At 36.9% G+C, this 72,089-nt stretch overlaps 1 pseudogene; it reads left to right on the top strand.

Annotated features, from left to right (window-relative positions):
* The first annotated feature begins 33,525 nt into the window (after nt 1-33,525).
* LOC141581999 (large ribosomal subunit protein eL29 pseudogene) lies at nt 33,526-42,964 on the top strand (annotated as a pseudogene).
* Nucleotides 42,965-72,089: the final 29,125 nt, after the last annotated feature.

Below are 72,089 nucleotides of genomic sequence, written 5' to 3'. Positions count from 1 at the left end.
ACTGCATTTCAGCCATAACATAATTCAACGTTTAGATTTCCCATCTTATTGGTTTCTCTCACTTTGTAAAAACAAAACATTTTAATTAATGTTGTATATATGTCATACATATACATATTTACAAATCATTTTGCAAATAAAATGGAGAATCACGAAAAATAATAAAGCATTTATATCAAAAAGTCTCAATCTCACAGTGACCTAAATTCCTAAAAGAATTAATAAACCCAAAACCTGGTTCCAAAATTTTGGCAAATTTCTCCAACCTCTCTATGCCTTAGATTTTCCATATTTAAATAGAAATATGAATATGAATATTCTGTAGGGTTTTTGTGATTATTTCAAAGGATTCATCTATTAATTAAGCTTGAGAAGCCCTGGTCAAAGGTTCTCTGTTTCTATTAAATAGGGCCATTCAGTAATATTTTGTAGATTTTTTAAATCTATAAAATTTTGTTCCATTTTAAGTTTTTTTTTAAATGACTAAGAATGGTGTATCACCTTTTATTATCTTTCAAATAAGAGATTCTAGAGAATAATTTTAAAATATATGTTCACCTTGGGGAGCAGTTGCTATTGATGTCCCCTAGCTCCCATCATCCTTGCCTCCCCAGGCCCACCCATGTCCCTGTACACCAAATGGCCAGAAACGGCATATCAATGCCTAAGAGCTTTGCCCTGATCTGGAGCCCCTTTATTGGCCACTGAAGACCAGGAGTGTGGCGCTCAAACAATGCTTTCATTTGTGAACACCATAGCCCTCTCACCCCTCATGTAAGATAACCAAAAAACTTGCTTTCTGCATTGAATCCCAGAGTTTCTCTGATGGAGTTAGTCTCTAGTGCCACTAGTAGTAGCGATCTTTTCTTAGCTGCCTTCTTTTATTATCTCACTTCCCACTTCCCTACCTGACCTCTTTAACTTTCAAAATAAATGATTAGTACTGTATACTAATTCTTGTCTCAGGGGAGCTCAAACCAAAATACCCCATTCTCAGGAGACTTTAACTTCAACATTTCCCCAAATAGTATACAAAATGTATGTAATTTTGATGTTCCTTTGATCTGTTTAATCTGCTATGGAGAGGTATCGAAAATGTTCTTGGTCACACAATGATAGATATATTTGTATTCATCTGCATATCACTCAATTCTTGTGGGTGAGCACTGCCAATTGGAAAATATGAAAACCATAGGAAGGAAATGATCTTGCTAAATGAGATACCCAAGGGAAAACATTTTAAAAATTTGAGCTAATAATCACATTGCAAATATATGAGGACTTGGAGTGGCAGAAAGCTGGCTCTATAAATCAATGATTAAAAAAGCAGATTGTCTGACAGGGCCGGTGCCCTTGCAAAAGAAGAAGAGACACTAGGATATGAGTATGCTCTCTCTGTCTCTGTCTCTGTCTCTCTGTCTCTCTCTCTCTCTCTCTCTCTGTCTGTCTGTCTTTCTGTCTACTGTGTGAGAAGACAGTGAGAAGATGACCATCTGCAAGATAAGAAGAGGACCCTCACCAGGAATTTAATTGTATGGGAACTGGATCTTTAACTTCCCAGCCTCCAGAACGATGAGAAATAAATTTTTGTTGCTTTGGTCATCTCAAAAAAAAAAAAAAAAAAAAAGCAGATTGTTTAACAAATGGTATTGAAGAAACTACTTCATCTATGGAAGAAAATAAAACATATGAATTAAAGAACTAAATATGAAAAGCAAAAAACTATACAATTGTTAGATTATCTTTTTGACATAAAGTTAAAAACAAGTTGCCAGAATAGAAAAAAAAAATTGAGATAGCTAAAACTGAGAAGAGGGTAACAAAACCTAAATAAAACTTATAAAAATAAATGATTGGGTAGGAAATGGATAGTATCTAGAAATCAGGAAGTTAAAGAGGGAACTTTAAAATCTTACAATCATATAATAAAATACATCAAATATTTAATGCCAGAGAAATGCAAATTAAAATTACATATATATTTGTATACCTAAGACAGGAAATAAATTACAAATCCAGCTAATGTCAAATGCTGGTGTGATCATAAAGACTGTCGGTCTGTTTGCATGGGCAAGAATTAGCTATGAAGACAATATGAAAACCTTGGTGGCTAAAAACACTGAAGGTTTGTTTATTGTTCACACTACATGTAAATTAGAGTGTTATGGTCCGCCACTCATGCGCTCAGAAACCCAGACTCATGTATCATAACCGATTTAGCATTGTTGATCACAATACAAGCGGGGGAAAAAAGAGCTCTCCGGGCTGAAAATGGGGGAGTTAGTTGTGGAGAGCTGGAACTTTGTATAAGCAAATAAATGGTGCACGTAACTTCTGCCCATAATTCACTGGTCACAAGTATCCATAAGTTTCCAGCTACATGAAATGAAAGGAATCCTCATGCATTTCTGGTGGAAGTAAAGACTGCTTTGACCCATTTTTTTTTTTTCAGGGCCATCTAGCCCTAGTCAAATTGAGTATATTCATATACTGTGTTCCATTCTCTTCTTAGTGACTTTTTAACATTTCACTCTGTTAGTCAGAGGACAAACCTTTCATAATTGTTCTCAGTTTAAGGTGTTGCAAGACTCCCAGTTTTGTGTTTTAGAGTACCCTTCATTGTATTAGACTCTTAAAATTTGGAAAGATATCATTATATTGGAACTTCAATAGCACTGAAGCAAGATACTTGAGCCCTCCCCGATCTTTCTTACAGATCGAAACTTGTTTCTGTCACAGTTGACTTTTTTAAAGATGCCAGATTCTTAACCTGTAAACAAAAATTCAAAACTAAGCCTATTTTTCACATGGATGTTTCCCAATAATACATGATGAGGAATGATGTCAAGGTACCTCAATTATTTTTAGTTTAATAATTGGATTTTCTTGCTCACCTGGAAGGACAGTCTCCACAGGGACAGAGAATTCACTGTCACCCAGCATGTCTGTGTCCTTGTTGCTATTTTTGGTACTTAATGGATTTCTCTCCTTTCTCTTCATCTGCATTATTTTCATCCACTCTGGTCCATTTGAATCTCATCCTAGTGTGCCTCTTAAATGGTTTGCTTAAATTGTTATGACAAATAACAAAGCATAAGGAGGAAAAATATTTCTAGAATGAATCTTCTTCATTCATATTTCTTAACAATATTTGCACAAAGTCTTAAGGATATAATCAAAGTCAAAAAATGCACCTGAGGCCTCTGGCCCACAGATGCTCAGCAAGCCCTTGAAATGCACTTTTGTGGAGTCTTTTTCCTCTTGCTAGGAACTAATCCTTTTGGAATGTCAGATTGTCCCCAAGTCTGAAATTTAAACATGAAAAATTAGGCTTTGGGAAGTCATGGAAATTAGAGCAAACAAGCCTTGACTTCTTTCTTAGTGTTCTGTACCGAGATGAATAGTTTATTTCCTTTAATATCTAAAATGTCCTGGTTATAAACTTTTCTTTTCTGACTGTTTGCAATTTGCCCGTCTGTTCACCAGAATGGAAGACACTTGAAGTTTGTTTTACGTTGTGTCACTAGCACCCAGAAGAGTCCCTAATATATAATATATGCTCCATAAAAATATGCTTATTGAATAAATAAATAAATGACAGATCTGGTTTCATGGGAAAAAAAATGAAAATGCGTTGGAGTTGTGTATTCAAAACATAAATAAGTAACATAAGTGGAGAAACTTGCAATTTAAGAGACTAGAACCAATATCAAATGATGAATCAAGTATTTGTCACCTGCAAGAAAGTATTGGCCAATTTTACGGGTTAAATTTTGTCCCTCAATAAAATTTATATGTTGAAATCTTAACCCTCAGTGTCTCTGAAAGTGACTGTATGTGGAAATGGGGACATTGCAGGTGTAATTAGTTAAGGTGGGGTTATGCCAGACTAGGGTGATCCTCCAATCCAATTTGACAGATGTCCTTACAAAAAGGGGAAATTTGGATACAGCCAGGCACACAGTGAGAATGCCATGTGAAAATTGGAGGTATGCTGCCAAAGGTCAAGGGAGTTCAGAGATTGCCAGCAAACCACAGGACCATAAAGGAAGGTGTTAACCATTTTCCCACGGTGAGCAGATGAAACCAACTCTGCCAACATCCCGATTTTGGGCTTCTAGCCTCTAAAATGTGGGGCAACATATTTCTCTTGTTTAATGTATCCAGTTTGTGGTTCTTGTTATGGCAGCCCTGGCAAACCAATTCAGTTGATAACAGTAATCTTGTTTTAAAAAGTTAATAGACAGCTGGGTGCAGTGGCTCAGGCATATAATCCTAGCACTTTGGGAGACTGAGGCATGCAGATTGCTTGAGCTTAGGAGTTCAAGACCATCCTGATCAACATGGTGGTGAAACCCTGTCTCTACAAAAAAATATAAAAATTAGCCAGAAGACACATGCATGTGTCTTCAGCTGACTCAGTCCAGCAGAAACACCATCATACCATCTCCTTCACACTCAGATTCCACTAATTCAGGGACTAGTCTCTCTTTTTGACACGTGCAATTAGAAAAATTAGAGCAGTGGCTGGACTCTTCATTGCTGAAATGCAAGGGTGTATACATGTGCAGGAGAAGGTTATGGAGGAGAATGTGCTCCAATAATAAATGAGAAAGCTGGACAAATTCATGAAATATTTCAATTTGAGAAAGTACCCATTTGCCAGAGCCTAACAGGTCCTACTCAAAGGTTTTACATGATGAAATCATGGGTTTCAGGGTAAGTTTTCTAGTGTTTTCATCTACTTCCTAATTTAAAATTAAGAATCTCATTACATTCAATGGGGATCCAGGAATATTCAGAAGTAATTTAAGAAATGAAAACCATCGAGCTGCTGAATCTTGAGTAAGAAGGCAAGGTCTATGGCCAGCTGATAGGAACACCTTTTCTCTTATCTTCATGCCTTTCTAAGGGAGGCAATCATAAAACAGGATGAGGAAAGCACTCCGATTTGGTTTGGCTGCGTCCCTACCCAAATCTCATCTTGAATTATAACGCCTATAATTCCCATGTGTTGTAGGATTGACCTGTTGGGAGGTAATTGAATCATGGGGGCAGGTCTTTCCTGTGCTGTTCTCTTGATGGTGAATAAGTCTCAGGAGATCTGATGGTCTTATAAAGGGGAGTTCCCCTGCATAAGCTTTCTTGCCTGCCTCCACATGAGACATCCCTTTGACTCTTCCTTTGTTTTCCGCCATGATTGTGAGGCATCTGGAACTCTTGAGCTAGGATTACATGTGGAACTGTGAGTCCATTAAACTTCTTTCCCTTATAAATTACCCAGTCTCAGGTATGTCTTTCTTAGCAACATGAGAACAGACTAATACATCCTCCTGAAAACTCTTCAGCTGACTCAGTCCAGCAGAAACACCATCATAACACCTAAGTGCAGGGTAAAGGGTGAAGCCTGTGGCAATAACTTTCATACTGAATTTCTGGAACAGGATTTATTTTCTATGACATAGATGCATCTCTGATGCCATATCTATAAAATATCAATAAAAATGGTTAAGAAAATGCCAAATCTGAAGTGGTCAAGGGGTAAATTTTCCCACAATACTTTGAAAGAACCCTGTTGATAAGTTTCCTTCTCTTCACCTAAGATAGGGGAAAAATCCAGTGAATCAAAGTTGGGCACTTCAAATTAAATGGAGTAGAGCTGTTTATATAATTTTTTGTTTTTTTGTTTTTTAGTACTGTTGCCTTCCCACATCCTATTCTGACTCTTTTTAAACTTCATGTTGGCCATTCGGAGCAAGGGGACATTTTTAGAGACATGTTAACTTTCTATGGAGACAGCGACCCTAGCATTTGGGGCTTCTGTGGGAAGGAAGGCCTTAGCCACAGGCAATTCCTGTTGACATTCACACTGAGGCAGCATCTGAGAGGATCCTTCTACTCTTCAACGTGTAATAAAAGACATATTTTTAAAAGTGAGTACTCACTTAGTGAATGCTTCCAAGTAACGCTCCACCTAACAACATAGGGCGAGAGTTTGTACTTCAGAATATAATGGGAAGATATAGATATTTGCTGTCAGGTATTTTCACATTTTTTAAAATGGAAATAGGTATTCGGGTCACTACTCTAATTTCGTAGCTGCATACTGGTGAACAATTCTTAAGTTATTAGCAAGATCTATGAAATTAAGAGATAGAACAGGTATGGTACATGTGAAATTAAGAGTTAACAACAATGTCAAAGGGGAAGCCATAGGAAGATGCAGATTTACTCACTTCAGCCCTGTACTGGAAACTCTTTTTTTTTTTCTCCTTTACAAAATTCTATGAACTTTATTTTGCTTTGTTAATTTACACAACTTAGATTTCTTCATTATTTTTCACTCAAGTAAGTGCAGAGATATAAAATCAATAATTTTGAAGAGTAACTAAAAGTGAATTAATAACCATACATTTATGCAGATAGAACTTTATTTTTATCATGAGTTTGTCTAAATAAATGAAAAAAAAAAAAAAAAAAAAAAAAAAACAGAAGTAACCAAGCCAACTTTTCCTTTGCTGTTTGTTATTAGTCATTCAAATATTTGCTTTCTCACTGAGTTAGCGTTTTAGTCTAAATATCTTTCAATATGCTAAAATAAGTATACTATTAAGTGCTGGCACAGTTTTTAAATTAAAAATAATTTATTATGCAGTGATATGTATTACATGGATATTTTAATACATGTATATGTAAATAAATGTTTTTAATAGCATATTTAATAAAATAATTAAATAAATGTTGCCCAAATTAAAAAAATTTCTTATTCAGTTTTAGTTTAATAGCTCTGAAAATTATTTAAAATACAATACGACATAAAGCACACTAGATTCTTTTAATTACTGAAGAGTATATGCATAAATAACATATATATGTTTTATATATATAACATGCACATATATAATAACATATAATACTATTCTGTGTTATTTTTCCAAGGGCTATCCTTATTAAATCAGAGATACGCTCTTTCAGAAAGTATTTGACTTGAAACATAATAGAAATTTTTAAGATTTGATTTTATGTAAAAACATTATCTGATATAATATAAATTCTCAACCTATTACTATAATGAATTTTATCCCAATATATTAACTAGTAAAACTTATGAAAAAATATCTAAGGTTGAAGTTTCTTCTTTAAAATATAGGTGCTAACTTTAAATAATACAGTGCCATTTACCTCCATTAAAATTTTTAAAAAGTTTGAATTATAATATAGAAATCAAGGAGGGTTTGAATGAAATTGATACTCTCATGTGAAGAGAAACAATTTGTTCAGAGAGAACACTGATTATTTTTTCTTGCAATCTATCCCAAGAGACTTAGGATAAAGGAAAGTAAGAACAATAGAGAACAGTATTTCCAAAATGGTTCTTTTTTTGTATATAATAATTTAATATTTGCTAAATGGGAAAGTTGTTAATTAAATCAAAGCCTGTTTACTTAATGGAAAATATGTGCCATTAAAGTAAAATTTACAAATATTTTGTAAGATACAGTGTTGTTAAAAATAAAAATTGTTCTTTTAATAATGTTAACAACACATTAGAAGTACATGGATATATTTGATAGCAGTCATTGTAGTATTTAGCATAGTGAGATTATAGGTAAAATTTCTCTATTTTTTAAATTTTGCGATATCACAATATCACCTGTATAATGCAAAATAAACTTAAAGGTATTACAATACATTTGGAATTCTAAACTCCAGTGAAAGCTGTTTATTATTTTCTTTGTACCAGACAAATAAACCCAAGAATACTTAGAAAGTAAAGACAAAAAAGCAAGTGAGACTCTTCTTTAAGCTGGAAGCCATTTTCCTCAGCAGAATAATACAAGAACAGAAAACCAAACACCACACGTTCTGACTTAAGTAAGAGCTGAACACTGAGAACACATGGACACAGGGAAGGATAACAACATACACTGGGGCCTGTCAGGGTGGAGGTGGGAGGAAGAGCATCAAGATGAATAGCTTATGCATACAGGGCTTAATACCTAGGCGATGGAGCTTGATAGCTGCAGCGAAACGTTATGGCACACGTTTACCTGTGTAACAAACCTGCACATCCCACAGATGTATCCTGGAACTTTAAAAATTGTATTTTCTATATCCACTCTTATTATTCTGTATTGTGCATTATTCACAATAGTCCAGGCTAAGCTGTGATAACAAACATGCCCAGCCTGTTAGAGCCATGACAACACAGTTTATTTCTCAATTGCATGCTACCTGGTGACCCTCTGCTGTAAATTTACTATGATCAGGGGAAGAGAAAGAAGAGGCACACAAGCTTTTAACTGGCTTGTTCCAGAAGGTGCACACAACACTTGCACACACAGAACACCTACTGAAAGTCCATCGATCAGAAGGAGATGCTGTCCTGACGTTTAACTTCAGAGGTCCAGGGAATGTTGCAGAAGGCCGTGGCCTATTAGATAATCTCTGCCACATTCAGAAAACAATAAAGTTCTTTGCTCAAAAAACTAAGACCTCCACAAACAATGATTCGAATTCACTTTCTATCACTCAAAGCAAATAAGCAGACATGTGGCAATGATCCTTACAGAATTCAAAGCTGGAAGTTATGCAGAAAGCTCTTCTCCTTAGAAGGGAAGCTTAAGATTTCATTTTCCTGAATTTGATGTGTGTGACTCATCAGGTGAAGCTTCAAGTCTTATGTCTCAGCTTGTCTAACCCTTGTTCAGGATAGTGGTATACTCTCTTTCATGTATATTCTGTTCTGTTTAGTTTCTCTCTACCTTAGCATGTGGTTTTCATTTAGATTTACGATTACTATTTTTCTCAGCAGGAATGTTCTTCTCTGACATAATGTGTCCTTCTTTTACTATTCTCCAGCATTGTTTAGGTGCTAGGAATTCTGATGTGATTAAGACAGGAAAGACTGTGACCCTCTCGGAGATTACTTCCTGTTGGTGGAGGGTCCATACATGAGAGAAAAAGAGGGCCTTCAGGCCTTCTGAAGAGGACTGCCCAGCCGCTATCCTCCACAGCTCTGTCCAGCACTATTTGCCTTGAGAGTAAAAGGACAATCTCGTCATATCGTTTATTACTAGAATGTCAGTCATCTCATAGGTTTATTTCTCATCTCCCTGATAGAGTATGGGATTACTTTTCTGATTGCATCTCCCACTCCCTGCTCACATGCCTCCCACTCAGCATCATTTTAATCCCTTCTCTGGTTTTGATGACGCAGTCAAAACGCTTCTGTCCTTATCTTTCTGATGAAGGTTTCATTCTCCTTGCTCTGGCTTGCTGCTGATTATACAGCTTGTCTTGGTATGTCATGTAGTAGCTCTCTCTCACCAACAGGCTTGGTATCATGGGCTGGAAATGGAGTAAGTGTGCTTGTTTGCTTCTTTTTGAAGCTCTGAAACAATTCTTCCTTCCTCCTTCCTAAAACCCCACCCTTTCGTCTTTAAATCTCAAGTCTTCAGATAAACCATTTTCTCTCCTTTCTTGTGCAAGTGACAAACCCCAGAACAAACCCCTTTATTTCCTAATGATATTGGCCCCCAGGTGAATGTTACACTCTCCAAAGTATTATTCTAATAATTTTTGTGAATATCTGTGTAAAGCTTTCCTTCGATGGGCCTCTTTATGTTTTACTTCCTTTGGAGTTATTTTTCACCTACCTCAATCACTTACTCATATAGTCATAGTTAGGTTAATAGCAACTGCAAATGTTCTATACTCTCAATTTTAAGTGTGTCTCCTTCTGCCCCTTACCTCCTACTATGCTAACTCATTTTTTTCTAGTAGCCTGATTTCAACAATCATTTGATCCCCACATAGACTCACATATCATTCATCCCATTGCCTTTTCATTGCTTTATGCCTCTTAGAGTGATCGTATGTTCTGGTTTTCCCAGGAGAGTTTTGGGTTAAACCTGTTAGCTCAGCATAATAATTAATAGTGCTCTAATTTAGATAATAAATATGTGGTTACTCTACCAGATACTCTCACTTCCCTTCTTATTCAGCCAAAATTCTGTAGACAACTGTTATAAACATAACCTTGTATAGACAGTTGACCTTAAACAATGTGGGAGATAGGAGTGCAGACTTCTCGTGCAGTCAAAAATTCATGCATAACTTTGGACTTCTCCAAAACTGAACTACTAAAAGGCTACTGTTGACTGGAAGCTTTACCAATAGCACAGATGGTAAATGTATATTTTGTGTGTTATTTGGATTGTATAATGTATGCTCACAATTAAGCTAGAGAAGAGAAAATGTCATTAAGAAAATCATGAAAAAGGGAAAATACACTTTTTATTCTTTAAATAGAAGTGGATCATCATAAAGGTCTTTATCCTTATTGTCTTTAGGTGAAGTAAGCTGAGGAGGAGGATATGGAGGAGTTGATCTTGGTATCTGACAGGTGGCGAAGCCGAAGAAAATCTGTATACAAGTGGACCCATTTCAAATTCATTTACAGGGTCAACTGAACTTTACAACTGTCTTGTCCCTCTTCCCCATAATCAATGCTATGCAAAAAACCCGAAGTCTGGTTAAATTCAACTCTGCAAATGTTTTACACTTGCATCTGCACCTCAGTGTGGCTGGAATTAAATAGAAAACCATGCTGTCAGAGCTCATCTTAAACTTGTGATCTCTAACTTTTTGCTGTTGAATAGTTATATTGTATTACCCCAGTTCATTTATTCATCCACTCTCCTAGATGATCAGTTTATATGATTAGGATTTTTTCTTCCATGAACGTTTAAAACTTCTTAACCTACCTTCATACTGATCTGATGATCTCATCTTGTATTTCTCTGAGAAAAGGGAAGCAATCAGAAAAGAACTTCCTCAAAATTTCACTCCATGGAGCACCCTCTTAGCACCAAACTCTCCACCTGTGCACCAGCTCCCTCCCAACCATGCTTATTTGACTCTTCTCTTTGTTTCATATCCCAGGAACAATCTACTTACAAATATTGTCAGTTCGATCTTCAAAATAACCAAAATAACCTTCTCTCTGTATTCACTGCTTCTACTACAATCTGAGCCACTGACATCTCTCAACTAGACAATTGCATTAGCTGAGTAACTACTTCTGACCCAGAACTCCTTGCCTATTTGCAGCACAGTTGTTAAGTGATATTGTTAAGATATAAATTACATCATGTAGTTCCTTTTTTTTTTTCAAATCCTCCCTGTAGCATCCCATCTCATTAGAATAAAGACAAAATTCGACAATGACTTACGAAGGTCTACAAATGTTTGGCCTTCTTCCCCACTCTGACCTTTTTCTGCATTGGCTGTTTCTTGCCCTACAAATATCATCTTACCTTCTCTTAATGCCCTCCCCACACTATCACTAGGACTTAACTCACGAGAACACTTTCTCCATGAGGGCTCTCTAGTCCACTCTGTGCCAAATGGAAGGACTTCACCCCAAGCAAGGCTCTCTTATCCCAGTCTTTCCTTGTTTTTCTTGTTAGGATCTGTTTTCTATTTTTTTATAATCACTTCTTTTACTTAAAGAATTAATATCTACTTACATATTTTACATATATATTCTATTTTTCTGGAATTTTATTCATGACTTTCTAAAAATTCATTGAGGAAATAAGAAATGTTATTTTTATGAACACAAAAATCTGATGGTGTGGTGGTGAGAAACATGGCTGGAATACTCCCTTTCTTACTTAGTATCTGTAATATTTTAGAGAAATTGTATGGATGCTTTGATGTTCCGTTTCCTTATTTTAATGAAGAAAAGACTAAAGTTGCATTTTATCTTTCCTTTATTATTTGAGAATTAAATACAAGTGTTCATATAATACTTATCATAAGACATGACAAAAATTAAATTGATAATAATTTTGTTTAATTAGCTGTTTATTCTCAAAATTATGTTGGCTATTAATAGATTGAACAATAAGTTTAGCCTACATTTCAACATTTCTCATGTCTTCACATCCTTTCTGTGAAGTTATTTGATTATGAGTATAATGGATAAGTCTAAAATTGTTAGGAAATTGAAGCTCAGCAAAATTTTAATTTTACTTTCGTTATGGCCCATGTTGAAATGCAAAATTTCAGTAGGTTTGATGTTTGCTAATGACACTGGAGAAAAAAACCACACACACACACACACACATTTCTTATATGACTAATTCCAACAGCTTTATTTCAACTGTAATTCAGCAACAATAAGAATTTTACTGGACCAGTTAGAGTTCTCATAATGCTTGGTTGTTCACTTTATCTGAATTTTCAGTTCAGAGGAGGCCAAGGTTAAAGTGATAAAATATTTAACTCCGAAAGAGCAGTTGCTTGAGAATCTCTGGATTTTTATTATATTGGACTCCAAAAGAATAACAAAAAACCTGGCTTTATTTGATAGTTTCTACATAAGAAAACAACAGTATTACAATATTAAGCCTAAAAGAAACCTGTATTATTTCATATACTTTTTAATTGGGTGAAATCTAAACTTCTTTAGAATAAAACTTTTATAATGATGCAGGGATGTTCGTAGGTCATTAAGTTCCTCTTGAAGCGAAAAATGAATAATAAAGATTGTTAAAATATTCACTATTATATAAATACAGAGGGAAAATGGCTTTCCATTAGATTGTAGAATAAAATCTTTCTGTCCATTAGTGTCTAGAATTAGAAACATAACTATGCACTTTTACAAACTGAAATAAATATTTATTTTAAATGTAACCTTCAAAATGTCTTTAGGGTTTGGGAAATCACATACACACACACACACACACACACACACACACACTCTCTCTCACATACACGAGATTAGTGATGAACCACATTTAAAATAAAACATTCTTGCTGATGAAAAGTGTTTTAAAGAGTAAGTCATTGGCCTTATCTCTGAAAAGATCTTTCCACTGCAGATAATTACTCCTCAATATAGCTTGGAATTGGAAACAGCCTTCTACTCCCACCATCTAAATACCAGTATAATGTACACCCACGCTTCTGCCAGAATTGATTGTTGCAAGGAATAATTTGAACCAGAAATACTTAAGTAAGAAGAATGCACACCAATCTGGCCTTCTTTGTGAATTGCTTAAAACAATAGATTCTTGGCAGAATAATTTACAAAAGTTGCTTTTTACAGCAAGGATTAGTATTAGCCAATATTTCTTCTTAATTTCCTCAGGATACCCAAAGGGTGGAAATACTGTAAGTATAGGTCAACACTTCTACAGTCTTCAAATTGTCAGTTAATATTTTGTGAAATGCCTGCTTTTAATGATCAATGTCCATATTGCCCAGTTAGCAGGTAAAATTACTTAACTTCTCAAGGAATGCATGCAGTCTTAAATCAGGAATTTCTGTTAATAATTTCACCTTTGGAAAAACCTATACCATATCAAGTGAAGCCTCTTAGCTGTCCCCATTTTGCAAACACTTAATGGCTATCATCCCTTGTAAGCAATTGAAAAGCTGTGACCATCAAACCAGGCACAACATCATAACTCTGCTCGTATGAATTGGAGGCAAACCAGACTACTACATGAAGACAGCCTGCTCAGAATTCTCTTCTCCAGATGACATGGACTTTTTCACTTTTTGAGGCATGAGCAGCACCAGGCTGAAAGGGATTGGGAAACATAATTGCACACAAAGCCTGTGCAGGATAATGAAGCAGACGACCATGATACACAAGCATTGTGACAGTGCTGGAGCAAATCTCACAGGGAAACAAAAAGATCTTAAAAAGGAAAACTGAGCCAGTCCTGCGACCTGGCTTTCCTCTTACCCTGGTTTGAAAACTAGCATTAAGGGAGATAGTCTCCAAGGCAATAGGTGATGACAACTCAAAATAGCTGGCTGAGTGTAGTGACAGCAAGAGCCAATATATAAATTCCCCACCCCTCTCACCACTACCATGCTTGAAGTTCCAGATTCTCTGCTAATTACAAATTCATTTGAGTTAGGAATAACCCCTCTTTTTAAACAAAGTCAATCTCGGGAAAGTTTAATGAGATTATCAGCCGTATATATATTTACAAGTAATGCAAAACACCATTTTTACATTAAAAGAGACATATTTTAGATAGGTTTCAAAATTTACACTGTTCTAAACATGTCCAAGAAATTTCCTGCTTTTGTGAATCACTACTGTTTGCATCTCTAGACCCTCAATGTATAATTTTTTCTATGTTTTAAATGTATGCTTGTGGGAAAGTTTTTAAAGCTCTTTGAATAGCATTGTTTTGGAACTTGTTATGACACTTAATACTTATGTGAACATAGCACATTTCTTCTCTATTCTAAATCTATTTCTTCATCTGGAAATTAAAGACATTAGAACAACACCCTCTCAGTTCCTTTGCAGAGGCAGAATTGTAATATTGTATGACTACTTTACATCATCAGTTTTGGTTGAAAGTGCTGGAGCTCTCAGAGCCACATTTCATGACCCGTTTGACAGGAACTTTGCTAACAGATGCAGGGAGGGACAGCGTTGGAATTCCTTGAGGTAATGTTATGTTATACCAAAAATATCTATTAGAGTTTTACAGAAATGCCAAACATTTTCGTAGAGTCTTTGGAATTCCTGTAGAAGGGTTTTACATCGAGCTGTCATTTTTAATGTGCAAATTTTCTTGTGATTTCATCATGAAACATTTTAGTCTTCCAAATATATTTTTGAGAAACAACCTTGAGAGATAATTTTTTCATAAGATAGAGAGCCCTCATTACAAAGTATGAAAATTTTCTTTCAATAGAACAATAACATTCTGAAGTCTCAACATAGATATGTGAGAACATAGAAAATACTTTCCATTTTGGGACAGATAATTTATAAAAGGTAATTTATTTGAGTATTTCACCATTTTTAATGCTTAAAAAGATAAGTTTAGCATGAGGCACCGCTATTATGTTGCTTTTTTTTTTTTTTATAAGACATTACTAATTAGATCTTGGAAACACATTTTTAGAGTTAGTTTTGTAGAGAGACACAGATACTCCTTAAGGTGACATGAATACTTGGTAGCAGAATAGAGATAGTAGAAATCAACATAATGTTTAGTCTGGACACTGCATGACCCTTAAACCAGTAAAGCAGAGTGTTAATGATATTATGGTCAAAGATTCTCATCTACTCTAAATGAGCCAGTTAGTTCAGTAAAGCTCTACTCCAGGGCCAGATATGATCTTATAAATCGTGTGTGAAAGAAGAACTGACAACTTGGTGTTCCCTCAGAATGAGTTATCGGAAAGTGTGTTCATCACATGCTAGTCAGGAAAAACAACTTTTTACTCTGAGATAAAAACAAAGTAAAACAAGACAAAGCAAACAAATATTACATTACTTTTAATGGCAAAAATTGCAGTTACTTTTGCACAAACCTAATATAAAGGGTTGTGCTTTCCAGCTCTAGTTCCTCTCAAATGAATGAAATATTGGTGGGATTGTTAATTTAAGGTATCAATTTGATTGAGGTTCCTAGGAATTTAGTCAAATTTTATTTCTGAGTGAGTCTGTGCCGGCATTTCTGGATGAGATTAACAGTTGAATTGGTAGATTTATTTGACTAAATTAGTGACCAACACATTTATTGCCTGAAGAAGGGAAAAGGCTGAGTAAGAAAGATTCTGCCCATCAATGATAGATGGGATAAAGAAAGTGTGGCACATATACACCATGGAATACTATGCAGCCATAGAAAAGGATGAATTAATGTCCTTTGCAGGGACATGTATGAAACTGGAAACCAAGATTCTCAGCAAACTGAGACAAGAAAAGAAAACCAAACACCACATGTTCTTACTCATAAGTGGGTGTTGAACAATGAGAATACATGGATACAGAGAAGGGACCATCACATACTGGGGTCGGTTGAGGTTTGGGGGGTTAGGGGAGGGATAGCAGGGGGTAGGAAGATTGGGGAAGGATAACATTAGGAGAAATACCTGATGTCGGTGATGGGGTGATGGATGCAGCAAACCACTATGGCATGTGTATACCTATGTAACAATCCTACAAGATCTACACATGCACCCCAGAACTTAAAGTATAATAAAAGAAAGAAAGAAAGAAATAATTCTTTTTCTCTGACATTTTTTAGCTATGACATCAATCTTCTCATGCCTTAGGAGTTGGACTTGAACTCAGACTTGGATTGAAACTTTCACCATAATTTCTCTTGTCTCTCAGGCTTTGAGGCTCAGTCTAGATCCATAACATTTGCTTTCTTAGGCCTCCAGCTTTCCAACTGCAGATTTTTGATTTCTCAGTCTCTATAAGAGTGTAAGTCTATTCCTTCTGGTGACTATCTATCTATCTGCCTCCTGTTTCTTTGGTGAACTCAGAATAACACACTTGGATTTGAACCTTACTTGTAAGTTGCTGACTCCCTAACAGAAACAAACTTTGTGCATTTTGCAGTGGTGATGTTTACATCCCTTGTGCATATGATAACCATATGAGAATAATGATTAGTTTGACAATGAAAACGTTAATTTATAAACTTAGTGACTGTATTGATTTTCTGTTATAGTTTCTCTTATTCCTCAGTTTCCTTAAATACCATTTGTGAATTTTGTTTGTTTTTTGTCTAACGGTAAGTCAGTCTTTCTGAAACAGACTTTCTTATAAACCTTTTTTACAGTTACATGTCTTTTACTTTGGTCTAAAATCTTTTGTATCTAAGTCTTTCTTTCTCTGGTATATTGCTAATTTTGAAGAAGGAAGTGAAAGAAAATGTGGAAATCAGAATAGACAATAAAAAAAGAGCATATAAATTCAGCTATAGAAGTTAGCAGACATAAAATTTAAAAATATTTTTTAAAAGTGATTACAGACCTTGGGTCACAGGTTCAAAAACTTACAAACTTCAAACCAGTTTAAATAAACTATGGACATTTACATCATAGGAAAATTGCTAAAAACCAAGACAAAATAAAAACCCTAAAAGCAACCAAATGGAAATAATGCATTATTCTCAAAAGCAAAAATACAGGTTGATATCTAGCTTTTCAGTGGAAATAATGAAAGACAGAAAACACTGAAATGTCTTCTTTAAAGAGATGAAAAAATATAACTGCCAACTCAGAATACTATTTCCAACAAGAAATATTTCTTTAAAATGATAGTGAAGTAGACATATTTTCAGAAAAACTGAAAAGTTTTTTAGTTCTCCATAGTCATGCTCCTTTTGGGTCAGCAATGGACTACGTATATGATGATTATCCATGAGATTTTAATAGGATCTATTTAATGTAAAACAAAGCATTATAATCTCATGGGCTCGCCATCATGCCTGTGTTAGTATACATGTGATAGGTTTAGCTACATGAATACAGTTGTCCTTCAGTGTACTCGGGATTGGTTCTAGTATCTCCATGTATACCCCAATCCCTGCATTTCGTCCCCTAGTGAACCTTGAAGAACCCACATGTAGGAAAAGGAAAAGCTGATTCTGCTGATAGACAGGTTTCACATCTTGGCAAACACTATATTTTCAATCTGAGTTTTGTTTAAATAAAAGTGCATATTAGTGGACCTGTACAATTCAAACCTATGATGTTCAAGTTTCAACTGTGCTTACCATGGTGTTAAAACTGGCTCCAGCATTCAGTAGAGTAACATGCTGTGCAAGTTTGTATCCTAGGAGAAACAGGCTATGCTGTATCACCTAGGCATATAATAGACTATACCATTGAAAGTGGGGAACATCACACACTGGGGCCTGCTGGGGGGACTAGGGGAGGGACAGCAGTGGGTGGGGGAATTGGGGAGGGATAACATTGGGAGAAATACCTAATGTAGATGATGGGGGAATGGATGCAGCAAATGACCATGGCATGTGTATACCTATGTAACAATCCTGCATGATCTGCACATATACCCCAGAACTTAAAGTATGATTTTAAAAAATAGATGCTCTTATGTTTTCATGACTATGATATCACCTAAAGATATATTTCTCAGAATTTCCCTATTATTATGTGTTGCATGACTGTATATATAAACACGGCACTCAACAATTGCAAAATGCATTATTTTCAAGTGTACATGGAACATGTACCAAAGTAGGTCACCATATGCTGGGCCATAAAGCAATTCCTGACAAGTTTCAAAGGATTTGAAAATGAAATTAAAAACAGTATGTTCTGAAAAAACTGCAATTAAGCTGAAAAAAACAACAAAAACAGAAATTTAAGTAAGAAAGTAGAATTTTAAACATTAAGTCATTTGTTAGTCAACCATTTGTCAAAAAAGAAATCACATGAAAATTAGAAAATATTTTGGACTTTCATAATATATGTAATATTGTCATAAAATATGACAATACATAAAGTAGTCTTTGTTCTAGTATTGTGTGATGTAATATAAATTAAGGTAACACTGCATTAAGAAAGGAGAAAACCATATAATCATCTGGTTAGGTGCAGAAAAATATTGATAAAGTCAATGTCTGTCTTTTAAAAAAGTCTTGGAAAACTGGTAATAAAGGGAATTTCATTACTCTGATAAAGAACATTGCATCCATTTGTTATTCCCGCCTAACAAATTATCTCAAAACTCAATGATTAAAAATACATATTTGTTTCATTTTTGATTGGCCTATATAGGACGGATTTACAACTAACAAACGGAAAATAAAATATACAAATAAGATGTTTAAAAATAGCATTAAACATATCTAATGCCTATAAATAAATTGAATGAAAAATGTACAAAATCTCAACAAAAAAAATTGCAAGACAAACATAAAGAATAGAAAAAGTGCAAACAAATACAATGATCGACTGTGTTTATGGGTAAAAAGAATTATCACTTAAAGATATCAACAATTTCCCTCCCAATAGTAAGTGCAAAATAATATCACTCAAAATCTCTGCAAATGTGTGTGTGTTTGTGTGTCTGTGTGTGTGTGTGTCTGTGTATGTGTATGTGTGTGTGAATATACATTAAAAACTGATTTGAAAATGTTTGTGGAAATTCAAAGAGGCAGGAATAGCAAAGATAATCACAAGGAATAAATGTGGAGAATGTACACTACTAAATATCAAGTTTTGTTATAAAACTAAAGTAAAACTGTGTGGCATTGACATAATCGGACAAACAGTATAGTGGAGAAGCAGGAAGAGTACGCAATGATATATCCATGGAAACAAACAGATCATTTATAACAAAAGCATCAAAGCAATGTAATGAAGAAAGGGTCTTATTTTCAATATATGGTGCTGGATAAATTGGGTACTATATGGGGAAAAAACAGAACTTGAAATTTTCATTAGATGACACTGGGTCTATTGGATATCTAAATGAAAGACAAACTGAATTAAACTTATCATGTCTTACACCGTATTTAAAAATTATGTATGCTGGACATGTTGGCTCATGCCTGTAATCCCAACACTTTGGGAAGCTGAGGCAGGCTGATCAGGAGGTCAGGAAATCAAGACCATCCTGGTCAACATGGTGAAACACCATCTCCACTAAAAAATACAAAAATTAGCTGGGCATGGTGGTGCATGCCTGTAATTCCAACTACTTGGGAGACTGAGGCTGGGGAATTGCTTAAACCAGGGAGTCAGAGGTTGCAGTGATCAGAGACCATGCCACAGCACTGCCGCTTGGTGACATAGTGAGACTCCGTCGCAAAAAAGAAAGAAAGAAAGAAAATTTTGTATACATGGATTGAAGATTCCAGATGAGTCCAAGATCTAAATGTAAAAGGTAAAGCAATGAAGTGAACTCTCACCCTCAAATTGGAGACTATTTTCATTGTTTCAATGTGGATGAGTTGTTTTTATAAATTTAATTGTGGGAAGTCAGAACAGAATCTATATTCTATGATTTCATTTACAGTAAGTCCTTCTTAACCTCATTGATACATTCTTGGAAACTGAGACCTTAAACACAGCAACATATAACAAAACCAATATTATCATAGCCTGATTAATATAAACAGTAGTTAAGTTCCTAATGAAGACCCAAACACTTCTAACATTAAACATTGAAATAAATGTGAGCTATACATCCATTTAAGAAAGGTGGACAAAAACAAGATAATTACTAACCCAATTTTTGGTGGGTCATTGAGTGATGGCAGTCATAGTAGTGGTGGGTTATATTAAGGAATCAATGTTTGCAAAGTGAAAATTCTAAGGAGCACTTTTTACCACCATGCAGTTCAAAATCAAGCATGAACACATATGGCACACTTGCTGAGTGCTTTCAGACCACATCATTTATTGTTATGCATTTGTATGATAATAGCAGACACATTTTTATTTTGCAATAATTTGCATGCATGCATGCATTCATTCATTCCTTTTTCAACATGCTTATTCCAGGGTCTGAGGTGGCCAGAGCCTATTCTGGCAGCTCAGGATCACAAACTAACGCTGGACAGGACATCATTCCATCACAGGTCACACTCAAACACACACCCACATTCACTCAGACTGGGACAATTAGACATGCCAATTCACCTAATATGTGGATCTTTGTGATGTGGAGAAATCCAGAGTACCCAGAGAAAAACCACACAGACATGGGGAGAACATGCAAACTTCATACCACAGAGAGTGGCCCCAGGAACCATTTTTTTTCCTCATTAACATTTTAAAGAAACAATGTTGAATAAAATAACCTTGAGAACCTTGTATATACAGAGATTCCCCCATAAACTAAAACTAATCAGTGATGCTGGAAGCCACAATAGTGGCTACCTTGGAGGATTAATTATGTGAATTTGCGTGAGATGTCTTCTGTAGTGCTAGTTATGTCTATAATGTCATTTACAATAGCCTAAAAAAGGCACAGATGCCCACGAATACACCAAATGAAATATGTGAAAAGCTTCTCCATGGAGAGCTAAAATTAAAAAAAAAAAACATCTAGAGAAATGAAAAAAGAATCAAGAATAAGTAACATGCCAATTTCATGAGCTGGAAGACTCATTGTTATACATTTGGCATCTGTACCTTAAAATAATAATTGCAAAACAATCACTGTCAAGGGATGTCATCTTATATTTCAACATAAAACATTATGTATTTTATGCTTCAATAAAGCTTAGCACAAACAAAAGTAGTAAGACACAAAATGAATTGTAATTACTTAGAAAAAGATAGAAATACATTGTCGTTGCAGCCTAGTCTTGTTCTTTCATGTTTTAGATGATGAGGATGTATGACTGTCTAAATATGGTGCTAATACATTCCATTGCTTGTGTCAAATTTCTCACCTTCTCACATGACATGAGTGCAGACACATTTTGAACCTTTATATCTATGACATTTTGGGAAATGGCTTTACCATGCCTTAGTAATATTTTACAAGTGAATTTGATTTGGAAAGAATCACTGGCCTGAAATGCATTTGTTCGCTAGTAGAACTGTTAGCAATCTTCTAACTGCATTTTTTGTACTCATTTACCAATCTGCCTTCACTTCTCCTCCCCACTCTTCTTTGGCATTGTAAGAGTAGAATGATAGTTACCAGAGACTATTGTTCTATCATTCTTTTATTCTTCCATGATATCAATGTTTTTAGCTCCCACATAGGAGTAAGAATATGTGATACTTGTTCTTCTGTGTCTGGCTTACTTCACTTACCATAATGATCTTCAGTTCCATCCATGTTGCTGTGAATGACAGAATTACGTTCATTTTTATGGTGGAATAGTGTTCCATTGTAAGTTATGTGTATGTATGTCCATCAATGAATAAAGGGATGAAAAAAATGTATTCACTAAATGAATATATATATTCGTCCTTTTATTCTTTGATGGACATACACATACATACTATATATATATGTGTGTGTATATAAATATAAATATATATAAATATAGATATTAAAATATATATAAATATAAATATATTATATATACATATATTCATCCTTTTATTCATTGATGGACACTTAGGTTGATTCTCTCTCTTCTCATGATTGTCTTCTCATCACTCTTTGGTCCTCTTGTATCCTCTGTGTAATAAAGCTCTTCCCCAATACCTCAGTAGATACTTCAGTCCTTTGCTATGTTCAGAACACTTTTCTAACCTGATGTAATTTCAATTATGAGTTTTTTTTTTCCTTTTCTCTTGTTCTGCCTCTCTAACTGAGGCCTGGTCCAGTCAGGATTCCAGCCAAGATCTTGAGCACCTGAAGCCCTGCTTTCCCACTGTGCCATGGCTGCTGACAACATTGGATCATTCTGGTTTGTAATACCCTGTAAATTCATGCATTTGTTGTCAGATTTTTATTGTAGTATTAGAGGATGCCATCTGAATATTTAAAAAGTTTCAATGGTATTTAGAATAACAATCAATAAAGAGTTAAAGACAAAGGCAAAAATCAATGCCATATGCTAGCCCTCTCATTCTCATTATGGAATCTTAGTTCTGTTCATATATTTTTGTAGAATTTATTTATCTCTAAGATTAAATTATGAAGAGATAATTGAGGAAATTTTTTGTAATACAAAGTGTACATTATAATTAAAATTGAAAAATTACTCAAAATATTAAATTGGATCCTTAGCTAATAAAAGAATACAGCATGTTTTTCTCCTTCATCATCCATTATGTCCAGCCTGTGGGATGCTTGAAGCCATTTAAAATGCATTGGTATGAACTTTTAAAAATGTTTTCATAGCTATGTATAAAGGGGAGAGTCATCTGAGATGAATAAATATTGAGAAAAATAGCAGAGATTAGTTATATTTTAGTACTATATCATCCCCCCCCTTTTAAAAAGCAGTCGTGAAAATCTCTTGGACTAGGTAAATGTCTTATCAAAAACATTAACAACCCTGAAAGATTTTCACAGGGGAGCTCACAGAAATCCTTAGAAGTAGATTGATGCGTTGGTCTCCATTTCAATGAGACTGACCAGCATTAAGGATAAGATTCTATCACTTAAGATTTTATTATATTGAATATCTAAGGGCCCAGTGTCACTTTCAGTATGATTTACTAACATGATTTAAACTATATAAAATGAATTCATTCTTCAGTGGTTAATATCATTTGCCCGATTTATTGAATGGTTCCTCCAACTACGAGGAAGGACAGTCAGTTCTTTCTTCTTTTTGAACATATTCGAGCTTTCCCTTCCTTCTGCTGCTTGCCTCAGGGCCATTTCATGCTGAAAAGCTGTGGATTGATTTCTGTGCCCACTGGTGCTTCCATTTACCATCTGTTGGCTGAAGCATTTTTATATTTAGAAACAGAGCAAATACAGCCTGTGAAAAATTGGAGAAGTTTGAGTAGATAGCAACTATCAAACAATTTGTATGAACAAATAGTGATTCCTAATACATGGAGAGTTGTAATAAGACATGAAATTTCAAGATCATGGAATAGCTGAAAAGCACTGAAGCAAAGAAGAAACATTATAAGAATACGTAAAGAATGTTAGTATACACTGGAATTTTTTTAATGAGAGATTTTTTTAACGAGTAACTACTCATCATCTTAAAAAACTATTAACTTGTCAAAAAGGTTGTTATTGGTGGAGGCAAATGTGTACATTAAACTGACTGAAAATTATTGTAACTCTCTATAGTGTCTTGATCAGTTTATTGCTGCTTTGAGAACAAGAAGAGCTTCTTAGTGGAGTACTAAAATTCACATATATTAAGAGAAGGCAATGAGATATTTTAATTTAATTGTGTACATGCTTTGTAATTTGAGTTGGGCAAATTAATCATTTCCAAAGCAGATTGAAAATGAAGCATCTTAGAATATGAAGGTATCGTTCTAGGGTCTGAAAAAGTCCAGAAGAAGGAACTGTAGCATCTTTTGTTATTTAAGTTACTCTCTGAGGTTTTCACACACACACACACACACACACACACACACACACACTCATAACTGAACAACCAAGGAAAAGTATTACTCATTCGTTTATCTGTCTGGACTTTTTGGCATTCTCTCTCCCTACAACTCCCCTCGCTGCTTCAGATGTTTCACCTTATTTTTCTGCACTTCCCTTCTGGTTGTCCTGTGATTCTGTGCACCTCCTTATGGTGGACTCTGGCCAATGTCAACCATTGTTCCCATGATATTTACTACCTCAATTAAGTCAGGCTGCAAGTGAGCTCTGCTTCCAGAATTTCTTTTCCCATAGCAGTGCTCCCACAAAGATTACATTTACCTAATTAGTAGGCATCTGAAAAATCTGTGCAGATTAGTTTATGATCCACAGTTAGAGCTCTGACATCAGCAAGTGCATGAGGCAATGAAGAGGAAGCAACTCAGAACATCAAAAACAATACCCATGAGAAGTGTTTGACCCGCCCTGCTTCTGTGTCCTCTAAAGGGATTCAGCAAAAATAAAAAATAAAAAAAAAATTTAAAATTTCCTTAGGATTTAATCTTTAGAAGAGGAGGAGTATCAGAATAGAATTATAAGAATTTAGAACCAAATAGGACGTTAGAGGTTATATGATTAATATGCTCCTTATACTAGCTTAATGATGAAAACCCAGATAATAAAGACAAGAGCAAGCAAACTTGACAACTTTTAAGTATCTGGAATTTTTATATAGACACAGTTTAAAACTTGATAAGGTTAGTTTTTTATTTACTAACCACTGCATTTATAAACTGGAAAAACTGTGTGTGTGTTTCTGTGTGTGTGTGTGTGTGTGTGATTGTGCATATGTGTGTATACATATAAACATTTTTGTTAGCATAGGTTTTGAAAATCTTTTTCTATTACTTATATAGTAGAATTAAGATTGTTTTTGTAGGCCTGCCTCTGTAGAATAATAGACACATTATCATGCAATTTCTTTAATAAGATTAATACATAACTATATATGAATATATCATGTTGTAACTGGTAGTTGACATACATTTATATTGTATAGGTACTTAATGATATATTTATGAATTTAGCTTTGCAATATTCTTAAACATTTGGAAGCCAATACATATTCTCCACCCCGGTCTCAAACATTGTTATATGCCATTGGAAAACCAGGGTCCTTAGGCAGTGTGATTGTATTGCCTAGTAAATCAGTCTTGATTGAATGTATTATATTGGAAGGAGACCTGAACTAAGAAAAATAGCAGAATTAGACCAATCATCTTTATATCAGTTGCAACTCTAAGATACTCAGAGTCTATTTTGAAAAAAAATATTCAAGTCTCATTTTACTTTCTAATTTCTTTATTTTTATTATACTTTAAGTTCTGGGATACATGTGCAGAAGGTACAGGTTTGTTACATAGGCATACACATGCCATAGTGGTTTGCTGAACCCATCAACCCATCATCTACATTAGGTATTTCTCCTAATGCTATCTCTCCCCAGCCCCCACCCCTCAAGAGGCCCCAGTGTGTGATGGTCTACTCCCTGTGTCCATGTGTTCTCATTGTTCAACTCCCACTTATGAGTGAGAACGTGCAGTGTTCGGTTTTCTGTTCTTGTGTTGGTTTGCTGAGAATGATGGTTTCCAACTTCATCCATGTCCCTGCAAAGGACATAAACTCATCCTTTTTATGGTTGCATAGTATTCCATGGTGTATATGTGCCATATTTTCTTTATCAGGTTTTTCATTGATGGGCATTTGGGTTAGTTCCAAGTGTTTGCTATTGTGAACTGTGCTTCAATAAACATACTTGTGTTTGTGTCTTTATAGTAGAATGATTTATAATCCTTTGAGTATATGCCCAGTAATGGGATCACTGGGTCAAATGGTATTTCTATTTCTAAATACTTGAGGAATTGCCACACTCTCTTCCACATGTTTTAACTAATTTTCACTCCCACCAACAATGTAAAAGTGTTCCTATTTCTCCACATCCTTTCCAGCATCTAGTTTCCTGTCAAGTCTCATTTTTCAATGAACCAGCTTACTTAGTCAACTTGCACTAACCAGAATATTGAATTGAAATAGAACTTTCAGTTTCTACTATACATCTCTTTTTAAAAATTTGTGAGTTTTAAGGATCAGATAAAAATATCATAAACTCCCTTTAAGAACATCTAGTTTTCATTTATTTTGAGATTTTCTAATATGATTGATAAATATCTTGAGATATTTATATATTTATATATATTTATATATATTTATATATTAAATATTTGTATATTTCTAATTAGTGCTTAAATGCTAACTACAGATTTCTATAAATGCTAGAGGCTAAGAATGGATAATGCTCCAATATGCAACTGTGTTTTCTATAGCTGACTGGGTAAAAATTACCGTAGTTCTTGAATAAAATATTTATTGTCATGTACCATATACTTGGCTATTTGCTGGGAATACATTGTTGAATTAAATATAGTCCCTGCCCTCAAAAAACAGTTCATTCTTTCTGTGATGTAGTGTGACATATAAATCTTGTTGACATTTGAAAAACAGAAAACTATTCATTTAACTACTTTCTCAAAGAATATCTCTTCAATATTTAAACAACAAAATTTACTTCAATAGTAATTGCATCCTGGGTCAAATTGTTGAGTGGCTGTAGATGACATAGTGTCTGGATTAAAATTCACTGATGTGAATTGAGGACCTACTATGTGTTAGACTTTGACTCAGGCACTTTTGCCTACCTTATTTAATCACCTAAGCAATCATTTGATGTAAATAGAATTATTTCTCTCAGGAAGGAGAAATGGAATCCAAGGTTATTAAAAAAAAAAGACTACGTTATGTTGTGGGAGCAAAGAATAAACTGCAAACAAGAAAACTACAAAATTTTAGTGGTTTAAAACAACAAAAAAATTGTTGCTTATGTATACAAAATAATTAATGAGGTTGTCTTTCTCACTCAGGGTCCTTGAGTTCACTCTCTGTAACATTGCTGATTATGGTAGAAAAAAGTAATAATCTCCTTGACCTTGTCCTATAAGCTACTTTAACCCATAATCACAGAATATAACTAGTTATACAACTCATCCTAATTTTAAGGGGTTAGTGATCCCCTTCTTCCTGCCTATAAATAAATGTAAACCTGACATTGGTGAATAGTCATCATGCTTAGTGGGCCTGGCGGTTATCTCCTAGCCAGAGCTTAGAACAGACTGCCATATGTATGGCAGATACCTTCTGCGTATACTGGCTTCATAATTAAATCAAATACTTTCCAAACACTGTCCTCAAACACTGGGCCATGACTGCCTGTTCTTATCAGACACAAACCCAGAATCTCACTGAGAAGGGGATTCTGGGAAACATAGTTCCAGGCCTCTTCTCTGGGATATGTAGAGAGACATAGAAGTAGGTGGGGGTAATGAAGTCTTGTAGTACACTCAGGAAAATTAAATAACATGTCTTAAATTCTAACAGCAAATGTGTGGCCACACATCCCTTATGAGACCAATGTTCTATAACTGCAAATTCACCATTATTTTTATTCTGCTGGTGTTTTTTAGGCTTTATTGCAATTATAATAACACCTTACCTTGCTATTTATATCTTTTTAAATTTTTGACATTATTTTGTTTTTTAAATGCATTAAAACAAAATCTGTGCGTGAGAAAGTAAAAGACAGCACCAATTTAGGAAAGACCATGGTCCCAGACAGTAAAAGCGGTACCCAGAATTAGAAGACAGAATCCAGGAATATCAGAGCAGGATAGAGAGATATATCTCTGGTCCCATGGGATTGAGAAAATTAGCAATTTGGATAAGAGAGTAAACAGTTGAAGAGCAGACACACACAGGGTTCCAGATATTCTGCCAGAATAAAAGCTTGAAACCGTGAAGGAAAGTTCTGCCAAAGATGAGATGGGAATGGACTGGCATTTGAAATTAGGGGTGTGAGATGATTATGGACCTGGAAGAGCCAGGACAGGTCTGAGAAACGAGTGCTGGTGTTGAGCAGTGGATAGATCCTGAGGATGGGGAATAGAGGTTGGGTTAAGGGACAGAGTTGGCTAGGGAGGCATGGAATTTGAAGTTAACATGACCATGAGAGATGGTTTAGAGAAAGTTGATAAAGGAAAATGTGGGTTAATATTATATGGGTCTTAAATTGTTTTGGGAGTAAGGAGTAAGAGATGGACTTGTGATTGGGATATGGTGGCTAAAGCAGTGGACCAAGGGTTTTAACTGCAGGTTAGAGAGAAAGGCTCATGCATCATATTAGAGCAGTGTTGGGTTGGGAGATCCTGCAGTAGCAGGCACCTCTGCTCTTCTGAGATAGGACCTTAAATGGACTATCTTCTGTTAAAACTGGGCAAGGAAAGACAACATAAATACCATTTTCTTCTTTTAGTTTTTCGTAGTACTCCATGGTTCCTTCTCACATCAACTCCAGGCAAGGCAATAAACAGGGTGTAGGTAGTGTCTTTTAGTAAGTATTAGTTTAACAGCATGTACTCTCTGATATTAAGTAAAATAATCCTTAACATTTTTGTGATTGCAATAAATAAATGGGAAAACATATCAAGAAGATCCTAAATTGCTCACTTTTTACCTTTGTTTTTAGATTTCACCTTTTAATTTAAACTGATGAAAGTATTCAGGAGTTTAGTCAACAGAGTGTATGAATATTATTTCAATTTATGTAACACACCATAGAAATATATTCAGATTATTTTTAGTAAATAACATGGCAATAAGCTTTGTCGAATTTTAATCCACAGAGCTCAGCTATTGATATCATTGCTTTTGGGTGTGTGTGTGTGTGTGTGTGTGTGTGTGTAGGTGTGTGTGTGTGTGTGTAGGGGTGTGTGTGTGTAGGTGTGTGTGTGTAGGTGTGTGTGTGTAGGGGTGTGTGTGTGTAGGGGTGTGTGTGTAGGGGTGTGTGTGTAGGTGTGTGTGTGTGTGTAGGGGTGTGTGTGTAGGGGTGTGTGTGTGTAGGGGTGTGTGTGTAGGGGTGTGTGTGTAGGTGTGTGTGTGTAGGGGTGTGTGTGTGTAGGTGTGTGTGTAGGGGTGTGTGTGTGTAGGTGTGTGTGTAGGTGTGTGTGTAGGTGTGTGTGTGTAGGTGTGTGTGTGTAGGTGTGTGTGTGTAGGGGTGTGTGTGTGTGTAGGGGTGTGTGTGTAGGGGTGTGTGTGTAGGGGTGTGTGTGTGTAGGGGTGTGTGTGTAGGGGTGTGTGTGTAGGTGTGTGTGTAGGGGTGTGTGTGTAGGTGTGTGTGTGTAGGTGTGTGTGTGTGTAGGGGTGTGTGTGTGTAGGTGTGTGTGTAGGGGTGTGTGTGTGTGTGTGTAGGGGTGTGTGTGTAGGGGTGTGTGTGTGTAGGGGTGTGTGTGTGTAGGTGTGTGTGTAGGGGTGTGTGTGTAGGTGTGTGTGTAGGTGTGTGTGTAGGTGTGTGTGTGTGTAGGTGTGTGTGTGTAGGTGTGTGTGTGTAGGGGTGTGTGTGTGTAGGGGTGTGTGTGTAGGTGTGTGTGTGTAGGGGTGTGTGTGTGTAGGTGTGTGTGTAGGGGTGTGTGTGTAGGGGTGTGTGTAGGTGTGTGTGTAGGTGTGTGTGTGTAGGGGTGTGTGTGTAGGGGTGTGTGTGTAGGGGTGTGTGTGTAGGGGTGTGTGTGTGTAGGGGTGTGTGTGTAGGGGTGTGTGTGTGTAGGTGTGTGTGTGTAGGGGTGTGTGTGTAGGGGTGTGTGTGTGTAGGGGTGTGTGTGTAGGTGTGTGTGTCTGTAGGGGTGTGTGTGTAGGGGGGTGTGTGTGTGTAGGTGTGTGTGTGTAGGTGTGTGTGTGTAGGTGTGTGTGTAGGTGTGTGTGTGGTGTGTGTGTGTGTAGGGGTGTGTGTGTGTAGGGGTGTGTGTGTAGGTGTGTGTGTGTAGGTGTGTGCGTGTAGGTGTGTGTGTGTGTAGGTGTGTGTGTGTAGGTGTGTATGTGTGTAGGTGTGTGTGTAGGGGTGTGTGTGTGTAGGGGTGTGTGTGTGTGTGTAGGGGTGTGTGTGTGTGTGTAGGGGTGTGTGTGTGTGTGTGTGTGTGTGTGTGTAGGATAAGAGGTTCTTTTCCTTCCCTTTTCTTTTTTCTTTTGAGGAAGCAAGATTGAAATTAGTCCTAACAGCTGGACCATTTACAAGTTTGCTTGGCTTTATGAAGATTGCAGATATCTAGGCCCTGGGACCCAGTGCCTTAATGCATCTCGTTTTACCGTGCAAGGCACCTCCTTTGTTCGAAGTCTTGTCCTTTCAACAAAGGAAAGTCACTGGCTGTAATTTAATCTTGAAAACGAGCTTGGGTTTTCTGGCGACAAAAAGGGGAAAAGCAGTATTGGAAAAAATAATACTTGTAACTAAAAGCTGGAGAGGAACGGGGAAAGAACTCCTTGAAAATAATTATGACTCAGGTAATTTCATCTGCTAAAATGCTTGGTACTAGGTGAAAGAGCTTGAGCACTGTGGCATTTCGTCACAAGCTCCAATTAGGGACGAGCCCGGAGATCACCAATTAGAGAAGGTAACTCACAAAAGATTTTCCACTTTAAGAATATTCTTGGTTTTTACTGATGGAAGAATGAGTTATTTACTTGTTTTTCTGGGACTGCTATATTTTTAGAAATAAGAAAAGCAGCACAATAACATTTTTATTGCTCTGGAATAAGGCACACCGCATTTTTTTCATTGCATGTAATCATGTTAAGAATCTGATTGAATTGTTGTTGTTTTTGCTATTGCCACTGAATGTCATATTGGCAACCTTTAAAAACCAGATGTGTCAGGAAGTGATGTGGAAAGGAACTGCTCAAAACAAACGTGTGCAGCTGACTTTTTAAATATTTCTCCTTTTTTTCAAACAGAAAGCTTACTTTTCAGTAGGATGTTTCTTAAATGATGTATTTTTAGTAATTTACTCCGAAGTAATGCATTAGTCTGCTGAGGCTGCTATAACAAAATACCACAGATGGGGTGGTGTCAACAACAGAAATTTACTTTCTCACCGTTCTGGAAGTTGGAAGTCCAAGATCAAGATTTAGGCAATTGAGTTTTGGTGAGGTGTGTCTTCCTGGCTTGCAGGTGGTGGCTATCTCATCATATGCCCATATGACTTCTCTGTGAAGAAAAAGAAATCTCTCTCTTCCTTTCCTATCAGGCTACCAGTCCTATTAGGCCCCATTCTTATGATGTAATTTAACCTTAATTAATTATTTTCTAAACACTCTATCTCTACGTACAATCACATAAAGGGTTAAGGCTTCAAATATCAATTTTGGGAAGACAAAATTTAATCCAGATCGAGTAACTTACCCTAAAAGTGTTAGCATTGTAGTAAAGACAGGGTCAAGATGTAAAAAATGGTGACTATTGTTAGGACTCTAGGCATTCTTTTCAGAGTAGCCCTTTTCAGTTTACACACATGCGCAGGCACACTTGTGCACACACACACACACACATACACATATCATTAGAGAGAATGAGAGAACGAGACAGATTTTTGCCAATAATGTACTCTAAAAGATGACTTCTTTCTTGAGGATGTATTGGTATAAAAATCTGAAAGTGACTCCAAAGATAGTATTGGAATTTGCATTGCATAGCTATTGTTAAGTGTAAGATATACAACACCTTACATTTAGGTTTCTTTTACAATTTTTAAAATATGCCTCCAGGTGAAATATTTTGTGTGATCCTTGCAATTCTCCTGATAGGAAATCTGTCCTTAGGCCTTGGCCGTGGCTTAGGGAACTGAGTAATAGCATAGTACAGATAACAGTAAATACACTGTAAAATTAGACATTGTGTAGAGAAGCTCCAGCTCTGCCACTGAAGGAAGTTAAATTAGTAATCTAGGATATGGGACTCTCTCTCAAACATGAGTGTGTTGTATTGAGTGAAATCCTAAGGTTGCTCCCGGTTTTAACGGTCTGTGTTTCCATGAAACACAAAGAAAATGAAGAGATTTGCTTTTAGCCACACAGTAAGTTAATAAAAGTTGTGGATTTAAAACTCTGTTTTCCTGACTTGCAGCTCATGGAACTTTGCAAAAATATCAAAGCTCTAGTGTCAAGCTTCCTCATTCTAATTCTCTTGCCATCATTGGAGTTTTATGTTTCGCTTACTTCAATGGTTAAAACACAGAAAGAACACCTCCCTTTAAGGCTTAATAGGAGAAAATACCTGTTTTCTGTTCTATAGTTATGTTTTTTCTTAGGAAAGAGAAAAAAAATGATGACTGCAGATGTTTAAGAGGGTGGTTATAAATCCAGTGAGCTATAAACAAGAATTGTGATGGGAATAAAACTTAATGCCCTTATAGGGAAACCCAGACATGCAAAGATTTGTACATGCGCCTTGCATTATGGTTGGGTTTTTTAAAGCAGCTTTGGTGGTGCTAAGGGTTTGTCTGTAAAATGAGACATGAATGATGTCTGGCAGAGCTGAAGCTCAAAGAATGATCTGAGAACTCTTGTGTTTACACTTGCACAATGATAGTTGTAAGCAGATCTTTTTAAACAAGGCAGAACAATTTAGAAGGATTAAGAGATCTAAACTAAGCAGAGTGTGTGCCACAATTTTCTCCCTCTCTAAAGCTTCTTGAAATTAAGCTCCCCATGCTGATAAACCTAGAAGAAAGGGATTTTGAAAGTTCCTTTTAAGAAATTTGCTCCCCATGGGATCTTGTCCCTTGTCACTTGAGTTTATAATGTCACTTCTTTAGTTCCATGGGGCTAATCCATTTTGGTTATTTTCCATGAGGTAGCAAACAGTTTCAATGAGATAGCTCCCTGAGGCTAGGTAAAAGGGCATATAAATTTTCAGTCTCATTCTTTGTTTACATATGTTTAGAATAATAGTGGAAAATGTCCTTCAGTTCATAAATCGTCTTTGTTTTGTCTCTATTCCAAGATAAATTTAGTTTAGGAGAAGTTGCAATACAATTCTCTGTCACTTTTGATTTATGTTAGAGTGAAAGAAAAACTCCAATGGTGGATCCTTTCTCTAATGCTATCCTGGGACTTCATTTAGAATTAGGGTTGCCTTTCCAGTGAAACCACATAATTAGTCCTTTGGCTACTATATTGAAATAACACTTTCCAATTCTCACATTCACCCTATGTTGGGGAGAAACTTTAACATAATGCCTTTTGCTGCATGGGAAGAGCACATAAGTTTTGATACATTAAATTAGAAGTCACCCAGAGGACAGTAATAAGTCCATGACTAAGGTATATATCTAGATGTTTCATCACTGAGTACTTGACATTGAATCAGTACATGGCTTGGAATATTACTATATACAAAAACATACAGATTCCACCAAGATGGCTGAATAGGAACAGCTCCAGAGCACAGCTCCCAGAGAGAGAGATGCAGAAGGTGAGTGATCTCCACATTTCCAGCTGAGGTACCAGGTTCATTTCAATGGGACTGGTTGAACAGTGGGTGTAGCCCAAGGAGGGCAAACCGTGGCAGAACGGGGTACTGCCTCACTCGGGAAGTGCGACTGATCAGAGGATCGGAGACTTCCCCCACGCTGGCACTCTGGTTCATATACTGTGCTTCTACCATGCCCTCTGCAACCCACAGACCAGGAGATCCCTGCAGGGCTGAAAAGCACCATGGCAACTCCAGCAGATGCCACGGGTTGTTGTCACAGATCTGGGTGAATGTTTTGACTAGCACTGAGAACACCTGCAGGATGGAGCTACCCGATCCCCAGAAACAGGTGGAGCTGAAAGCAGGGAGACAGGTGATATGGCTGGTGGTCCCACAACCAAAAAGACTAGCAAACTAAACCCCTCTTACTTGAAAGTTTTGCAGGCAGCACATCAGTTCGAGCTTGGCCCAGGACAATTGAGCTCAGTGGGTGGAAGGGTGTCTGCCATTGCTGAGGAAGGTCTAAACCTACCCGTTTAAACAAAAGCCAGAGGAAGTTTACACAGTAGCTGGACTGAGTCTGTGACAGCCTAGAAGTGACTCTGCAGGCAGAAAAGGGACAGACTGCCTCCTCAAGCAGCTCCCTAACCTCTGTATAACTGAAAACACACCTCATACAGGAAAGCTCTGGCTGTCACTTGGTGGGTACCCTTCTGGGACAAAGCTACCAGAGGAAAGATCAGGCAGCAATACTTGCTGATAGGCAACCCCCATGGGTGATTCCCAGGCAAGCAAGGTCTAGAGTGGTCCTCCATCAGTCCTACAGCAGAGGGGCCTGATTGTTGGAAGGAAAACTAAAAAAAGAAGAAAGAAATAGCTTCAACATCAATAGAAAGGATGTCCACTCAGAGACCCCATCTGAAATCACCAATTTCAAAAATCTTAAGGTAGATAAATCCACGAAGATGGGATAAATCCATGCAAAAAGGATGAAATCATCAAAGACCAGAACACCTCTCTTCCTTCAAGAGATCATAACTCTGCACCCGCAAGGGAACAAAACAGGATGGAGAATGAGTTTGATGAATTGATAGAAGCAGGCTTCAGAAGGTGGGTAGTAACAAACTTCTCTGAGCTAAAGGAACATGTTCTAACTCAGTGCAAAGAAACTAAGAACCTTGAAAAAAGGTTAGATGAAATACTAACTAGAATAACCAGCTTAGAGAAGAACATAAATGACTTGATGGAGATGAAAAACACAGCACGAGAACTTTGTGAGCATACACAAGTTTCAGTAACTGAATTGATAAAGCAGAAGAAAGGATATCAGAAATTGAAGATCAACCCAATGAAATAAAATGAGAAGGCAAGATCAGAGAAAAAAAGAATGAAAAGAAATGAACAAAGCCTCTAAGAAATATGGAATTGTGTGAAAAGACCTAATCAACACTTGATCAGTATATCTGAATTTGCTGGGGAGGGAGAGAAGGATCCAAGCTTAATAACACTCCTCCAGATATTATCCAGGAGAACTTCCCCAACCTGGCAAGGCAGGCCAACATTCAAATCCAGGAAATACAGAAAACACCACAAAGATATTCTTCAAGAAGAGCAAACCCAAGACACATAATTATCAGATTCACCAGGGTTGAAATGAAGGAAAAAATGCTAAGGGCAGCCAGAAAGAAAGGTAGGGTTACCCACAAAGGGAAGCCCATCAGACTCACAGCAGATCTCTCGGCAGAAACCATACAAGCCAGAAGAGAGTGGGGACCAATATTTAACATCGTTAAAGAAAAGACCTTTCAACCCAGAATTTCATATCCAGCCAAACTAAGCTTCATAGGTGAAGCAAAAATAAAATCCTTTACAGACAAGAAATTCCTGAGAGATTTAGTTACCACCAGACCCTGCCTTACAAGAGCTTCTGAAGGAAACACTAAACATTGAAAGGAACAACTAGTACCAGCCACTGCAAATGGTAGAGACCAACGATGCAATGAAGAAACTGTATCAACTAACAGGCAAAACAACCAGCCAGTAACAAAATGGAAGGATCAGATTCACACATAATATTAATGTTAAATGTAAATGGCCTAAATGCCCCAGTCAAAAGACACAGACTGGCAAACTGGATAAAAAGTCAAGACCCATCAGTGTGCTGTATTCAGGAGACCCATCTCATGTGCAAAGACACACATCAATCCAAAATAAAGGGATGGAAAAAGATTCACCAAGAAAATGGAGAGCAAATAAAGAGCAGGGATTGTCATCCTAGTCTCTGATAAAATTGTAAAAGGATCAATGCAACAAGAAGAGTTAACTATCCTAAATATATATGCTCCCAACAAAGGAGCACCCATACACATAAAGCAAGTTCTTAATAACCTACAAAGAGACATAGACTCCCACACAATAATTGTGGAAGACTTTAATACTCCACTGACTCTGAAAATTCCACTTGAAAGTGACACACCTTATGTACACTTATTCTTTATTGGCCAAGCAATTCACAGGGCCACATTTATCAAGGCCGGTAAGAAGCATGGCACATCATGCACCTTCTACCTTGAAGTGATATATGTGACTATCACTCATATTTAATTGGCCAAAGCAAGTCTCAATACTACATTTCTACATTTCATATTAAAAAGGATAAGGAAGTGTAATTTGACTGCCTAGCTAGGAGAGGAGAATTAGATCAGTCATTGCACTATAAATTGATTAAAAATAAGTTTATCTTTGATTTTCAAGGCATTATTCCTTCGTGTTTTATCATCCAGTAAACTTTGAGTTCTTTAGTATGCTATCTGTGTACCCAGATGGGTAAGATTTTAGGATTGTCTTTTTATCTCTGGTGTTATAAAACTTGTGCGATAAGACTCAGTGTGAATTTTTTTTTTTTTTTTTTTTTTTTTTTTTTTTGAGACGGAGTTTCACACTTGTTACTCAGGCTGGAGTGCAATGGCGCAATCATGGCTCACCGCAACCTCCGCCTCCTGGGTTCAGGCAATTCTCCTGCCTCAGCCTCCTGAGTAGCTGGGATTACAGGCATGCGCCATCATGCCCAGCTAATTTTTTGTATTTTTAGTAGAGGTGGGGTTTCACCATGTTGACCAGGATGGTCTCGATCTCTTGACCTCGTGATCCACCTGCCTCGGCCTCCTAAAGTGCTGGGATTACAGGCTTGAGCTACTGCTCCCGGCCTCTCAGTGTGAATTTTTAAAAATTTATTTTATTTGTTATTAAGTAAGACTTTTAAGACTGAAAGCGTGAATTCTTCAATTCTGAATAAATTTCTTAAATTACATCTTTGATAATTTTCTCTCCTCATTTCTTTATTCTCTCATACTAGAACTCATGCTAGCTTATGTAAAAAAGAAATAGAGCTCTGAAAATCTTATATATGAGATCAGAAAACTGTGACAGCAGAAGTGCCTATAAACTCAGGTGAATGACTAAGAAAAAATGAAACCTGTCTCACCGGTAGTTAAGTACCATAAAGAAGAAATAAACAAATTAACAGGCAGTATATCTTACAGCTGTCCTAGCAAATTCTATGATTCCATCTTCTTAACATCTCTCTGATCAAAATATTTTAATCTGAATATTTCTATAATGAGCATAAAAGCTGACAAATTATTTTTAAAAATAGAAAAGAAAACAAGTTCCATTATTGTATTGAAAATTATTGACATAAAATCAGAATGATACATGTTATACTTTAATTACTTATAAAATATAATCTAAGAATCATATTACATTATGTATTACCTATACCTTGTGTCAATTAAGATGATTTCAAGTGTAAGTAAAACCAAGTAATAATGACAGTAGATTAAAGTAAAAAGAAAATTGTTATAGGCTTAATGAGAAGTCCAGAAGTGAAGGGGCTTAGAATTGTTTTGGAAGTTTTGCCATAACATCAAACAACACAGCTCCTTACAGTGTTTCATTTCACCATTATAAGGTTTATTTCTCTAATGGATATAAACCATTTATTGTAATAATATTATTTATATGGGTAATAAGAATAAGGTGACTTAAAATTATTACTATATTTTCTAGAGGTCAAAATTATAAACTTACGCCTGGGATCTTCACCCCAAACAAATAAGCCAATTTTGCTGGGGCATATATTATTCCAGACCAACTGAAACCTAAGTAAATACAAGGCTTTATTAGTACTTAGTTCTAAGATGTATGTGGGAAACAGAAATCTCCTTCATTTTCACCCCCCTTTTACTAGTGACCAGTTGTGAGTTATAAGGTCTTCTTTAGCACCAGTAAGGGGGTGGCATTTATCCCTTTGGGATCCAAGAGTTTGGATAAATGCTAACTGAAAGGTGACAGGTTCTGTACTCAACATCAAATGACTTGAAGAAGGTTGAGTTTCACTATGTTCCAGGAATCATTGCCATGAACGGAAGCCAAGTACAGTTGGATTGACATGAAAGAAATTCTATTCTTAGGGTGACTTAGCAGCAACAGTCAACATCCATGGAACCTAGAATGGAATAAAGTGTTAGAGATATGGTGGTAAAAGTTACAGAACGCATCTGCCAAGAAAGAAAAAGAGACTGTATTTCCGTCTTTCATTTTTTTAAGGAATGACCTTCACCACTTTTGCTTCTATTTGTTTAACAACAAAATGAAGGCAATGGTCCTTCAGCTTTTAATTTGGAACTAAAAGAAGATAAATTAACTTGTAAGACAAAACTAGATTAAGAATCACCACAGTAGAAAGGGATAATCCCAAGGTTAAATAATATGTTCTTCATATTTAAGGGCAGTACTTCATTTTATTAATGTATTTCTATCTATTTCTATCCCAAAGGATGTTGTATTTTGCCCATTTCCCTTTTACCTGGTACATGCGTGGACTTTTTAGATGGTATTGCCAGAGACTAGTTTATTAAAACGTTACTTAAGATGTTGGCAATTTTTTAGAAATCTGAAACCTATTTCAGAATATAAAATTGTCATAGTAGTGCAAAATAAGATTTTTTTTTTACCTGCTTTTGCTATGAACTGGTAATATATATTTTGGCAACTGTACACTCCTTAGTCCTTTTCAGTTGTAATGTATGGCTTTGGACCAGATGGCTCTAAACTCCAGTTTCAACAGCAATGGATGTGCTCAGGCTTCCTTTCTATGCATATTCCACCAGGCAACATGTGTGTGCCGCACATTTAACTTTCCTCTTCAGCCTGGCATAAGCCATAGCTTTTGGGGCAGAATGGAAGTGGCTAGTTTTACCTCACTCTTTTCTTCTTACTTCACATATTTTCATTTCTAGAATCATTTCATGCATTTCTAAATTTTGCCTCAACAAGCCTTGGCCAACCCTTCACCTGAAACAGCAGAGAGCACCCCACAGTAAATAAAAATCACATCTATACCTACCTGCTTATGCTGCAGCTGGCAGTTACCTGCAAATGTCATCTTCTGTCATGTAGGTTAAACCATACAGCCCAATATAAAACCTGCTGACAGAAGTGCATAGGACCATAACAACAAAGCCAAAAAAACCCACCCAACACTTTCTCAGATGAGAAGAAACCAGCATAAGAATTCTGCCTCTAGAAAAATCTCAATGTTGTGACACAAACAAAGTTTCACTCTAGCTCCCCAGCAATGATCCCCAGCTAAAATGGAGATGCAGAGATAACATATGGAGAGTTCAAAGCATGGACTGCAGGAAAACTCAACAAGATCCAAGGCAAGTTTGAAAATCAACACAAAGGCACTTCTAAAACAATCCAGGAAATAAAAGAAGAGGTAAACATTAAAAAAAATCAATTAGAGCTACTGGAACTGAAAAACTCACTTAGAAAATTTCAAAATATAATTGAAAGCTTTATCAGTGGACTACACTAAGCAGAAGAATTTTTGAGCTTGAAAATCAGTCTTTTAAACTAACCAAAACAAAAAGAAAAAGAATTGTAAAAAATGAACTAGGTCTTTGAGAAAGTTGGGATTATGTAAAGTGACCAAACCTGTAAGTTATTGGTATTTCTGAGAGAGAAGCACAAAAATTAAACAACCCAGATAACATACTTTAAAGAATAATTCAAGAAAATTTCCCTAATCTTGCTAGAAAGGTAGATATGCAAATACAAGAAATTCAGAGAACACCTGTGAGATACTATACAAAATGAACATCACCAAGACATGTAGTCACTAGGCTGTCTAAGGTCAATCCTAAAAAAAAAAAAAAATTCTTAAAGGCAGCTAAAGAAAAAGGTAAGATCACATATAAAGCATCCCAAACAGGCTAACAGCAGACCTCTCCACAGAAACCCTATAAGCCAGAAGAGACTGGGGCCCTATTTTCAGTATTCTTAAGGAAAAGCAACTCCAACCAATAATTTCATGCCCCACCAAAGCTCCATAAGTGGAGAATTAAATTATTTTTTGACATAAAATCACTAAAGAAATTTATTACAACTATATTAACCTTACAAGAGACTCAAGGGAGTTCTGAACATAGAGACAAAAGACTTATATCTTTTTCCAGAAAACCACAACTAAGTACTTAGATCTTTTAAAGCATCTACACGATAGAAACTACAAAACAACCAGCTAACAACTTCATGGTAGAATAAAAACCTCACCTATAAATATTAACGTCAAATGACCCATTTAAAATGCACAGAGTGTCAAGTTGAATAATAAAACAAGACATATATGTCTGCTGCCTTCAAGGAATAAATCTCTCACATAATGTAATCTATAGACTCAAAGTAAAGAGTTAGAGAAAGATCTATCATACAAACAGAAAACAAGAAAAGAGCAGGGGTCACTGTTCTTATATCAGATAAAACAGACTTTAAGCCAACAACAGTAACAAGGAACAAAGAAGGGCACTGTATTATGAAAAATGTTCAATCTAACAAGATGACTTAATGACATAAAATATATGTGCACCTAACATTGGAGCACTCAGATTTACAAAACAAGTACCTCCAGAGCTACAAAAAGACTTAGAGAGCCACACAGTAACAGTGGGAGACTTTAATACTTCACTGGCAGTGTTAGATCACTAAGGCAGAAAACTAACAAAGCTATTATGGGCTTACATTTTACACCTGAACAATTGAAACTAATAAACATCTACAGAATACTCTACCCATAAACCATAGAATGTACCTTCTTCTCACCTGTTCATAAAACATTCTAAGATTGATAGTGTGTTCAACTGTGAAGCAAGTGTCAAATTAAAAAAAGAAATCGAACACTTAATGTCTACAACAAGAAGTTAGACCTCAAATTAGCAACCTAACGTCATACCTGAAGGAACTAAAAAAGAAGAACAAACTAACCCTACAGGTATTAGAGAAAAGAAATAACTGAAATCAGATCAGAACTGAAAAAAATTGAAACCCCCCAAATTCATACAAAAGATCAATCAAACCAAATGCTGGTTATTTGAAAGGATAAACAAGACTGATAGACAGCTATCCAGATTAATGAAGAAAAAACAGAGATGAGCCAAATAAGCACAATCAAAAACAACAAAGGTGACATTATAACCAAGCCCACAGAAATAAAAAAGACTCCCAGAGACACCTCTATGCACACAAACTAGTAAATCTAGAGAATATGAACAAATTTCAGAAAAAATGCAACCTCTCATGACTGAGTCAGGGAGAAATTGAAACCCTGGACAGACCAGTATCAAATTACAAAATTGAATCAATAATATAAAACCTTTATATCAAAGAGAGCTCTAGACCAGATGGATTCACAGCTGAACTCTAGCAGATATACAAAGAGTTGTTACCAATCCTATTGAAACTCTTCTGAAATATTGAGGAAGAGAGACTCCTCCCTAAGTTATTCAATGAAGCCAGAATCACATGGTTAGCAAAATCTGGCAAAGACAAAACAGAAAAGAGAAATGTACAGGCCAATAGTCCCTGATGAACATAGGTGAAAAATCTTCAACAAATTACTAGCAGACTAAATCCTTCAGTACATAAAAAGTTACTTCACTGTGATGAAGTAGGCTTGATTCCTGAGATGCCAGGCTGGTTCAACATGTGCAAATCAATAAATGTGATTCACCACACAGAGATTTAAAAAATATTATAATGTAAATAGATGTAGAAAAACTTTTGATAAAATCTAACACCCTTTCATTATAAAAATCCTCAGTAAATTAGGCATCATAGGAACATACCTCAAAATAATAAGAGCTTACATAGCAAACCCACAACCTACATCATAGTGAAAGGGCAAAAGCTGGAAGAATTTTACTTAAGAACTGGAACAGGTCAAGGATGATTGCTCTTACTAATCACATTCAACATAGTACTGGAAGTACTTGCCAGAGTGATTAGGCAAAAGATAGGAAAAAAGTCATCCTGATATAAAAGGTAGTAGTCAAACGATCTCTCTTCACTGATGATATAATTCTATATCAAGAAAATCCCAGCTCTTCCGGTCCTAGGCACGTTGGGAAGCGTGGCTTAGGTGCAGACACGGCCAAGTCCAAGAACCACACCACACACAACCAGTCCCGAAAATGGCACAGAAATGGTATCAAGAAACCCCGATCACAAAGATACGAATCTCTTAAGGGGGTGGACCCCAAGTTCCTGAGGAACATGCGCTCTGCCAAGAAGCGCAACAAAAAGGGCCTAAAGAAGACGCAGGCCAGCAAGGCCAAGGCCATGCGTGCACGTGCCAAGGCTGTCACGACCCTCGGAAAGCCCAAGGAGGTTAAGCCCAAGATCCCAAAGGTGGGTGTCAGCCGAAAGCTTGATTGACTAGCCTACATTACCCACCCCACGCTTGGGAAGCGTGCTCATGCTTGCATTGCCAAGGGGCTCAGGCTCTGCCGGCCAAAGGTCAAGGCCAAGGCCAAGGATCAAAACAAGGCCCAGGCTGCAGCTCCAGCTTCAGTTCCAACTCAGTCTCCCAAAGGTGCCCAGGCCCCTACAAAGGCTTCGGAGTAGATATCTCTGCCAATGTGAGGACAGAAGGACTGGTGTGACCCCCTGGGGCTGCCATCTGCATGGGGCTGGGGTCCTCCTGTGCTATTTGTACAAATAAACCTGAGGGAGGATTTGTTAAAAAAAAAAAAAAAAAGAAAAAGAAAAAGAAAAAAGAAAATCCCAGAGACTCCACTAAAAGCCTCCTAGAACTGAAAAATGACTTCAGTAGAGTTTCAGGATCCAAAATAAATGCAGAAAAATCAGTAGCATTTCTATACGCCAATAATGTTCAAGCTCAGAGCCAAAACACAATTTCATTTACAATAGCTGCACATACACAAAATAAAATAACCAAGAAAACATATAAGCAAGGTGGTGAAAAATATCTATAAAGAAAATTACAAAACGCTGCTGAAGGAAACCCTAGATGATACAAACAAATGGAAATAACATACTCATGGATTGGAAGAATCAATATAGTTAAAATGGCCATACTGCCCAAAGCAATCTACAGATTCAAGGCTATTTCTATCAAACTGCCAACATCATTTTTCATAGAATTGAAAAAAATTCTAGAATTCATATGAAACAAAAAAGAGCCCAAATAGCCAAGACAATTCTAAGCAAGTAAAACAAACATGGAAGCATCATACTACCTGACTTCAAACAATACTTTAGGGCTATAGTAACACAAACAGCATGCTATTGGTACAAAAACAGACAAATAGAACAATGAACAGAATAAGAACCCACACATGAAGATGCACACCTACAAGCATCTGATCTTCAATGACATTGATAATAACAGGCAATGGGAAAATAACTGCTTATTGAATAAGTAGTGCTAGAAAAACTGTCTAGCTATATGCAAAAGAATAAAACTTGACTCTTTCACAATATACAAATATTAATACAAGATGAATTAAAGACTTAAATGTAAAAACCAAAACTATAAAATCCTAGAAGAAAATTTAGGAAATACCATTCTGAACATTGCTCTTGGCAAAGAATTCATGACTAAGACTCCAGAAGCAATTACAACAAAAACAAAAATAGATAAGTGGGACCTAATTAAATTAAAGAACTTCTGCACAGCAAGAGAAACTATTGACAGAGTAAACAGATAACCTATAGCATAGGAGAAAATATCTGCAAACAATGCATCCTGCAAAGGTCTTATATTAAAAATCTATAAGGAACTTAAATCAATAAGCAAAAACCAAACAGTCCCATGAAAAAAAAAGCAAAAGACATGAACAGATACATCTTGAAAGAAGACATAACATGTGGCCAAGAAATAGATAAAGAAATTTTCAACAGCTCTAATCATCAGAGAAAGACTAATCAAAACCACAGTGAGATACCTACCATCTGATGGCAGTCTGAGTGGCTACTATTAAAAAGTCAAAAAATAACAGATGTTGGTCAAGCTGTGGAGAAAAGGAAATGCTCATACACTCTTGGTGGGAATGGCAATTGATTTAGCCACTGTGTAAAGCAGTTTGGAGATTTCTCAAAGAACCTAAAACAGAACTTAAAACCACTGAACCCAGCAATCCCATTACTGGGTATATACTCAAAGGAAAATAAATGTTCTACCAGAAAGACACATGCCTCAGATGTTCATTGTAGCACTATTCACAATAGCAAAGACATACAATCAACCTAGGTTCCTATCAACATTGGGCTGGATAAATGTGGTACATATATGTCGTGGACTATTACACAGCTACAGGAAAAAATGAAAATTTTTTTTGCAGCTACATGGAGGCAGCTGGAGACCATTATTCTGAGCAAATTAACCAAACACTGCATGTTCTCACTTACAAGTAGGAACTAAACATTGAGTGCACATGAACATAAAGATGGGAAAAACAGACACTTGGGACTATTTGAGGGGAAGGTGGGAAGAGGGTGAGTGTTGAAAAACTACCTATCAGGCACCATGCTCGCTGCCTAGGTGATGGGTTCATTCATACAGCAAACCTCAGTGACAAGCAATTTGCCCATGTAACAAACCTGAACATGTACTCCCTGAAACTAAAATATGAGTTGAAAAAAAATTTATGATGATTCTTAGAAATTCCCAGCAAACTTTTGGCTCGCTTGGTGGGTTTGTGAGCCTATATCCAGTTTCTTTTTTACCTCTTTTACTTATTTTCTCTTTCTTCTCCAGAATGGTTTAGATGAACATATTCTATCATATTCTACTTGCTGCTTCTTTGGTGTTACACAACTTTTACATGCATTAGACTGCATGCAAAAGATATGTAAATATAGGTTCCTCATCTATATACTTGTTCCATCAGGTCCCAGATAAACTCATTTCTAAAAGCATTAACAAACTGATATTTATCTGGAAGAGTGAATGCAGATGGTTCTCTGTTTTTCAAGTATAGTGACTTCTCCAGCACTGAGAAATGGGAACATCCAACCTCTGAGTTCATGGTGGCCCACGCCACCATGGAAGCTGCTGCCATATTGCCTTGTCACCTGCAGCTTGGCATCACTTGATGGGTTCTTCATTTCTCTCTCATTTTGTGGGCACACTTCAGCAGTGGCTCAAGACACTCAGCAGTTTGTATTCTACATATATTTACAATTGATATTTGTAGAACAAATATAAGAAGTAAAACTTATCCCAAGGTTTTGGTGTATTTTGTTGGAGGTTTTTACTATGATAAGCTCTTGGTGGACCAGCATCAAAAAAGGAAGCAGGCACTTCATTTTTACTGATTGCTTATTTTGTGCAATGCAATGTAGAAAAGCCAGAGAGATATGAGATATATGCATAAAGAGCTCATAATCTAGTAAGAAATAACCATCTTATAAAAAATAAAAAGTACTTGTATTAGATAGAATAATGCTCCCCCCACCCCCCCACCAAGAGGTCCACATCATAATCACTAGGACCTGTGAATATATCCTATTACATGGCAAGGAGAACTTAAGGTTGTAAGTGAAATTAAGGTTGCTAATTAGCTGATCTTAAAACAGGAAGATTATTCTGGATTATTCTGCTGCCCCCTCCCCCAGAATAACATAAACCTCAGGGTTATGTAAAGTGAATAGGATTTGACCTGCTCTTGCTGGCTTTAAAAATGAAGGAAGATACCATGATTGAAAGAATATGGCAGCCTCTAGATGCAGAAAAAGAGAAGGAATCAGATTCTCTTCTAGCACTTCCAGGAAGAATGCAGTCCTGCCAACAGTTTCTTTTTAGCCCAGTGATACTCAAGCCAGATTTCTGACCTGCAGAACTAGAAAATAATCAATGTGTTTTATTTCAAGTCACTAAATTTATGGTGAGTTTTTACCAAAGCAATGGAAAACTACAATAGCATCATATGATTAGTGTCAATGAGAGGTTAAAACCAGCCAAAAGATGGAGAGACAATGTGTGAGTACTTTTTTGAACTTAAAACCACGATTGAAATAGAAATCCATTTTTTACTGTAAAAATGTAAAAACAACAAAAAGGATAATACTACTCAGTACTTATCTCATAAAGTTGTAATCAACATTGAATATTTGCCTTTCTTTTACAATATAAAATAAGTATATAACAGATCATGTGTATGTACGTTTTTGTATATATATAAAAATAACCATATATTTATATATAAATAAATATATGATATATAATAAATATATATTAAAATTAATATATATATAATATATAAAAACAAGTAAATATGGATATATAAGTCATTATTCAATTAGGAAAGCAGAAATGTTCCACATAAATATAATTTTGAACACTAATGACACAGGCAATGGAAGAACTGAGAAACCAAACAGGAAATGTTGAGACTCCCTGGAGATTAGCAAGAGCAGGAAGTCACCAGTGCCCCCAGGGCTAGAAGGGCAACAGGAGAAAGTGGCATTCCCAAACCCCAGATTCTGGGTCATCCCATGGGGGCCATACCATGGAGGGTGCTGCTGAGGTGCAGACTGTGTACCAAGCAAGAACTGGAGTTTGAAAGGAGATTGCTGCTGTCCGAAAGAAAAAGGAGAATTGTCCTGTCTTCATCTTTCCTTCCATCATCTAAATCTCACACCAGTGCCTCCCACTGGTTGAATCCAGCAAGAACCAGCTGAAGTAAGTGCTTGGAAATGTAACTCTCCTGTCAAATAAAAGGAAGCAGGGGAAAGGAGGGAAATAAGAGAGAAAGAAAAAAAGTGGGTCTAAAAATAGTCCCTACATATTGTCTTGTTGTGAGGATTAAACTATCTAAATTGTGTGAAGCACTTAATATGGCACTCATTAGCATGTGTTCAGTTGATGCTTGCTATTATTATTATTGCTTCAGCTTTAATTACACAATTAAAGCAATGAAATGAACTTCTTAAATAATCTAGGATTGTGAACCATTCTGAAGGCTTTCAAATCTATTATAGTTTCCTCTAGAGGGACATTATCATGTGCTGAACTTTATTAGGCAGCACAACATTGCTGAAGGGTACACCAGAGACAGCTTGATGAATGAGATACAAAGTTAGCGTAATGTGACAAGTGCAAACAAATCTTCCCCTCACTCAACTCTATCATCTTGCTTTGATCACATGTTGGTGAACTGTACAAATAACTTTTAAATTATCTTTTGAGAAAATTTAATAATCGTGCTTGGGCTGTCTCCTGAGTTTATTTAAGAAACTTATCTGTTATATTGTCAGCATGGAAAACTTAATGTCTTGCCAAGTAAAATATACTTGTAAGTCATTGGTAAAGTGTTGAATTTCTGTCTTGATGCATGTCTGTGTTTAGTGTTTGCATTTAAAAAGATTCCTACATAGTCTTTAATTTCATTTCACTTTTCATCCTTTTTAAGACATCTACATCATGTCTGAGATTCTAGCTTATTTTAGGTCATGGAAAAATTCTTGTGTGTGTATACTGAATAGGCTCTCATGTTTATCCTTCTATATTTTTGCTGAGCTCTAGAACCATCTTTAGTTAGTCATTGGGGATTTCTACTCAGTTTTCCAACAGTAAATCATGCTTACAAGGCAACACATCATTGTTGTGCACAAATCTTCTGTTTTTGATCATGGCACATGTTTACCTACATAACAAACCTGCACATCATTCTGCGCATGTATCCAGGAATGTACAGTAAAAAGAAAAATCTGCTTTTGCTCCTGTAATTTATATTTTGGTGAATGAAATTATCTTCCCCTTCCCAAAATCAGAAATAGAGTCATAATAATGTCCCCGCTCATTCCCTTTTTCTTTCTCCTGATGCCATTCAAACAGTCAGTACATTGTGAATCTACCCTGTTCAAAAGTCTCCAATCTACTTCATCTTCTCATTTCCACAACCACTGTCTTAGTTCACTCTCATGCTACCTGTTACTCAGCAGACTCCCTAAGACATTGATCTGATCTCCTTGTTTCCAACATGGCCTTTTTCCTATCTAGTCTCTACTGTACGATTAGAGTATTTTCACAAATGCATGATTACAGCTTTTCCAAATTTAAAAGCGTTTGCTTGTTTCCTATGGTTTCTAGTTAAATTTCAAAATATTAGGCTAATATGCAATGCTGATTAAATTTGTCATTGATGAACTCTATAGCATTATGTTCTATATGTAATATTTATGGCAATAATATGAAATTACTTTTATTACTTTAAGTAGTATCCCTTCCTCAAGAATACCTTTTGTGCAAGGGCCTTCTTATTTAGATGCATTTTTCCCCTTGAAAACTCCTAGCACTGCAGTCATCGGACAGTGCTTTCCTTGTTTCTGTGTGTGTGTGTCTTACTTATTTGACTATAAGCTATTTAGAGTGAGACACCATGCCTTCCTAGATTTTGTATTGCAAGTATCTCAAAGTATGGTATCCGATATGGAAGTCACTAGTCACAAATCTGTTGAGAACTTGAGATGTGGCTGGCCCAAGGAGAAAGGTGATATAAGGGCAAACTACTGACCAGATTTTGAAGACTCACTATGCAAAATAAAAAAAAAACTTATTATTTTATATTTAATTACATGTTAAAATAGTATTGGGGGTATATTAGATTAATGTTATTGCTAAGACTAATTTCACCTGTTCTTTTTGCTTTTCTATGGCTCCTAGAAAATTACAATGGACATAGGTGGCTCACATTTGTGATTCTCACTCAATGTCTATGAGATGGCACTGTCACAGAATAGAACAGGATCAAGAAGCATTCACCAGTGAAAACAGGCCTTTGAAGGAACACTCTGGAAAAAGTCTAGACACTTAAACAAGATCAAGAGTGCAAACTAAAGTAGAAAAGGAAAAGAAAAATAGACCATATACTCAGCATTGCAGTTGAGATTGACTTTCCCAGGGAGGAACAGCTGGAAGTCCACATAAATATTTTGATTTTGTTTTTATTTTCTTAAGCTAGAGTTTTGCTCTTGTTGCCCAGGATGGAGTGCAATGGCGCAATCTTGGCTCACTGCAACTTGTCCACCTCCCGGGTTCAAGCAATTCTCCCACTTCAGCCTCCTAAGTAGCTGAGACTACAGGCACCCACCATCATGCCCAGCTAAGTTTTGTATTTTTAGTAGAGACGGGGTTCCACTGTGTTGGCCAGGTTGGTTTTGAACTCCTGACCTCAGGTGACCCACCCGCCTCAGCCTTCCAAAGTGTAGGGATTACACGTGTGAGCCACTGAGCCCAGTCAGATAAGTTGTTTTAAGCTTATTTGTCTTGGAGATAAATCTGAATTTTGATTCTGAATCATGAGTATATGGGAAGGATTTTTATAACAGGTGAATATGGGCTACTTAAACATGAGGGCTGAATGCACAAATGGTTCTGGAGCCCCTTAAAGACTCTTAAAAAACAGCTGCCAAATACATTTTTTGAAAAACTACACACCCACAATGACAAATAGAAGGGGGTTGCAGATAACAGTAATCATATTTTGTAAAAAGAAATCAGAGAGACAAATACTCTGAAAACCAATATGTAAGTAGAAGAATATCTCAAAAATATCATTAATATTCCAAGAGGGAAAATGAAACGTAAACCAAGAAATGCATCTTATAAAGTGCTTCATAAAATATAAAGATGCTCTTGGAATCCCTTGAACCCAGAAGGTGGAGAGTGAGCCAAGATTGTGCCATTGCACTCTAGCATGGACAACAGAGCAAGACTCCATTTCCAAAAAAAAAGAAAAAAAAAAGAAACTTTTCGAGGTTAAAAATATGTTTACATAAATGAAAAACCAAGTGGAAGAAGTGGAAGATAATGTAGAAGATAGCTAGAAATCAGAGCAAATAGAGATAGGAAGTTGAAGATAAGAAAATCAGGTGATTACATATATTTTTAAAATATATTCATTACTAAAGAACATGAGTTTTAAGCCAGAGATGGTGGCACATGCCTGTAATTCCAGTACTTCGGGAGGCTGAGGTGGGAGAATTGCTTGAGGCCAGGAGTTTGAGACCAGCCTGGGCAACAAAGTGACACTCCATTTCTACAAAACATTTAAAAAAATTATCTGGGCTCAGTGGGACACATCTGTGGTCTCAGCTGCTCAGGAGGCAGGAGGCAGGAGGCTGAAGCAGGAGGATCTCCTGAGTCCAACAGTTTGAGGTTTCAGTGAGCTGTGATTCTATCACTGTGCTCTACCCTGGGTAACAGAGAGAAATCCTGTCTCTAAAATTAAAAAAATAAAAATCAACAAGTTTTTTTTTTTTTTTTAAATTTACATTGTCCCATTGCTTCTTGGCCTTTTGGCTAAGATCAAGTGTAAAATTAACATTGTCCCACATGTATTACAAAATAAATGCAAATAGGCCCGGACCAGGAAACATAATTAAAATTTTAGAGTAATGGTGGCAAACAGAAGCCTCTAGAAACTTCTAGAGACAGTTTTATGCAAAAAAATAAGGCCATCACATTTCTTTTTTTTTTTTTTTTTTTTTTTTTTGAGACAGAGTTTCGCTCTTGTTACCCAGGCTGGAGTGCAATGGCACGATCTCGGCTCACCGCAACCTCCGCCTCCTGGGTTCAGGCAATTCTCCTGCCTCAGCCTCCTGAGTAGCTGGGATTACAGGCACGTACTACCATGCCCAGCTGATTTTTTGTATTTTTAGTAGAGACGGGGTTTCACCATGTTGACCAGGATGGTCTTGATCTCTTGACCTCGTGATCCACCCTCCTCGGCCTCCCAAAGTGCTGAGATTACAGGCTTGAGCCACCATGGCCGGCCCCACATTTCTTAGTAGAACACTGGAAACCTGAAGACACAGGAGAAATATTTTCACATTCTTAGTACAAATAATCTACAACAAAACTGTTAAGCCAAATATCTAATGTGAGTTTATGGATAAGAATTGAAGATATGCAAGAACTGAAAACTATGATTGTCTATGATTCTTTCACCTTTCTCAGGTGGTTGTGTTCTGTTAAAGTCAAGGAGAAAACCAAGAAACAGGCAACCATAAGATGCAGCAGAAGAGAGAGGCAAAGTAAATTCCTAGGAAGATGGGAACGAGGTTTTAAGACCACAGCAAGCCTGGATTAACCAGGCCAAGTTAATCTAAGGCCTGAGGACCAGGAGCACTGATGATGTAAGTCCCAGTCCAAGAGCAGGAGAAGGTGATGTCCCAGTTCACACAGTCCACAGAGAGAGCAAATTCTCCTTCCTCTGCCTTTTTGTTTTATTCCAGACCCTCAACATATCGGATGGTGCTCATCCATACTTGGGAGGTCAACCTGATTTACTCAGTCTGCTAATGCAAATCCTAATCTTACATGGAAACATCCTCACAGACACACTCAGAAATAATGTTTAACTAAATATCTGGGCACCTTATGACCTATTCAAGTTGATACATATTTTTAACCATCACAGATATAAGTACAAAGTAATCCATTAAAAGAGCTTAATATGTATGCCTCTGGAGAGGACAAGAATAGTGAAAATGTTAAGCATCTACTCTTTCTCGTAACCTGTCCTACAGAACTCTTTGAATTTTAAAAAATGACTTAACATGTATGAGTAAATATGCCTAATTAATAAAATATGTATGCATGCAAGTCCAGAAGCACTGCACAATTAGAGCATATAGATAGTTAAATAAGAACAAAAATGTGTAAACAAAGTCTAGTTTATCATACATACCAGTTCATGAAAAATCAAGCAGTCTCAACATAGTACCAGAAAACCCATTTTCAGATTTTAGGAAGAACCATGGCTTCACTCTCAAACTTCAGCTGGTTGGGTTCAAAATGTCTTTTTCAGTTTTGTTTACACTGTATCAATAACCAAATGTGGCTTATATGAAATTTTACAGGCTTTACAATTTGTACAAATTTTGATACATGGTATCAAATATGTCTTCATGATAACAAGTCAGGCCTATATAGAAGCCTGCTATAAGGTGCCTATTATCAAAGAATACTAGGAAACATTACTGAAGGTTTTAGAGGGGCATGGTATTGTCATAACCACTGATTTATAGTTCCCTCATTCAATAACACTGCGAAGGCTGGACACGCTGGCTCACACCTGTAATCCCAGCACTTTGGGAGGCTGAGGCAGGCAGATCATGAGGTCAAGAAATCGAGACTATCCTGGCCAACATGGTAAAACCCCGTTTCTATTAAAAATACAAAAAAATTAGCTGGGTGTGGTGGTTTATATCTGTAGTCCTAGCTACTCCATAGGCTGAGGCAGAAGGATCACTTGAACTCAGGAGGCGGAGGTTGCAGTGAGCTGAGATTGTGCCACGGCACTCCAGCCTGGAGACAGAGTGAGACTCCATCTTAATAATAATAATAATAATAATAATCCCATGAAATAGAATGAGCTTTGTTTATCATTGATAGGAAACTAAAGCTCAAGAAATAAAATAATTCACCCAAAGTCCTGCATGTGCTTTTGATCCCTAAGCTGTAAAGACTCTCCTAAATGTTTGGTGATTGTTTTCATAGTAATCATTTTAAGAGGTGTTACTGTACTGATACTACTGCTATTGCTAAACAATAAAAAAGTATAAAAATTTCCATTCAGAAGCATCTTTCCCATCATTCTTAAATATTTTCAGCTAGCAGATATGTTGGACTTTGGAATGGATTTGATTTTCCTTTAATATACAAAATTCAATTGGAGCAAAGTCTGATAAACTAGTAATTAACTTGGAAAATATTGTCCTTTTTGGTCAAAAGCTGCATTTGTGAAATGAAGTATGTTTTGTAATTAGTAAATTTGTTAGGAAGACGGTACCCAAAGAAGAACTCCAAATATGTGGTATGTAGATGATGTCATAAAAGTGTGTACAGCTTTGCTTAGCAATATTCTGAATGACATTTGAATGCATCTCTCTCTCTCTCTCTCTCTCTCTCTCTCTCTCTCTCTGTCTCTCTCTCTCATTTATCTATCTATTCATTCATTCCCCTATACTTGTTAAAAATTCCATGCATTTAGGATGTGCCATCATACTTACCCAGAACTTGCATTAGGGGAATTTGTATGTATTTCTGGAGGACACATCTTTTCTTCCCAGCTTTGATCATTCTTGCTTTGCCTTGCATTCCCTAGCACCCTGCATTTATGTTGTACCACGTCCGTAAATGCTTACTGCTGGGAAGGAATCCACTATGAAAAAACATAAAATCATTTTACATTTTCCCATTAAAAATGTCCTAAAATATTTGGAAATGGATTGTTGTTTCTCCTTTTTCATAAACATACCTAAAAAGGAGTGAAGCTGCATCCCAGAGGGTATTTCGCAGAAGCCAGGGCTTCTGCTTGCTTATAGTGTCCAAAGTTCTCCTTAAAAAGAAACAATGGCTACACCGCCACTTTGTAAATAAGGGTGTTAGTTTTAAAATTTCTTAGTCACTTTTGTTCGGAGTTTACTGAGCTGTAGAGTGCTTATAGATCATATGTTTTGCTTTAGCCTGTGTGATGGTTAATACTGTCAACTTGATTGGATTGAAGGACACAAAGTATTAATCCTGGGTGTTTCTGTGAGGGTGTTGCCAAAGTAGATTAATATTTGGGTCAGTGGGCTGGGGAAAACCGATTCACCCTTAATCTGGTGAGCATAATATAATCAGCTATAATTAATTTTGTTGAATTTCTCCACAAAACAATGATTTTAAAAAACAAATCTGAATGAATATTAAATCCTAAAATCCCCATTATTTGAATATAATAAATTATTTTACTTTGCTGGTTGAATGAGAGCTAGCTAAAGCTTTAATCACACCATTTGAGGAAAGAAGAGCTGTGCAGCCAGGAAGTCAGAAATACTTCCTGGAAATTGCCTCTTTTGATTTTGCCATTTCACCATGCAGCATGGTGACAGGTTCCCGGGCCTATTGCTGTGACATCATGGTCAAGAGGCGTCATGTGCACTTGGCTCACTGTGGCAATCATCCTTTGCCAATTATCCACACAAATATCCACATACTCTAATCAAATGCTCATGCTCAACGCTATTGACCAGTGATTCAGAACTTGTCTATTCATTTCCTAGCTTTCTCTTTCTATCCTGGTTTTCCTTTCATTAGAAGTTATGTCAATAAAATAATTTGAGGGTTCTAGAAAGGAGAAAGGAGTTTATGTTAATATCCTTCTAGTTTTCAGCCCTCAGTTCAGAATTCCAAATTATGGCTGAAAGTTTGGAAGGTCAGCTAGATGCTTCCTTTGTGTTTTTATTATTCCCTTCCAGACGTAAGTGCTTATTTCAGAGATATTTTGTAATCTCTGCTTTTAATCAGATATTGAGTGGCTAGGAAGCAACCTTAACCATAGAATGCTTTAACATCAAGCAAAAAGATTTTTCTAGAAAGACTAATCATTTTAAAAAGATAATTATCTCTGGTGTCCATTACCGTCAGTAGTCTGAATTCTAGTTTATACCTCAGAATTAAAGTTTACACCTCTTGGGATTACCAAGGAGTACCCTTCCTTGCGTGTCCGCACGGATGCTGTGACTGCCACCTGGGTCGCCATCAAGTGCCCGTGCCCCAGCTCACCTCCGTGTGCCCTGCACTGAGTGAGTTACAAGGTACCTTTCCTGGAACTCTCCTCTCACCTGGATCCAAGAGAGGTGGCAGCTCTGGCTGGGGTTTTTGTTTCCAGGGCGTCTGGACTGGTTTGGGTGCTTAAAGATATATGTTTAGTTCAGTGGTACTTATAGGGAAGATGGTAATAGAACTTCAGTGTGAGATTTGGGTGGATGGGTGTCTTCAAGTTTTTTTTTTTTTTTTTTTTTTTTCTTTTGCTGTTGTTACTACTTGTCACCATCTCCATGTTAAAACGCCCAAAATGATCTAGTTGTTGTCGCTTTCTCCCCTATTTTCCGCCCCAGTCGCTCCTTACCGTGACTCCTGCCCTCGGAGGGCACATAAGAATGTCTGTTCTGCCAGTCCCAAGACCCTGCGGGAGGAGGCTGGCTTGTATCTCTCTAAGACTTAGTCTGACACCACGTGCATCTCTTGTTCTGTGTTCAATCAGTAGTCCAAGGAAGAAGCATCTGCCTCTTCAGGGCTTTGCTAAAGTAATCTGTCAATTTGCCCCGAAACCACCATCTCCAACTCAAGGTTCCATGTGACAGCCTGATCCGTTTCCCTGGACAGGTCTTGTTTCTGGAAGGCAGCCCAGGCACCTGCGCTCCTGGCTCTCTTGAAGTCCCTCCTTTGAGTCATAGCCGCCAAAATGGCTGAGGAAGCAGCACTCGAGGTCCCAGCCTCGGTCCCTGCAGGAGCCGCCCTGGGCAGAGCTGGACTTAGATATTCCAGTGGCCTCATGTAAACCCAGCACCCAGCCTCTACTAGAACCCTAGCCAGGGACTGGAGCAGGAAAGGGACCTTCGAAATGAGGACTGCCTTGTCTGCACCTCCTTTCGGCTTAGATTGAAACATAAACTTCCTAATTAAATCCTTTAAAATAAGAAGCTGGGGGAAGGGCATCCTGCAGTCCTAGAGAAAAGTACACAGTTGCCCGACTGGAAATATGCCTGGCCCTGACCCCGCGGGCATCTGACTGGTCTTCCAGCTCAGGAATAAGAATTTAAAACGGGCTTAGCATGAAGGGGAATGAAAGAAGAGGTTGTGATTCGGTCGAAGGTGCCTTGTTTAGTGCTGTAATTGTCTTATTTTATATATATATATAAATGGTGTGCCCTGCATTGAGAGTGTGTGTGTGTGTGTGTGTGTGTGTGTGTGTATATAGTGTGCCCTGCATTGAGTATATATATAAAATATATATTAATATATATTAATATATAAAATATATATTAATATATATAATATATATTAAATATATTAATATATATTATATAATTAATATATATATACATATATATATTTATTGGGGTAAACATTTTAAATAAATGACATCATTGTCTATTAAAAAATGTTTATACCTCATCATTAAACCATGCATGATTCCTCATTCATGTCAATGAAGATGAGAATGGCTTTCCAGAGAACATTACCTAGCTAGAACATTGCCTAGCTAGAAGAATAAAACATTCTATCCTCAAATATCAGAGATAAAAAAGCCCAAGGAAAAAGACAGGAATATCTTACACAGGTGAACCATCCTGTGTAAACGATAAGTTGAAATATTCTACCGAGCTCTCATTTCCAAGTTCTGGTGGAGACAGAAATATTTAACTTGGCTGAAAAGCAAGCTGACTTAAGGGGTACGATTATGTTGTGCTTTGAACAATGTGGCTTAAAACCATTACTGGAAGTTGGTACAAATAAACCTCATAATTTGAGGCAGATTGGAAAATATAAGGCCTTGGACAAAATGCTCACGCAGATAACTTTTCTGTCTTTTACTTCTCCTCAGCTGTCCCACTCTTGCCTTGTCCTTGCCGTCTGTCACAAAGGGATCATGATTTGTAATTGATATGCTAACATTTGGATCTCAGCAAAGGCTTAATGTATTATTCCTTCTGGACATTTTTTGAAGGTCAACGCTTTTTAGGATCTTAAGCTAAACGATGAGTCAGGGGACATATAAGCACAGCTGAGAATATTCTTGGTCAGAATTTTTAAAGAAAGTATCTCATATGTCGGAAACCCAAGTACACTCATTACATGTCTCCCCTTTGCTTTCAGAGGAAGAAGTATTTCCTCTGCTTCTCTTTGCTTTCAGACACAGCCTGCACTTTATAGCCATTCTCTTAGGAGCAAAGAATATATAAAGGAAATAAAGCACATGGTCTCTTTGCTTTAGCAAAGCTATTTGTGAAAGTTATTTGCATGTATTTTTCTCTTTGGGAGGGTTTAGAAATCACTGGAGAATTGCTGTGTGCTTTAATGGACAGTGGCGGGATTTAGTAATCAGTAACAGCTTACTGGCTTTGTGATCACTCTCACTTTGAATGTCCTCATGCGTAATAAATGGGTAATAGAAATCCTATCAAAATCCTTCTAAGAACCTGCAGGCAGCAGACAGCCTTTAGACTGGAACTGAAACATCAATTCTTCCCTGGGTCTCAAGTCTGCAGTCCTATCATGTAGGTTTTTAGACTGGCTAATTCTCTCTGTGATTGCATAAGCCCATTCCTAAAATAAATCTTGCTCTTTCTCTCTCTCTAGACACACACACACACACACACACACACACACACACACTTATGTACAGACACATACATATTCACATCCTATTGGTCTGTTTATTCAGAGACCGCTGAGTAATACAGATTTTGGAAGCAAGACCACTGATAATTTGATTGATCCTAATTAAAACCTCATTTTGTCACATTTATAATGTGAGAGAAGAATGATGGGCTTTTTTCCATTATTCATTTTTACATCCTCAGTTTATCTCAGAGAGGTGGGAAAACTGGATGAACACCTGAACTCAAATAAATCTTAGGCATCAATAATGAAGTGTAAGAATAATTTATTGGACACCTACCAAATGTCTGACTTCTTATTTGTTGACCCAGAAATTATATTGATTTATATACATATCAATATATATGAATCAGTATTATTCAAAATGAATGATTCCTGTACCCATTCACTCATTGATAAACTCAACAAACATTAAATGAGTCACGATTATGTGTCAGATAGTATGTTACTTGCAGAAGATACAAGAATAATTCCCTAGCGGAAAGATGCATACATAAATCATTATGATAATCCTCACAATTAACGTTTGATGAATTCTCTCTAAGTGCTTTGCTCTTTGCTAATCCTTTTACATGAATTATGTTATTTACACCTCAGAAGGATTTTATGAGACAGGTGCTGTTATATCAATTTACAAATGAGGAACTAGGACACAGATGAAGAAACTTGTTTAAGGTCAAGTAGCTGGTTAGTATGTACAGCCGAGGTTCTGAAGCCTCTTAGACTGTTTGATCTCAGCTGGGGGACATAGGACATATGAGCAGTTTGAAGCCTATGAGCATAAATCATGTTTCACAGATGAGATCATATTTGAGCTTGGAGGGTGGGAGAAAATAAAGACGGCCAGATTCACAGGACCCAGGCCACAAATGGCTTTATTTGTTACACCATAGTATGGAAGGAAAGGACATTTAAACTGTTTTCAAAGGCAAATTATGTGATTTGATTTGAATTTTAGAAAAATATCTCTGGTAGGTAGAGAGAGGGAAGATTGGAGGAGAACTAGATCAGGGACAGGGAGACAGGTGACGCACAGTTATCTGGACAAAACTGATGAGAGGCAGAGGTAAGGTGGCGGGCTTGGGGGGTGTGAGATATGTCAAAAGGAGGGCAGAGTGGCTTGGATAAATTGGTTTGGAGGCTTGCAGCACAGTCAGAAATCTTGGATGACAGTTACCCTTTACCACCAGCATATTTCTCTTTGGGGTGACAGGGGTAGTGATGACGCCATTCTCCGTAATAGTGACCAGGGACAATGCATCATCTGCTAGGGGGCAGGGTGCCGGGAGGGTGGCTTCTGTCCCATGTTAAGTATAAGCAGCCCATGGACACTGGGGAGGAGATTCCACTAGTCTGTTTGAATATCTGTTTGAATATAGAGATTTAGACCTCAGAAGGAAGGCTGGGGCTGAGATATCAATGCAGGGATTATCAGCATTCAGGAGGCGGTTGAGGCGTTTAGAAGGTATGAGGCCAGGGAGCGTGTGCGCAGAAGGGAAAGAAGATGCTCAAGGTCAGAACCGGGCTGCATTTAATATTTTAAGCCCAGAAAACAGAGAGGACACCACAAAGGAGACAAACAAGGAGAGAGAGAGAAAGAGAGAGAGAGAGAGAAAGAGAGAGAGAGAGAGAGAGAGTCCTTTTATCTTATTTTTTAAAAACTTTCTTTGAATGTCTATGCAAACTAAAACACAATTATAGTTAGCCTTTCATATCCACGGGTTCCACGTCTGTGGATTCAGCTAACACTGGCTTGAAAATATTTGGAAAAGAGAAAATTCCAAAACCCAGAACTTGGATTTGCCTTGTACCAAATGCTTATTTTTGTTTGTTTTCTTGAGATGGTGTCTCATTCTGTCACCCAGTCTGGAGTGCAGTGGCATGACCTCGGATCACTGCAGCCTCTGCCTCCTGGGTTCAAGCAATTCTCCTGCCTCAGCTGCCCGAGTAACTGGGATTACAGGTCCACACCACCTTGCCTGGCTAATTTTTGTATTTTTAGTAGAGATGGAGTTTCGCCATGTTTGTCTCAAACGACTGACTTCAGGAGATCATCTCAAAGTGCTGGGATTACAAATGCCAAGCCTCAAATACTACTTTGAATCCATATGAATAAAGTAATCTGTAGGCATTGCATTAAGTACTACAATCTAGAGATAATTTAAAGTATACAGGAGGATGTATATAGGTTACATGCAAATCCTATATCATTTTATACAAGGCACATGAGTGTCTGTGGATTTCAATATTCACAGTGGGTCCTGCAACCAGTCCCCCATGGATGTAAAGGGATAACAAAATAGAAAGTAGGTTCAGAGAAAGATGCCAACAATTTCTGGGAAATAGAAGTAGATAAAATTCAGAGGAAAAGTGAATGGAATAACATCCCTACCATGAGAGTGATACTGAACTTTTTCTTCTGTATTCAAACTCTATTCATGTATTTAAAAGGATAATAATAGCTTTGGCCACTTTAGTTTTTTGCTTTTTTCTTTCTCATGATTCTCAACCATGTGAATGATGATGTATATCACTGCATCTTTGTTATTTATAATGATTTATTCATAAAACATCTTATAGTGCACAGCCAGTTGTCCCCCAAATTTAATTTCTACACATACATCTGTGCTTTTTTGTTACAGTGGAGAGGTCTTTGGGCCAACATTTTTTCATCAAAAGGTTATAGATTCTTCTCACACTTAGCAGTTTCAATGGACAAAAGAATTGCTTTTTTCGTAGCATTTTCCCAACCGCTCAGGATATTGGAATGGCTACATGCATAAAACAAATGACTCTTCTGACATTGGACACGAATGGCTCTACTTTCTCACACATTCTTGGACTATGTAGTGTTTTTCCTGTGCAGGGCCTGTGACCTACAGATGGCTATGGCAGATTCAATAAAATGAAAAAACCAAAAAACACAAAGATGTTCATTATTACATTATTCTACATTTTTTCGTTTTCTTCTCATGGGATTGTTTGATAGTGGCTAAATTTTAGTGGTTGGCATTTAACACAAATGATTGGTAGTAAAGGATCTTGCTATATAGAACTTTATTTCAGCAGAATTGATTTCTAAAATGCTGTTCACTTATAGTCAGGGGAATTATAAATCTTAGCACAGGGTTGATCTATATATACTTCCAAAGGGAAAAGGTCTCCTTTGGCAGTAGAAAGACTTGAAGTAAAAATTACTTAGAAAAGTTCTATATTTGAGAAGGTAGATATACAATAAAATAATGTTTTTATTAAATTGTTTTAATTTTTATTATTTATCTTTTAGAGATAGCATCTTTCTCTGTTGCCTAAGCTAGAGTATAGTGGCACAATCATTGTTCACTGTAACCCCAAACTCTTGGGTTCAGCTGATCCTCCTGGCTCAGCCACCAGCACATGCCACCATGCCCAGCCAAAATAACATTTTAATCAGATAGATGGTAAATTATAATCTTAGGAAGTGTGATAATTCTAGTACTCAAATATCTTTCAGTATTCATATTATTTAAATAATCCTAGGTTAGATCATTATGACATATACTTGGAAAGCAAATAATAATGCTGATTGGTTGTGAAATAAATGCAAATAAATTTTGTGTTAAAGAAAGCTGGTATCTTCAAGAAAGCCAGTCCTGACATTCTTTGATTTTCTTTTGGCTTCTGTTTTGAAAAATGGTAAAATATTAGAGCATTAATATCAGACTTGTCTGACACAATATTTCCTTCTTGTTTTGAATGTTCACCTACTAATATCATAGTGTTCCTTTGGTTTTGAGATGCCTTTCACAGCTAATGGGTGTGATGAGAAAGAATCATAATAATACTTGGTGATCAGCTGGGCATGGTAGCTCATGCCTGTAATCCCAGCACTTTGGGAGGCCAAGGCAGGCGGATCACAAGGTCAAGAGATTGAGACCATCCTGGCCAACATAGTGAAACCCCATCTCTACTAAAAGTACAAAAATTAGCTGGCCGTGGTGGCGCCTGCCTGTAGTCCCAGCTGCTCAAGAGGCTGAGGCAGGAGAATCACTTGAACCTGGGAGGTGAAGGTTGCAGTGAGCTGAGTCTGTGCCACTGCACTCCAGCCTGAGCAACAGAGCAAGACTCTATCAAAGACAAAACAAAACAAAACAAACAAAAAAACCTCTGTGATCTGGAGAGGTATTAGGAGGGGGTAAGCTAGTGGATAAGGTCAAGGGCTTCAGTATTAAATCAACAGGGCTTCCAGTTCTAAATTTTACGTGTGATTCTGGGCAGGATTTGTTTTATTATTATTATTTTTTAATTTCAAAGCTTTGGTTTCTTCATCTGCAAAATGCTGATGTAGTATTTCCAACAACAAGGTCTACCACCTTAGAAAATAACTCTGTAAGTGGCAATTTTGGTCAGAACAAACATATCACATTAATGGAATTGTGTTTATCAAGCTGATTGGGAGGAGTCATTCTGGAGTCCCTAGGGCAGGACTGTGGTAGGGAGGTAGGGAGGCACATGGCCTGCTGTGGAAGATGATGGGGTGTGGTATGCAGGGTGGGCTAGAATTTGTCCAGGAAGACTCACGATTGTTTGGTAGTGGGTAGCAAGTTGACAGCAGAGTCCTGGTTGAAGGAAAGCCAGCTGTTAAGTAAGAAGCTCTTGTCTTCAATGACCACATAAGTACGGAAATGACAGGGTCAGTAAAGATGTTAGTACCTGGAAGAATGGTAAACAGGATGTGGAATGTGGATAAATGGTTTGGAACTAACAGGGTGATGAAAGCAACTACCTGATACGTAACATGGAGGAAGCATGTGAGGTGTCTGCAGCTGTGAGCTGGGCCACTAAAAGTTGTAAACCACACACTTGCGTGTTATTAGCATTATGATTTTTGAGCAATGGGTTGGAAAAATGTAGCCTCAGGGCCAGCTTTCGGAGATTATGACCTGTGTAAAAGCAAAAGACTTTGTGCTTATAAGGACCTGGTGCTTGGTTTGAGCCGCCTTTGACATTTTTAGTATTTTTCGAATAGGGAGCCTGCATGCTTATTTGGCATTGAGCCCTAGACATTTTGTAGGCAGTCCTGTATAGCATACCTACCACAGACACGTGGTTTTTGAATCAGTCACCCCACTTCCTTGCCTGGGGGACATTTGACGATGTCTGAGTTGTTTTTGATTGTGATAGCTTGTGTATGCTCCTGGCATCTATTTCATAGAACCCAAAGATGCTGTAATCAGGCTGAATGTGATGGCTCACACCTGTAATCACAGCAATTTGGGAGGCTGAGGTGGGTAGATCACTTGAGGTCAGGAGCCTGAGACCAGCCTGGCCAACATGGTGAAATCCTGTCTCTACTCAAAATACAAAAAATAGCCAGGCATGGTGGTGCATGCCTGAAATCCCATTTACTCAGGAAACACAGGCAGGAGAATCTCTTGAACCATGAGGTAGAGTTTGTAGTGAGCCAACATTATGCGGAGATCATGTAGTGAGCAGAGATCACTGCACTCCAGCCTGGGCAACAGAAAGACACTCCGCCTCAAAAAAAAAAAAAAAAAAGAAAAAAGAAAAGAAAAAGAAAAACGATGCAGTAAACATCCTATAATGTCCAAGTGACAGCCTTGTAATAAAGAATTACTTGATTTAAAATAGCAATAGTGCTGATATGGAGAAACCCTTATTTAGACTATTTTACTAAAACAAATCCGTCTGTGGATCCCTGGGCAACATTACTGTTAACAAATTTGGGAAGGTGCAAGGTTAACTGGTAAACTACAAAGGAATTAAGCTCCATCTAGTTCTATGTTGCATATTTTGCATGGCATTCCTGTTAATGGGAGGATGTATTTTTATAACTGAGTCAAGGTATCATAAAGTTGAACCTAATGGATGCCAGGGGAGACTCATTTGACTTGGCATCTATAAATAGCTCACCAGCAGCACCTGTGTAACTCTTATAAGCCTTTTTTTGAAAATCTGGCAATGAAAAGTTGGATTCTGGCTGAATGGTCAGAAAAGCTTCTTTTCTAAGTGTCAAATCGCACTTCTTGCTATAGTTCACTTCTGGGTCAGTTTCCTATTAGCTCAGAAATAAAAAAAAACCATTTCATTACCTTACATGCATAGGTTCGAACCATTCCCTGTTTAAGGTAGCGTTTTCTTAAAGATTTTGGAATAGATGCTTTGCCATATAAACAGGGCCCTGTCAGCTATGTACTCTGTTGTTTTGTTCATTTGTTTTTGTGGGTTATAAAAATTGAGCCAAACAGCCTTGTGCCCTAGAGATTATTTTACATGGGCCAACATTGTGGGCTTCCTCCCTATGTAGGAAGGGTTGCTTCAGTCACAGGAAAATGATTTTATGGCCCCAGATCTATCACCTACATCTAAGGTTCATGTCAGAAATGTGGACAAGTATGACCAAGGACATGAAAGGAAAACAGGTGATGGGAAATGGACAGACTCATTGATGTAACTGGAAAAGTAACTTAAAATACATACCCTAATTGCTGTGGGACAATCACAGTCCATTTGTGCAAGAAAGCCAGCAGCTTTGTTTTAAATTTAAATTTCAGACCATGGAGCTTTCTTTTACATTTCTTCCCCAGATGTTTCTTCCCACTTGGCATGAATACTCCTTATCGCTCTTCTGGAAAGACTTAAGGATTAACCTCTATTACATTACATTATTTCCAAAGCAAATTTAAGTGTAGTCATGGATTCTAAGTCTCATTCCTCTGCTTTCAAAATGCGAACATATTGGTTGTCTGAACTTTGTAATCTCATTCGAATTTTAAAAAGTGGTTTTCATGATATTATTACAATGACTGCATTTTGAACACATCCTAGAACTCAAGACCTCAGAGAAAGTAATACAATCCGGAGTTTCTCAGGCTCTTCAACATCTGAAATGTTTAACATGAGAGAGATTGCACACATCAGGAGCTCTTATCATCTCTGATAAAGTCTTAGAATGTCTACTCTTTACATATAGCACCAACTTCAAAAGACTAAATCAATCCCATTAAAGAGTGATTTTAATAAATAGGTTGGTATAATAGTGGTTGCAGTTTTTGCCATTACTTTTAAATAACCAAAATCATAATTACTTTTGCACCAACCTAATACTACTGAGTTTTATTTTTTTATATATGGACAAGTGAAAGTTTGTTTCTGAATAATTTTTACATGTATACAATCTTTTGGTAGCATTTTTCACCCTAAAGATATGTAAACAATAACTTTATTGTTGATTATGCTTTTCTTTTATGTATTTTTTTTTTTTTTGAGATGGGAGTCTCACTGTTGTTGCCCAGGATGCAATGCAGTGGTGTGATCTTGGCTCACCGCAACCTCCACCTCCCAGGTTCAAGTGATTCTCCTTCCTCAGCCTCCCAAGTAGCTGAGATTACAGGTGCCTGCCATCATGCCCAGCTAATTTTTGTATTTTGGTAGAGACAGGATTTCACCAGGTTGGTCAGTCTGGTCTCAAACTCCTGACCTCAGGTGATCTGCCTGCCTCAGCCTCTGAAAGTGCTGGGATTACAGGTGTGAGCTCCATGCCCAGCCAGGATTGGATTTTTATAACACACAAAAACAAATAAACAAGATTGATTATGCTTTTCTAAGCTAATTATAACTCAATCATTCTGATCTAGGTAGATTATTCTTCCTAAGAATTGTTTTCTCAATGTATCAAAAATAATTTTAAAATAAAACTGGAGGAATAATTTGTATAAATTATTCTATAGAAGAAAAAAATAAGAAAAGTTATCTATTTTCTAAGATGTGTTATGGATTGAATTGCGTTTCCCCGGGTTCATATGTTGAAGTCCTAAACCCTAGTAGCTCAGAATTGACTATATTTGGATATAAGGTATTTAAAGAAGAGATTGAGTAAAAATGATTATTAAATTGGTCCTTAAGCTAATAGTGCATTTACAAGAAGAGGAGCTTAGGACACAGATACACGCAGAGGGAGTACCATGTGAGGAGACACAGGGAGAGGAAGGTCATCTGCGAAACAAGAAGAGAGGACTGGAGCAGATCCTTCTCTCCTGGTTTTTAGAAGAAACCAACCCTGCTGTTACCTCAATCTTGGACTTCTAGCCACTAGAAATGTGAGAAAATAAGTATTTGCTTGAGCTCCCCATTCTGTGGGTTTTTTTTTTTTTTTTTTTTTTTTTTTTTGGCAACCTTAGGAAACTAAACATCATACAACTATTTTTTGGCAAGGAACATGGATTTTACGTTTGATTTTGTTTTATTTTTTACCATTCATAGTTGTATCTTGCAAATAACAAATGTTCAAAAAATGTTTTTGTTGTTGTATATAACTGTTTGGGTTGAGAGAAGAGGATTTGTTTACCCTTTGTAGCATAGACCCCCAGAAGTTCATCAAAAGTTCATATGTCAACTTCTAGAACAATGCAGTTCAGGACTACATGTGCCCCCCGGCTCCTGTGCATCTAAGTGGGCTGCTTGATCATGTCTCCTCATCAGAGAATTACAGGGAATGACTGACAACTGGCTTTTTTTGGACAAACATGGAAGGAGCACATATGCCTTCATTCTCTTTTCATTTCTGCCTCTTGGATGTGAATGCCCAAGGCAATTCAGTACTGAAGATTCTGAAGCCTCTATCAGCCTGAATCCCTAAGAGAGTGAACAGAACAGAAGCACATCCTCACCCCATGTAAACGTCTTCATCTCTAGGAGACTATTACTTAAATGAGGAATAACCTCTGCTGTGTTAAACCACTGAGATTATATGGCTCATTTGTAGAGCAGATAGCATTATCCTAAGCTGCATGGGCATAGTTATATACAGCAAGTGCTGCTAAGATAAAAACCTAAAATATATGGCAGTGGCTTAGCAGTCACGCAGCAACCAAAGAGGAAACATGCTGCAGAAAGAACCACATTTTTTTTTTTAAGATGGAGTCTCCTTTTGTTGCCCAGGCTGGAGTGCAATGGGGAGATCTTGGCTCACTGCAACCTCCGATTCTTGGGTTCAAGTGATTCTGGTGCCTCAACCATCCGAGTAGTTGGAACTACAGGCGCCTGCAACAACACCTGGCTAATTTTTGTATTTTTAGTAGAGGCGGGGTTCTACCATGCTGGCTAGGCTGGTCTCAAACTCCCGAACTCAGGTGATCCACCTGCCTTTGCCTTCCAAAGTGCTGGGATTACAGATGCAAGCCACTGCGCATGGCCAGAACCACATTTTTTATGACAAAATGTTTGGTAAAATTTTGCCTGTAATACATTGAAAGACTGACTACTTGTTTACTAGGCCTGTAGCGGGAAATTGTTGGGAAAAGTCAGATATTAATAGCTTATGTTGGTTGTCATTTGCTGAGTAGAGCAAATTATTACAAGGGAAGAGGTGAACTCAGACAATAATTGGTGTGATTGAGAGCTTACAGAGATGGGGATAAAACTGTGCAGGAATTGAGGCCTCTGGGGGTTGGAAAAGTTTCCATTGCCAAAATGAGGAGACATAAGGCCTAAAAAGCTTTCGGTCTCAAAGGCCCATTAAGACTCAGCACTCTGTCAAAGACCACATCAAGTATGGATTTTCTCATCCATCTAATTTTTTTTTTCTTGAGATGGAGTCTCACTCTGTCACTCAGGCTAGAGTGCGTTGGTAAGATCTTGGTTCACAGCAACCTCTGCCTCCCAGGTTCAAGCCATTCTACTGCCTCAGCATCCTGAGTAGCTGGGATTACAGGCACGTGCCACCACACCCAGCTAATTTTTGTGTATTTAATAGAGACAGGGTTTCACCATGTTGGTCAGGCTGGTCTTGAACTCCTAACCTTATGATCCGCCCACCTCTGCCTCCCAAAGCACTAGGATTACAGGCTTGAGCCACTGCGCCCGGCTATCTGATTGTTATAGTAGCATTGTAGTCACCATGATCTTCAAATGGAGAGGGATTGCAGTGAAACCAAGGAGTAGACCAGGTTTGAGGACAGTATCTAGAAAGAACTTTGGGTATTATTCCTGACACACGGATGCAAAGAATCAATGGTTGGGCAGCCAGATTTAGCAAATACAAATATAGGACACTTGGTTAAATGTGGATTTCAGATAAACAACAAATAATATTTTAGTATAGGTGTGTCCCTTTTAATCTATACTATAGTAAATATAGTATACAATATCTGGGGCAAACTAATATGAAAACATTATTTAGTATAGATATTTAGTATAGGTATGTCCTTTATAATTTATTCTGTAGTAAATATAGTATATAATATGTGGGTCATACTAATACTAAAACATTATTTGTTGTTTATCTGAAACTCAAATTGAACTCTGGGCACTCTGTTTTGTCTGGCATCCATGATTCATGGGTCATGAGGATTTCAAAGGGAGCTATACCACAAAGAAGGCATAAGTTCAATACTCTGAGCATTGAATTCTTTAAAAAACACTTGGGTCCACTCCCAAAACTGCAGGAACATGGGAACATGGGAAGTGAACATGGGAATCTGAGAAGCCTGCTATGAGGACATTACTTCCTAATGTCTACTTCAAATGTAGCCATGGAGAATAACATTTAAGGAAGAAATTTCCAGAAAGAAGAGTTAAGGGCTACAGAGAACAATGAACAAGGACATTTCTCCTAGAGATAGAATCAGGATCTACTCAAATATTTCCAGTGCTAGGGCATTTGCACCTTCCTGGGGTTTTCTATGATTTCTGTGCATGTTGCTACTGAATCACCTATTTTGCTTGTCATGGCTGATGATGTCTGTTGCACCTATCCTTGCTCTATTGTTTTATATTGACTATGAGCAATTGTATACAAGTCGATTATAACATAATTCATTATTTTCTAGATTATGAAGAACCCTGTGTGGATTGGAGGAAAGAGATCCTAGACTTTGAGCTGGGTGCTGTAATGTGATGACGCTTCATGTAGTTCTCTGGAGAGAATTATGAGTTCTGTATGTGGGAGGGAGTCCACACATAGACATTGAGAGGCTACAAGGGCTGAATATTGCAGCAATCTGCCTCTCGAGTCAGTTTTCTCTCTTCACATAGGAAAAGGTCAGCAAATTTTTTGGTCACGTTTCACAAAGTAAATATTTGACACTTTGCAGGCTAAGAGGTAAAACAGGGGACATTATGTAGGTACTTTAATAACAACCATTTTAAACAGTAAAACACATTCTTGGCTGGCAGGCCACATAAAAATAGGCAGGAGGCTGGATCTGACCCAAGCCTGTAGTTTTTGATTCTTGGTACTGAGTTGTTGGTAGGAAGCAGCTTCCTAGCTAGGGATTTTTTTTTGCCCAAGCTCCTTTGCATTTTTATGGGATCATGTGACTAGTTCTTAACAATGAAATGTGAGCAGAGTAAGTCACTTTTAACATTAAAGTGTGCCATTTCCACATTTTCTTTCCTGTGTCATCACCTGATTTTAATGCATAGACAACCTAGAAAGTCAACAATTAAAAATGCAAAATAGAAATCAGTTGGCTCTGTAAGAAGAGGCTAAAGCAGATGTCTATAACTCCAAGGACAGACATATTGGTATATCATGTGAAAAAGTAATGCATTTCTATTACATTAAGCCAATGGATTCTTGAGTTTTATTTACTGCAGCTAGTGTTATCCTAATTAAAATACTGCTCATATCATTGATACGTTTCAAGACTGCAAAAGCATATTTACATGCAGTGTCCCTCCAGAAGCCTAGAATTCTTGTCCATTAAACACTTTTCGTTATTTTGTTAATTTTAACAGATCAACTGTTCGTTCCTCTTTCTTAGTATATTGGCTCCACTTTTAGTACAATAAGTCTATGTTACATTTTCATTGGCTTTTGTCATTTAGTTTTTGAAATCTACACACAAATTATAAAGTTATCTTTAAAATATATATATATATATATATTTGAGATGGAATCTCAAAATCTAATCCACAGGTATTACAAAGCATTTTTTTTTTTGCTGCTTTTTTTTTTTTTTTCTGTAAGTCTTATCTTTTTTTTTTTTTTCAATGGAGTCTCACCCTATCACCCAGACGGGAGTGCAATGGTACGATCTTGGCTCACTACAACCTCTGCCTCCCAGGTTCAAGCGTTTCTCCTGCCTCAGCCTCCTGAGTAGCTGGGATAACAGGCACAGGTCATCACGCCCAGCTAGTTTTTTGTATCTTTAGTAGAGACGGGGTTTCACCATGTTGGCCAGGTTGGTCTTGAACTCCTGACCTCTTGATCCACCCACCTTGGCCTCCCAAAGTGCTTGGATTATAGGCGTGAGCCACCAGGCCCCTCCTAAAAACATTTTTAAGTTAATGCAAAAAAGCACCTACTATTAAGGGAGATGTTGATACACTGTTCAAACTTTTAAAGCTTTATCAAGTTCTTTGTTTTATATATGTTCACTTTGTCGCTCAACTAGTGAGAAATTGGCTGCTTTATAATATCACCGTATAATCTGAATAGATAGTATGAAGTTATATGAACAGCAAGGCTATATTAACTTTTTAGTTCACACGCTTGCATGGTCATTAATTTGGGGAAGGGGAGTACTCTTACTGAAACATATATTGTTTCCAACCTCTCTTTTTCTCTACTAATGACACGTAAAATCTGAGGTCCTTTGATCAAATATTTTAATCAAAATATTTAAATATAAATCAAAATTTTTATTCAAATATTTATTAAAATGACTAGAAATTATTGAATCTTAGAAGAGGTACAGATTAGACACAGAAGAAAAAAGAATGAGGAGGTCAAAAAAACTGAGATGCTCTTGAAGCAACTTATTATATTTGATGTCATCAAACAAAGCATATCAGATAATTAAAGATGTCTTAAGGCTCATTCAGGGCACATGGGGAGGAAAGATCCAGAATTAAAGGGCCTGTTTTTCTCAGCATATTCTCTAAACTAGAAGTCATTTCCTGGTGCCCTCTGGAAGCTAAAATTCACTTTCCCTTTGAAAATCAGTTTGATACATATGAAATCTTAAAAGGCAATTTAAAGTTGTGGACTTTTAAAAGTATATAACGTATTTGAATGATCACACCGTATAGAATAAATTAGAGTGGGTGTGATGTTTCTGGTTTGATGTTAGAAATAGAAATATCATTAATATGGGTCAAAAAGTTCCATATTATGCAAATATTTGTTGATGTAATAGGTGTGACTCAGACTTCTATATATTACATATATCATATAAATAAAAAATAATGTGCTCCCCAAGTGTTAAACAAATGCAAACAAAATTTCAGCGGATTGACACCTCACCAACTCCTCTTTTTGCCTGTGGGCTTAATTTTTCAGGGGTTTTGGGGCCTGGCTTGCTGGGGGATACCCCAGCTTAGGTATCTACTTTTTGCTCTCTGCTAATTTCAATAGCACTTGTCCATAAGCCTTCAAACTTCTCACATTTTGTTACTGTCTCATCCTCTTCCATTCTTTCCATTTTGTGGGTGCACGACATTTTTTTGGGAAAAATATTTTCTTTTCGTATTTGTCAAATCTTAGGAGAATGTGAAATTTGATATCTATCAAATCTATCATGCTCATTTGTAAGTTCAGTGTTTTCTTTGATAGTGGGGTAAACATAGCTTGACATTGGTGAAAACTGGATTTTAAATATGTGTGATAGTTTTCTCAGAGGGAAACATCTACTTTTATCAAAACAGTAACAGTCCTCTCAGGAACAAACACTCTCTGACCACCAACCATAAGTGTGCAAGTTACTCATGTCTTTAAAACAGCACAAGAAATGGTCAACAGAATCTACCTTGGTTTGTTATAAATAGCTGGAATCTTATACTGGGAATTTAATCTCATGCTCTTGGAGTCTAAATCTTGTACTAATTTACTCGAGGCTAGGAATGCACTTTTGTTTCTCTCCTAAGAAGAAAAATATGAAAATATAATTAGACAGTTTGTTCTTGGATATTTTGGATTTAAAGGAATCAGCAAACTTATTCTCTAAAGAGCCAAGTAAGTATATTTGGCTTTGAGGGCCATGTGGTCTCTACCACAATTACTCAACTTTGTCATTCAAAAGGAGCCATAAACAATAGGCAAACAAACCGAACGCCAGGGGTGAATTGATTTAGCCTAATGGGTAAGGCTCCAGAAGACCATGGATGTATTTTAAATGAGGTTTTTCAGTAGTTTACATAACAATGAAAACAACAAGAACAACAAATTATTGTTATATTGATTATCATTGCAATCAACCAAGCCAATATCAGTTGACTGAAAAATAATTTTTAGCTAATTTGAAATTTCTTTATACCCAAGAGTTTCCCCTAGATCCAATAAAACACAGGCAGTTATGTGAATCATCTGTAATAAGACAGGGTTTAAAGACATGGTTAGCTAAAGCAAAACTGAGAGACAATAGTTTATATTGAAGTTTCCTTTGTTTTTGCTTTTATCTCATCTTTTCAAGTTTGTGTAGCTCTGTGGGATAGCATATGATGGCGATCTTCAGTCAGTCTTTAGCATGTATAAGAATCAGCTACAGGGCTTTGTTGAACTATAGATTGCTGGGCCCTACTGTAAGAAACTCTGAATTAGTAAGTCTGGTATGGTGCCTGAAAATTTGTATTTTGAAGTTTTCAAGTGCACTACTTCAGTAAAATCACCCAAGGAAATTTTTACCTTATACATACTTGAGCAGATAACATGCTCCATGTTAGATTTGAGAATAGCGACATTTTATATTAGGTTTGTAGAGTTATGACCTTTTTCGTTCCTCTGCTGCTAACATAACTGGGAATACCAACTGTCATTTTAAGATACAGCCAGAGGGCCAGGCGTGGTGGCTCACGTCTGTAATCCCAGAACTGTGGGAGGCCGAGGCAGGTGGATCACTTGAGGTCGAGAGTTTGAGATCAGCCTGACCAATGTCGTAAAATCCTGTCTCTACTAAAAATAAAAAAAATTAGCTAGGCATGGTGACATGCACCTGTAGTACCAGTTACTTGAGAGGCTGAGACAGGAGAATTGCTTGAAGCTGGGAGGTGGAGGTTGTAGATCACGCCACTGCACTTGAGCTTGGCGACAGAGCAAGACTCCTTCTTAAAATAAATAAATAAATAAATAAATAAATAAATAATAGAATAAAATAAAATAAGAGATTAAAAAAAAACCCATGCTTTGTAATACCTGTAGATTTATGGTAACTGGTAGAATGGAGGACAGAAAATTGCATAAGATTGGATTATGTAATTGCATAATTAATCTTAGGAAACAGCTATATTTCTTGTTTTATTACACACATCATGTGTTTTAAAAATTAATTTCAATGTGATTTTGTAAATTAAATTTTTTAGAATATTTTTTGTCTTTTTATGAGCATATTAATATGTATGTTAGG

The sequence above is a fragment of the Saimiri boliviensis genome, chromosome 18 (assembly GCF_048565385.1).
Source record: "Saimiri boliviensis isolate mSaiBol1 chromosome 18, mSaiBol1.pri, whole genome shotgun sequence".
NCBI lineage: Eukaryota > Metazoa > Chordata > Mammalia > Primates > Cebidae > Saimiri > Saimiri boliviensis.
This window is presented reverse-complemented; position numbering and strand designations above follow the sequence as displayed.